General features: G+C 49.7%; 1 protein-coding gene across 1 annotated transcript; it reads left to right on the top strand.

Annotated features, from left to right (window-relative positions):
- Positions 1–17,417: 17,417 nt before the first annotated feature.
- Positions 17,418–70,731, top strand: LOC140425228 (sterile alpha motif domain-containing protein 9-like). Its single transcript, XM_072509297.1, has 4 exons — positions 17,418–17,658; positions 17,894–18,005; positions 53,025–53,088; positions 56,909–70,731. The coding sequence occupies exon 4, from the start codon at positions 56,923–56,925 to the stop codon at positions 61,849–61,851; it is 4,929 nt and encodes a 1,642-aa protein (XP_072365398.1). The 5' UTR covers positions 17,418–17,658; positions 17,894–18,005; positions 53,025–53,088; positions 56,909–56,922; the 3' UTR covers positions 61,852–70,731.
- The last annotated feature ends 1,192 nt before the right edge of the window (positions 70,732–71,923 follow it).

Raw genomic sequence — 71,923 nt, 5'->3', positions numbered from 1 at the left:
CATCTACTTGTAAAAACATGTCTTATTTAAAAGTCCCATAATTCATAGAACATAATTCTGCATTTTCCTCCATCATCATGACATTCCCAACTACCCAGGGGGGCTCAACAACTACGGGTTCTCTGATTATATCTACAACATAGTGGTCCTGTGATGTGTGCTTAATAGAAGGGGAGAAGGCCTTTTAGGAGGCAACATTGCTTAAGGTGACACTGGCTGAAACATTGACCATACGAACAGGCTCTTGGTCCCTAAGTATCCTCATGTCTGGGCCCCAAAGTCCATTGCAAAATCAATGCCCAAAGCATTTGTTTAATTCTCTTCAATATCCTTATACACAATTATAATTTCACCTGTCTCTAGCTCTATTGATCCCACATTTATTTTTGCTATTCATAAATATTGCTGAAAAGAGAGACATGTTGCCAAAGCTTTTAATTTTGCACTCATCAGGACAATGCAATGATGTAAAATTTCAACTGATCAAAATATTTGGTGCAGGAGAAAAGCGTGCTGATTGACAAGTCAATATTGATTGGCCAAGGCATTACCATGGAGAAAGCAACAGAGAACTAGAGACTTCTCAAAGTACAGCAAGGTTAGGTGGAACATATTGGGCAGGATGCTCCATTCCGGAGGCTAAGTTCTCTTGCCCGTGTAGAAGCACTCCTGGTCTGCGCTGTCTCTAGGAGCGGTGCCTAGGAGCGATTCCATTTCTCTTGCCATACAGATTTCTGCATGGCAGGGAGTTTGTGGGATTCCATTTGGAATCCTGCTATTGGGCCTCCATTTTAGGTGCGCAGCCGAGTACCAATCCCCCCACAATACAAATTGTGTGCCCCCGCTCCGCTGAGAAGTCGGGGCATCCTTCCCCAATCACTGTAAGATTTATGGGTCACCCCCTGCAGCACACACGCATAAGGGTGACCCGACTCCCGCTCACTGACCCTGAATCAGACCCCCCCATCAGAGACTCCCAACAGAGACCTGCCCATTATACCTGCAACCGAGACACCCAACAGAGACCCCCACATCAAAGACCCCCATCAAACCCCACATCAGACCACCAACAAAGACCTCCAACAGAGACCCTCACATCAGCTCCCCATATCAAAGACCCCCATATGAAAGACAATCATATCGGAGACCCCCACATCAGAGCTTCCATATCAGTGACCCTCCCATCACGGACCCCCATATCAGAGACCCTTATATTAGAGGCTCCCATATCAGAGGCACCCCATCAGAGATTGCCCAAATGTGATCCCCACATCAGTCACCCCTTCCTGGAAGCTGAAGAACAGTTCAAGCAGAAACAGTGAAAAATCATTGTTTTTCTCTTACCAGTCCCTTCCATCTGCTGCCTCAGACAGAAGTGTTGAAAGCAGCAACTGTTAGGGGCAATCTAGGTTTCATTAAAAAACAAAACATATCGCAAGGCTTTAAACCCCTTCAGATCTTTTGATCTGCAAGGCTTCTATTCACTTTCAAAGAGAAATAGCTTTTAGTAGGCTATATTTGACAGGGTAATAGCCTCCAGAAAGCCAGGTGCTTGGTTTTTTTAAATTTCCATTCATGCTTGAATGCATCTCAAGTCCCCTGCTTTTAATTCATAGATTTTCATGAACATTGTGGTTAGCTTCAAAGCAGGGTACTTGAGATGCATTAAAGAGTGAAGTCCAAAAGGTGGTGGACTTTAGCTTATTTGTGAGTTTGTCCGATGCACAGTGAACAATTATTTGGTCAGGAAATCTATTGTCCCATAGCACAGCTTTGATGTTCTCTGTTTCTGCGTCAAGCTTGGAAGATGAACAAAAGACTAGGGGCCTATCTATAAGATTTCAGATAAAGTCAATCTTACAGCGTGTGAAGCTATGGAAAGCACAACATGTATACAAGCCTATGAAGGTAGTGGTGAACTCATTGACAAATTTCTCAAACAGTATGTCGAGAAAAGGGAGTAATTTAGACGATCCACCATAAAATTGAATTTGAACGTGGGATGGAGCATGTTAAGGTGTGTAGGATATTCTGACTCACAGTGTTGCAATGGGATCCACTCCACGTCCCGCACTCTGTAACATTTTGATGTCTTCCATGAGAAATGTGCTTTTGATGGAAAAAGCATCAAATTCCATCTCCATGCATATTCTGATTAGGCAATAAAACATTTGCGATCTTTGAACCTGCAGCCAGATAGTCTACACAACCTTCATAACTCTTGGGTGTAGCTACAGAGGACAGTGTCTAATCCCTTGACTATGCTGCATCCACATTCCTAGTCACTGCCTCCACTGGAATTGCTTTTTGAATAATGGTGCTGTATGATCAGTTTGCACATCCATGCTCCAGTGATTGCTCTCATCCACACAGGTGGCAAATACCGGTGGGATTCTCCGACCCCCCGGCGGGTTGGAGAATCGTTGGGGGGCGGCGTCGTAAATCCTGGCTGGCCGCCCCGCGATATTCTTCCGGCCCCAACAAAAATCCCGTCGACGTGAATCGTGCCGAGCGCCTCGGAGAATGTTGAGGACGGGAGCGACGCAACAGGCCCCGGGGACGCCCCAATTCTCTAGGCCAGATGGGCCAAAGTCCCGCCGGCGTGCCACGGGTCACTCCGGCGTAAACCAAACCACCTATTTAACGGCATGAACCAGTCATTCTGGTTGACGTCGGCCAGCCCGGGGGTAGGGGTCGGCGTGGGGCAGCCGCTGGAGAAGTGACTGCAGGGCCGCTGGTGGTGATGGGGGGGAGTGTGCGTGCTGGGGAGAGGGGCTGGGGGGGAGGCGCTGGGGGGATGAGGCGCTGGGGGGGAGGGAGTGGCTGGGGTGGGGGGTTGGGGAGGGTGCGTGCCGGGAGGGGGGGCCGGGGATGGCGAATGATGGGGACGGTGCATGCCGGGGAGGAGAGGGGGGGTTTGGGAGGGCGAGTGGTGGAGAGGATGGTGCATGCCGGGGAGGAGAGGGGGGGGGGTTGGGGAGGGAGCATGCCGGGGAAGAGAGTTGGGGGGGGGGGTGTTGGGGAGGGTGCGTGCCGGGGAGGTGGGGTTGGGGGGTTGGGGAGGGTGCGTGCCGGGGAGGAGGGGGGTGGGTGTTGGGGTGGGTGCGTGCTGGGGAGGAGAGGGGTGGGGGGTTTGGGGAGGGTGCGTGCCGGGGAGGAATGGCTGTGTCCGCCTGGCCATGTGCCAGCTGGCAACAGTCACAACCATGCAGCCCATGGCAGCTGCCGGCGGGGGGAGGTGGATGGGCAATGGTAAAATGTCATCTATCCCTCACAACCCCCCACCCCCTGCAGGCCGTTATGTTTGGTCATCACCCAGCAATGTTGGCCGCCGTGGCGGGAGTCGTACTTCTACATGTTCCCCTGGGGAGCTGGAGCAGGAGCGTGCCAACGAGGTGGCGGAGACTGCCGCAGAGGAGTGTGTCGCAGGTAGGCAGGTGGCAGCCGCCCAGGCTGGAGGGCCGTCCGCACGACAGGGCGAGGAGGAGGAGGAGGAGGTGGTGGTGCCACGGTGACGGAAACGCCCGATGAGACCCCGTGTGTACCAGCCCCGCTCGTCGTACCAGGACCTCATAGACCGGGCATGCAGGAGGAGACTCCGGAAGAGCCGGGAAACTATGGCACACATCTGCTACCTGATGGCACACCTGGCACCTGTAAGGTTTTCGGGCAATTCGGCCCTTTTTGGACTGCCCAAGAATAAAACCCAGAGACTGTAAACTGGACACTTTTCAGCCAAAGGAACGTAACCAAATTTCCCAGCAGGCTTGGTCCGCTGAGCTGAGTAGGGGCATAGGTATTTACAAACCCCCCCAGGAGCTACAAGGAAGAAGGAGCCAGACAACTAGATAAGATTAAACACAGAGACAAAGGGGCATGGTAATGCTGTAAGGGGCCTGCCTGCAAGCAGGACAATGGGATGGTCATAGCCCCATGCAGATGTAAATGACTTTGCCTCCACCAGAGCAGTATCCAATCAACACCCCATCAACATAGCAGCGATCTCCAGAGCAGACGGAAGACTTTGAAAATCTTCACAAGGGAGCTCAACCTCGTTATCTCAAAAAGCAGACTGGAGGCGGACCTAGGGGAGGTACTCCTATCTTGACAGGTCTGACAGGCTCAAAGGGGGCAGGACCAGCGGGAACTTTAAACCTTATGGATTCAATGCAAAAGGGGCTGGCCGAACACAGGAAAAAGCCAGGTAAAACGGATATAAAAGGGGCTGTGTTTCGATTGAGGGTCTCTTGGCTTGATCTCTCCACCTTTGGCTTGACCTCTCCACCTTTGGCTTGACCTCTCCACCTTTGACTTGACCTCCTGCAGCCTGTGACTGTAAGTACCCTGCAGCAGCTTGCGAAACTCCCTTGACCTTGATAATGGTTGAGGCTTTGGGGAAGGGGACTTGATTTGTGTTCTGTGTCATTGCTAAAACTGTGTAACAATAAGATTTTACGTTGTGTCCGTTATAGTACTTTCTGAATAGACTTAGTTTGTGTTAGAGTTTAAGATTTTATTATAATTTCTTCTGTTTGATGATTTTGACCTGGGTTTTGCAATAAACCTTGATTTGCTGATAATTGGAGTCGTTTAAATTCTTCAATCTCTCACCAGCGATCTCTGACCAAGTCATTGTTAAGATATTCCTCACCTTAATTCCGGGTTCGAGAATCTAGGGTCATCTTGAACGATTCACTCAGGACAGGCTGCTGGTTAGGTAATAAACAGCAGTGTCCTATTCTCTCTCTTGGGAAAGCTACTCCAGCGAAGTAGGAACCGGGTGGGTGTTGCACCACCAGCAAGAGAGAGAATCACCTGGGCATTGGTGGGGGGTCTGGATATCTGTGTGATATAAGCCTCAGGCTTCCGGTTAGGGATAAACGGCAGGCTTGATTCAGTGCTCTCTTCCGTGGAGGTGTCCCAGTGCGGCATCCCCTGGCCTCTGAAGTTTCAGTGCCAGCTGGAGAGAGACACACACAGATACTCAAACCCCAGATATCGGCCCAGTAGTGGAGTAGCAGAGATGGAACCCTCTACACACCGCGTGGCACTAGGGGAGGACACCCTCTCCACGTGGCCGTCAAGGTTACGGTGGCCCTGAACTTCTATGCCACGGGGTCATTCCAGGCGCCGAGTGGGGACCTGTCCGGCATCTCGCAGGCATCGGTGCACCGGTGCATCAGTGCAGTGACAGATGTCCTATATTACATTGCGGACGGCTGCATCCAGTTCCCTGTGCACCAGGCGAGCCAGGATGCCCGGGCAGCGAGCTTCGCTGACGTGGCCAGGATGCCCATGGTCCAGGGGGCGAGCGATGGGATGCACGTCGCCGTGCGGCCACCTGCGGATAACAGAGCCAAGTTCGCAAATAGAAAGGGGACCTATTCCATGAACGATCCTGAACGTCAGCGCACGGTACCCGGGCAGTGTACATGACTCATTCGTATTGGCGCAATCTTTCATCCCCACCATGTTCGAGGGACTGGTACCTGATGGCACACCTGGCACCGCGTGGCACTAGGGGAGGACACCCTCTCCACGTGGCCATCAAGGTTACGGTGGCCCTGAACCTCTATGCCACAGGGTCATTCCAGGCGCCGAGTGGGGACCTGTCCGGCACCTCGCAGGCATCGGTGCACCGGTGCATCATGGCAGCTGCCGGCGGGGGGAGGTGGATGGGCAATGGTGAAATGTCTTCTATCCCCCCCCCCCCCCACCGGCTGAGGGACTGGTTGCTGGGCGACAGGGGTTACCCGTTGCGGTCGTGGCTGATGACGCCTATACGGAGGCCACAGACTGACGCGGAGAACCGCTACAATGATGCCCATGCAGCGACCAGGGGTGTGGTCGAGAGGTGCTTTGGGCTGCTGAAGATGCGCTTCAGGTGCCTGGACCTCTCTGGAGGGGCCTCCAGTACCCGTCAGATAGGGTTGGCCGCATCGTTTGGTCTGCTGCGTCCTGCACAACATAACCCAGCAGAGGGGCGATGTGCTGCAGGCAGAGGAGGGCGAAGGGGAGGAGCAGCAAGACGAGGCGCAGACCTCCCCAGATGAGGAGGATGGGGGCAATGGTCAGGACAGACGTGCTGGACATGGACGGGAGGCTGCCCACCATTACCGGCTGGGCCAGCGGGCACGGGACAGGCTGGTAGCTGCCTGGTTCACGGGCTAGGGGAGCATGGGAATCACCGAGTATGGGCACAGACTATACACCACGGCACCAGCCTACCACCCTCACCCCATCCACCCAACACCAACCACCCTCGCCCTACCCACCCAACACCATCCACCCTCACCCCGCCCACCCAACACCAACCACCCTCACCCCGCCCACCCAACACCAACCACCCGCACCCCACCAGCATGAACACCACCCCTCCATTGCACATCCACCTGCGGCACAATGGCCGGGCTCACACGGTCGCCGGTGGAAGCGTGTCTATTGCAGGCCATGGAAGATGATGACAACCCACCCTGCGATGAGCTCCGGGCTCTACATCGTTGGACAATGTCTGACCCATGGCCACAGTACCACCCTCCACCCGGACCGTCCCTGCATGCGGCTGTGACATTGCAGCGCACGGTCCCGTCGTCTGCCCGGGGGGATGGCGAGGGCGATCTGGGGGGTGGGGGGGGCACACTCACCTGAGTCCGACGTTCTATCACCCCTCACACACACACTGGCGCTCACCTCACACCACACCCCCGCACGCATCGGACAGAGAACAAAGGCAGCTTCTGTAGGTGTGAAAGTGATTTTAATAACAAACAGTTCATACACGTGCCCTAGCCCCAGAAATAATCTGTGCCCTGCACCCGTGCCAACTTACTCAGTGTCTAATTTTTTGGCCTTTTGACTACGTCTAGCGGGTTCCCCAGACGGTACAGCAGAACTGGAGGTGGACTCCTGTGATTCCTGCCCTGTGACTAGGGAGCCCTTTGGCGGCAGGTTCCTGGAGTGGCCCGGCGTAAATGGGCCAGGCTGCGGCTCGGGCGACTGGGATGGTGAGCTGCCAGCCTGTCCTGCCTGTTGCCCACCAGATGCACCTGGGACGGAAGGGGGGGGAGAGCCCGAGGTGTCGCAGTGTTCCAAGACCTCCCCTACAGGGGGACCCGGAACGGGCCTCAGCACGTCCTCCTCCCTCGGGGTGCCCGATGGCCCCCGGGCCCAGGCCTCTACATGGGTCGAGGATCCGAACGGACTGGGCACCCAACGCCCCCCCCCCCCCCGACACCTGGCGCTGCCAGTCCTGGAGGCCCGCCCTGGTATCAACAAGGGTCTGCAAGTTTGCAGCCATGGAGCTCAGGGAGTTGGCCATCCATGTTTTTGTCTGGGTGACGCCGGCCAGCACCTGGGCAATGGCGTCGATGCCCGCAGTGATGGACTGGAGACTGTGCCATTGCCTGCTGAGACTGGGCCATTGCTTGCTGAGCCTGGGCCACGGCGTTGAGCACCTCTGTGATCTGCTGCTGGCTCTGGCTCATGGCTGCCTGTGAGAGGGCAGCCATGTCCTGGGCCACGGACGCCGCCTGCACGGAACGCCCCAGGCCTTGCATACTGCGACTCATGTCTGACACCATCGCAACCATTGCCTCCACCGCGGACGTCACCCGTGCGGTGTCAGCCTGGGTGGTACACATGACCGGCTCCACTCGCTGCTCCTGCAAGCGGGTGGACTCCTCCACCTTCATCTGCAACTGCCGCAAGCCGGCCGTCCCCTCATTCGATCATCCCTTGGTCCGTGCCTGCATCAGGTCTATGGGTGGGTGTGGTAAGTCCAGGACCCCGGGACCCGTCTGGGCAGCAGATGGTTGCCTGCGCCGGGCTACCCTCCGGCCGCCCTGCCCCTCGGCTGCTCCTGCCTCCAGCTGCTGTACCGGGACGGCGGTGTTGTGCTCACCAGTTAGTGTCCCAGATGCCTCATCGCTAAAGTGCCCAACCGAGGTGAGTGTCTCTGCGATGGTGGCGTGTGTAGGAGATAGCAGTGGCGTAATGGCATGTTCCTCATCCGACCCAAAGTCCGGGGTCCCCTGGAGAGGTGATTCCTGTCCATCCGTCCCCTGTGTGTGGGTGTCGTGTGCATCAGGGTCCTGGGCGTCGGTGCCCTGTGTGTTAGGGTCCTGTGTTTTAGGGTCCTGTGTGTCGGTGTCCTGTGTGTCGGAGAGGGTGTCCTCCCCCAGTGCCACGCGGTGCCAGGTGTGCCATCAGGTGGCAGATGTATGCCACGGTTTCCCGGCTCTTCCGGAGTCTCCTCCTGCATGCCCGGTTCTTGAGGTCCTGATACGACGAGCGGAGCCTGTACACAAGGGTCCTCATCGAGCGTCTCCGTCGCTGTGGCACCACCACCACCTCTTCCTCCTCGTCCTGTTGTGTGGGCGGGTGGCTGCCACCTGCCTCCCTGTGGCACGCTCCTATGCAGCAGCCTCCGCCGCCTCCCGGGCACGCTCCTGCTCCAGCTCCCCCAGGGCAACACGTAAAAGTGCGGCTCCCGCCACAGCGGCCAACATCGCCGGGTGATGACCAAACATAATGGCCTGCAGGTGGTGGGGGGGATAGACGACATGTCACCATTGCCCATACCCCCCGCCCCCCCCCCTCCCCGCAGCCAGGTGCCATGGGCTACAGGGTCGCGACTGTTGCCAGCTGGCACATGGCCAGGCGGACCCTCCCCCCCTCCCCGGCACGCACCGGCCCCAAACTCCCCCACTCTTCTCCCCGGCACACATCGTCCCCAAACCCCCCAACCCCCTTCCTCCTCCTCCCTGGCACGTACTCTCTCCATCACTCGCTCTCCCCGGCCTCCCCCTCTCCTCCCCGGCACGCACCCTCCCCAACACCCCCGCCCTCATCCCCGGCACGCACCGTCCCCAAACCCCCCCCTCTTCCCCGACACACACCCACCCCAACCCCCCCCCCCCCCTCCCCCTCTCCTCCCCGGCACGCACCCTCCCCAACACCCCCGCCCTCCTCCCCGGCACGCACCGTCCCCAAACCCCCCCTCCTCCCCGACACACACCCACCCCAACCCCCCCCCCTCCCCCTCTCCTCCCCGGCACGCACCCTCCCCAACACCCCCGCCCTCCTCCCCGGCACGCACCGTCCCCAAACCCCCCCTCCTCCCCGACACACACCCTCCCCAACCCCCCCCCTCCCCGGCACGCACCCTCCCCAACACCCCCGCCCTCCTCCCCGACACACACCCTCCCCAACCCCCCCCTCCCACTCTCCTCCCCGTCACGCACTCTCTCCATCACTCGCTCACCCCAGCCTCCCCGGCACTTATCCTCTCCATCACGCACCCTCCCCAACCCCCCCCCCCACCCCCCCAGCCCCTCCCCAGAACCTGCCCCCCAGCCCCTCCACCCCTACCCCTCCATTCCCAGCCCCTCCACCGCCAGCCCCTTCCCTCCCCAGCCCCCCGCCAGCCCCTCCCCCAGCCCCTCCACCCCTGCCCCTCCATCCCCAGCCCCTCCACCGCCAGCCCCTCCCCTCCCCAGCCCCCCGCCAGCCCCTCCCACCCAGCCCCTCCGCCCCCAGCACGCTCACTCCAACGGCTGTTGCGACCACCCCCTCCGGCACCTGCGGCCGTGCCGTCACTTCTCGGGCGGCCGCCCCACACCGACCCCGACCTCCGCGCTGGCCGGCGTCAACCATCACAACTGCTTGACGCCGTTAAATAAGTCCTTTGATTTACCCCTGCATAACCCGCGGTCACACCGGCGGGACTTCAGCCCATCCAGCCCGGAGAATTGGGGCGGTCCCGGGGCCCGTTGCGTCGCGCTGGTCCTCAACCTTCTGCGAGGCGCGCGGCGCAATTCACGTCAATGGGATTTTTACGCCGATGAATATCGCGGGGCGGCCGGGCGGGATTCACGCCGCCCCCCGGCGATTCTCTGACCTGCTGGGGGGTCGGAGAATCCTACCCCATGCCTGCCTAACACGCAGTCATAACCTCCTTATTGACCAACTCTAACATTCCCCAAAGGGGAGTGACAACCTCTTGGAATTTAGTATCCAGGGAACTCTCCCCCTCCCTGCTACAATGCAATCTTTTTAGCTCGCAATTCCAGTTCAACAACTTTGTGCTGAAGTTCGGCGAGCGGCAGAGACTTACCACTAGTTGGCCGGGATCGCGGAATTCTCCACAAATTCCCACATGCTGCAGTCGTAGCACATCGCTTTCTCAAGCTTGTCTGTCTTACCTTATTTACTGATTTATTTATTTGTTTGATTAATTAATTGGTTATTTATTGAATCGACTATTTTAGTTTTCTTAAGTAATTGGTGTATCTAGTTTAAGTTACTAATTTAATGACATTGTGATTGTAAATTAAAGTTTCCGAGTTTACAGGCAAAAGAAAAACTCTCACCAGCTTCCAAAGATGAAAAAGAATAAAAACCTGCGCTAACTTTCCACATTGCTTCAAATTCACATTGCACTGAATTTCCACTCTGTTAACAAAAGACTCAGTTCTGTGATTAGACTGTGCTGCACCCTCTGTGCAATACCAAATACTGTTTACGGGAATTTCTCACTTAATGTTGTATTTGCAATCCTGAAACGTGTAATTTTAAATGAAACAGCCTTATGTGAATCTGATTTTCCCATTACAACCAATAACAAAACCGGAGTTAGTTTCGGTAGGACCGTTATCATTAGAAAAAATATATAAGACATTATACACTCTAAGTTGAGGTACTTTACATTTTAAGTTGAAATACCGTACATTCTGAAATTCCCATAATCATAAATGATAGAACGTTTTTAAAAAAAATATATTAAAATATATAATAATTATGTTAACTCTATTGATTCACCTCCTACTCCTGACTGCCTTTCACATCCCCACTCGTTCCCACTTTCTGACTCTTGCTCACTCTCCAACTTTCTCCTGCTCCCCACCTCTTCCATCACAAATTTCTATTTTTGAACCTTGACTGTAAGCAAGAGCTCGGGAGAAGGTTGGTGAATTGTACAAAGACTCAGATTGGGTACAACTGCGGCTTTATTGCAGTAAGATGTGTGGCCTCCTACAGCAGCTGGCGAAATGGCAACTGAATGGAGGACATGCATATTTATACTCCTCTTCCTGGGTGGAACCAGCAGGCAGGGGCTACTGCGAACCTGTAGTACAGGTCCTACATTACATCCCCTAATACAGGTGTACAGTGGTTCACCACATTCACCCCCTGTTAAAAATGAGTCCGGAGGGGGTGGTGTAGAACTATATACAGTATTGAAAATTATGTACAACGTTTTATTAAAAGGAAGTGAGAAAAAAAATGTCCTCTTGAAAGTCCTGTGCCAGTTAGAGGTTCAACCGGTCTGGTGCCTTGACGTTCCACTGGGAGTGACGTAACGGTGGCGGCGATGTCGATGATGGCGACGTCGGTATCGGCCTGATGTTGGATGACTCCGGGAGCGTGTCAAAATCCTCTTCGTCCTCTTGCGTGGGCAGGGGAAGGAGGGATGGACCTGGTGGGGTTAATGTTGGAAGCGCCGGGGAAGGGGAGGATGGCGCCTGGACGGGCAAGTGTGTATGGGTGGATCCTGCTGGTGCTAGGTCCCCGAGGGAGACAGTATATTGGCGGCCGTCGGGGTACGCCACATAGGCATACTGGGGGTTGGCATGGAGCAAGTGTACCCTATCGATCAACGGGTCCGCCTTGTGGAGTCGGACGTGTCTACAGAGCAGGACCGATCCTGGAGCTGCGAGCCAAGTCGGGAGCGACACCCCAGATGTAGACTTCCTGGGGAAGGTAAAGAGATGGTCATGGGGTGTGTTATTCGTAGCAGTGCACAGTAGTGACTGGATGGAGTGTAGTGCATCAGGGAGGACCTCCTGCCAGCGAGAGGCTGGCAGGTTCCCGGACCGTGGGGCCAGCTGGATGGCCCTCCAAACCGTCCCGTTCTCCCTCTCTACCTGCCCGTTTCCCCGGGCGTTGTAGCTGGTCGTTCTGCTGGAGGCGATACCCCTGCTAAGCAGGAACTGACGCAGCTCATCACTCATGAATGTCGCTGTGGATGTAGGTGGGGAAACCGAACAGAGCAAAGATTGTGTTGAGGGCCTTGATGACGGTGGCAAACGTCATATCGGGGCATGGGATGGTGAAGGGGAACCTGGAGTACTCATCAACCACACTGAGGATATACGTGTTTCGCTCGGTGGAGGGGAGGGGCCCTTTGAAATCCACACTGAGGCGTTCAAAGGGGCAGGCACGCATGGTCCAGACACCAGGCGCGCATGGTCCAGACGGTAGAAGTGCGGTTTGCACTCCGCACAGACCTGGCAGTCCCTGGTGGCTGTCCGTACTTCCTCGACGGAGTAGGGCAGACTGCGAGCCTTGACAAGATGGTACAACCGTGTGACTCCCCGGGTGACAAAGGCTGTCATGTAGGGCCCGGAGTTGGTCTACTTGTGCGCTGGCACATGTACCTCGGGATAGGGAGTCTGGGGGATCGTTGAGTTTACTGGGGCGATACAAGATCTTGTAATTATAGGTGGAGAGCTCGATTCTCCACCGCAAGATTTTAACATTTTTGATCTTGCCCCGCTGTGTGTTATTGAACATGAAGGCTACCGACCGTTCGTCAGTGAGGAGAGTCAATCTCCTGCCGGCCAGGTAATGCCTCCAATGCCGCACAGCTTCAACGATAGCTTGGGCCTCTTTTTCGACGGACGAGTGCCGAATTTCTGAGGCATGAAGGGTTCGGGAAAAGAATGCCACGGGTCTGCCTGCCTGATTGAGAGTGGCGGCAAGGGCGATGTCTGATGCGTCGCTTTCTACTTGGAAATTATTATGCCGCTGGTCGCTGGTATCGATGCTGTCTGGGCTTTTGCAGAGTTTAATACACAGTAAACCTGCGCCTGCTGGTTTCTGCCTGTGTTGGCTGAATTTCCCTTCAGCCTTTGCTGTTCTCCATAAATCAGGACTTGGCCAACCCAGGTGGCTACAGTATTGGCTGGGGAAGGCCCCGGCTGGGGCGGCCGTTTGCGGGGTCCAGGAGGGATAGGAGCGGTGGGCCACGCGGCTGGAGGGGTAGGCCTGAACATTACGTTAGGCGACCGTCATGGAGAGCGCTAGTTTTTTTGTCTCCACTAGGTCGAGCGTGGCCCCTTCAAGCAGTCTTTGTCGAATGAGGTCCGACCCAATCCCTGTTACAAAAGCATCGCGCATGAGGAGATGTTCGGTGGCCGTAACGGCCTGACAGTCATAGTCCCGGATGAGTGGGATTAGGGCCCGCCAGAAGTCTTCAATGGACTCACCAGGAAGTTGAGAGCGAGTGGAAAGTACGTGCCAGGTGAAGAGTGTGTTCGCTTTCTGCGCATAGTTCTCTTTGAGGAGCGCCATGGCTTCCGCGTAGGTCGGGGCGTCTTGGATCAGCAGAAACACGCTTGAGCTCAACCTGGAGTACAGGACCTGTAGCTTCTGAACCTCCGTCAGTGGGTTGTTCGCTGAGTTTATGTAAGCCTCGAAGCAAGCTAGCCAGTGATTAAAGTCTTTCCTGGCGTCGGTCGATTGCGGATCCAACTGCAGGCGATCTGGTTTGATTCGGATGTCCATCTTGTAGAAATCTTACCGCAATAAATTGATGCATGATCAATTGTACAAAGACTCAGATTGGGTACAACTGTGGCTTTATTGCAGTAAGATGCGCGGCCTCCTACAGCCGCTGGCGAAATGGCAGCTGAATGGAGGACACGCATATTTATACTCTTCCTCCTGGGCGGAGCCAGCAGGCAGGGGCTACCGGCGAACCTGTAGTACAGGTCCTACCTTACATCCCCTAATACAGGTGTACAGTGGTTCACCACAAGGAGGAGGTGCGTGAGGGAAGAAGAGGTGAAGGTTCAGGAAGGGAAGCGGCAAGTGAGAGGATTGCGGAGGGAAGGAGCCAGCAGGAGAGATTCAGGGAGGAGTGCAGCAAGTGGGAGGATCGGGGAGAACAGCAGCAAGCAGAAGAGAGTTGGGGAGAGTAGCAGCAAGCAGAAGAGAGTTGGGGAGAGTAGCAGCAAGCAGAAGAGAGTTGGGGAGAGTAGCAGCAAGCAGAAGGAAGTTGAGAACAGGAGTGGCCGCTCCAAAATGTAACAAATCAGGTCATGCAGGAACAACGCTACAGCAGAGGTCCCGATGCAAAGTCTACACATCAGCCCACTATATCTGCAACTCCAAAGTGCAATGATGCTGAACAAATCAACTTAAAGCAGGGGCTTACTGTACATATTTAGAGCTTATTACTTACACGGAAGCTACAATTGCTAACTCAGCTTCCGGCCACAGTAATGAACTTCAATTCAGATGAATATTTTCAGCCAATTGATAGTTAACTGCCCAGAAAGCAATTTCTGTCAACTAGGTAACTTGACTAGTTTGCAGTTTCTTTTAAGGTTTACAAAGTTCAAAGACAAATTCTAAAAGTTAATCTAAATTGCAGATTGAGATATACTATAGAATTTCCATTTGTATCAGATTCCTGACTTTGATACTCTTTTCAATTTCAAATTGGCTGTGGGAAGGGGCACAATGAAGATTACGATATGGGATGACTGATGGTGTGAGTCTTGTGGGGCGGTTGCAGGCAGGAGGTCAAGTTCTGAAACCTCCAGATTATTTATTTTTTATTTGTCATGAGATGTGGGTGTCACTGGCCGAGCCAGCATTCATTGCCCATCCCTGACGACACGAAAGAGTAAACCACATTGCTGTTGATCTGGAGTCACATGTCGGCCAGACCAGGGTAAGGACGACAATTTCCTTCCCTAAAGGACATTAGCGAACTAGATGGGTTGTTACAACAATTGACAATGGCTTCATGATCACTTTTAAGACTTTTAATTCCAGATTTTTATTGAATTCAAATTTCACCATCTGCCATGGTGGGATTTGAACCCTGGTCCCCAGAGCATTATTCTGAGTCTCTTGATCACTAGTCCAGCAATAATACCACTACCCCACTGCCTCCCTCAACCACAGTTACCCTCCCCCACCCGAGTCCCTGGATTGTGGACCCAGGAAAAAGGTAAGTGCAGTCGAGGGGGTGGGAGCCTTGTGGAGTGGGGGGTCATGAGGAAAGGGGGGCAATGGGGTGGTTGAAAGCAAGGGCATGGCTATCATTAGCCACCTCTCTGCCCATGTCAAAGAACAAACAAAGAACAAAGAAAAGTACAGCACAGGAACAGGCCCTTTGGCCCTCCAAGCCCGTGCCGACCATGCTGCCCGTCTAAACTAAAATCTTCTACACTTCCTGGGTCCGTATCCCTCTATTCCCATCCTATTCATGTATTTGTCAAGATGCCCCTTAAATGTCACTATCGTCCCTGCTTCCACCACCTCCTCCGGTAGTGAGTTCCAGGCACTCACTACCCTCTGTGTAAAAAGTTTGCCTCATACATCTCCCCTAAACCTTGCCCCTCACGCCTAAAACCTATGTCCCCTAGTAATCATCCCCTCTACCCTGGGGAAAAGTCTCTGACTATCTACTCTGTCTATGCCCCTCATAATTTTGTCGACCTCTATCAGGTCGCCCCTCAACCTCCTTCATGTCCATGCTGCCGATCATGCCGATTAGTGCAGGTTGAGGAAGTCACCACTCTGCAACCCCCACCGCCCCCCCTCCCCCCCCCCCCCCCCCCCCACACACACACACTCCCCCTCCCACACATTCTATGAATGATGAATTATATTACTAATAGTTTTTGATGCCGTTAATTACTTACAGGAGGCATTCTTCTTCCACTTACTCAAGTGAATCAGGAAATAAAAAGATCACAATTCCCCAAACACACCCAACTATAGAACCATAGAATTCCTACAGTGAAGCAGGAGGCCATTCAGCCCATCGAGTCTGCCCAGAGGTAACCCACACAGACACGGGGAGAAAGTGCAAACTCCACACAGTCACCCAAGGCTGCAATTGAACCTGTCTCTGGCACTGTGAAACAGCAGTGCTAACCACTGTGCCCCCTGTATTGGACTGAACTATAGTACCCTGCCTCTATGACTTACTTCTCTTTTCTTTAAAAAATAAATAAATCTAGAGTACCCAATTCATTTTTTCCAATTAAGGGGCAATTTTATCGAGGCCAATCCACCTCGGCTGCACATCTTTGGGTTGTGGGGGCGAAACCCACACAAACACGGGGAGAATGTGCAAACTCCACACGGACAGTGACCCAGAGCCGGGATCGAACCTGGGACCTCGGCGCCGTGAGGCCACAGGGCTAACCCACTGCGCCACCATGCTGCCCATTACTTCTCTTTTCTACTTTGCAAGCTGTGGAAGAGATCTGGAAAAAGTATGAATATAGCCAACGGGCCTGATGGTACCTGTGGAGAGAAACATTTAAACATTAGAGAGAGTAAACAATTCAGGACTGTGAAGTTTCATCAGGACTGGGATAAGTTAGGAATATAAAAGGTTTTTGAGCAATGAAAGACCGGGGGAGTTGGAAAAAGGGTAAAATGTAAGGTGTGTGATAGGATGGAGGTCAGGAAGGATTAAATGGCAATGGGGTTCATGTTGCAAAATGAAAGGGTGGCAATGGACCTAATAGAGATGTGTCTAGAGAAGGTGTGATTGGCAAGATTATAAATAGCTGCCATCCAAAAGTATAGAAAAGGGAAAAGAGGAACACAAGAGAGAAACAAACAAGCCAAAAATGAAAAATGAAATAAAATATGGACAGGCATTACAAAGGTAGGGAGGTCTGCGGTGCAGTGGGTAGTCAGAAGCTCAGCGTTCGAGTCCCACCACAGGACTTGACAACCAAGGAAGTGCATTCATAACGAGGCCAAACAGGTTGAATGTCAACCTGCACATTCTTCAAACACGCCAATGGCTGGTGGTAAGACTGGCCAAGACTGCTGGCCAGCCACTCTTGATGTGGAATGGTGCTCCTTTGGCGGCACACTAGACACCTGTTCTGGGAATAACCAGCTATGGAAACATACAAAAGTCTGCCTTTGGGCATCCCTGTGTTCACACCTTTCCTCGCAAAAAGAGAAGGCTGAGAGATGACCTAACATGTCTTTTTTAATTTCCCAGGGGTTGATGGGGGAGCTGTAGCGAAGGCATTTACACAATAATGGAGTCCTCGCGTCCACCAATTTAATATAGTCATTGATAAAACCTAATTTGGAATTCAAGTAAAATCTTGTATTCGGAGGGCAGCGAGAATACGAAACTGGTCCCCACAAGGAGCGATCGGACAATTAGCATAAATACTAGTATGGTGAAGAAAGAAATAGATAGATATTTTGATGCAATGGAATAAGGCGGGAGGAGGCTTGTGCGTGGACGGGTTGGGTTGATCTGTGCCGTAAATATATGCCACCGTCCCCAGATAGATCCAATCTGACTCCATTCATCGCCTCAGTTTCAAGACAGCTTTCTAATGGATTGCTCTCCATCCAACACACACACATCCAGAACTATCTGCCGCTCAGTGATTTAATCAGCGCTTCCGTGTGCTCCACGCTCACTCACAATGTCATCGCGCTTGCTGCAAATGTGCGGAAACTGGGAGCTGCTTTCAGTTTCGGGGGCTTGGGCAGCAGAATGCGCAGCAGAAATACTCTTTCTCACTGAAATAATGCCTGCTGCATCTATCTTTCCCCCCATCCTCTGATTTGTCTACCTGTGGGATCAGACGCGAGGTAAGAGGCACAACTCATTGTTAACCTGAGAGGAGACATGTGGAGGATTTAAATGTGTGATCGCTACATAATTCGGAAATAGGTGTGCAGTTAATACCAAATCCTGTCTGTGATTTGTGTGGATCGTTCATTTATAAACGCCGTTTTTTCTTATTTTAATCCACCACAAATGATGTTTGTGAGCTTGGCTCGTCGAATGTGGGCTTTATTTTTATTGGTGTTTCCTATTTGGCAGGACGGAGGATGTGATGTCTGAGATGAGGGAAGGACATCCGAGCTGGTTAACATGGACACTGTGATCGATTGTGGTCCCCGTTCAGTTTCCTGCCAGAGGCGTTCAGCCACAGGTAAACTCATCTTCTGCAGTACTCAGCACTGAGCTTTGACAAAGAGTCATCGGACTCGAAACGTTAGCTCTTTTCTCTCCCTACGGATGATGGCAGATCTGCTGAGATTTTCCAGCATTTGCTCTTTCGTTACTGTTTCAACTGAAACTCCGCAGGAGAGAAGATGGTGACAACTCCCTTTTCTTTAAAAGGTCGTTGTTCAATTCCTGTACGAATATTTTAACAAAGCCACTGATCTGTTTATCTTGTTACTATGGCAGCCCAGCTTCCTGTTGGTAGTTCTGGCAGAACCTGCCTCTCAAGGATTGGCCTCGGTGCACAGCAAAGTGCAGATACTCACCGAAATGTATTGTTTACTATGTGTCCATCATCTCTCATAGATGAAAGGATGCCTATAACAACAGGAGCAGTCCAACAATCCCAGTTTAAACCTGCCATTACATTGTTGATTGATGTCGATTTTCTAGAGTAGTGGAGTTTTTTTAAATTCATTCATTCAAGAGATGTGGGCATTGTGAACTAGGCATCAATGAATTGGCATTCATTGCCCATTCCTAATTGCCCTTGAGATGGTGGTGGAGAGCTGCCTTCTTGTAGGTACACCCACAGTGTAGTTCGGGAGGGGGTTCCATGATTTTGACCCAGTGACAATGAAGGAACAGCGATATATTTCCAGGTCAGCGCGGTGAGTGGCTTGGTGTGCAATTGAGTGAGTCATGGTGTACACAGTTTAAAGAACATAATCGGGGTGATTATCTGGCTGTGTTGCACCCGGTGCAAATCCCAATACATTGGGAGAATTCCGGGTGTGGCCCGAAACTAGGATTTGTGCCAGGTGCCAAACAGTGCGCGGTGATGTTGGCCACTCTAGCTGATGTTATCTGGTTCACAGTCTCACTGGGCATTGACCAGATGCATTTATTAAAAGTTGAAGTTAAATATACAAAATCAGCTTTAAGCCAAATTCATCCGGCTACTGCTTTTTCCCACACGGTGCGAATCAGTACCTGTCTCCACCACTGGAGACCAGAGGCAATGACCATGCCGGGGGTCTCGGAGGCCATTGTAGCCCCCCCGGGTGGTCATGGACATGGCATTCTGGCACCCTGTATCAGGAGGTAGTTCCAGGTTGTCACTTCCAAGGGGTGGGGCCAGAAAAGGGGCATGAAGGGGGGCATCTGGTTACCCCATAGCGGGGTGCTGCTTACCTCGGGGGGGGAGGGGAGGGAGGCTACAAATATTGTTCGGTCCTTGAGTAACAGCATCCCATTTTGTTATATAGTGTATCCCACTTTGTAAGACATACAAGAAAATAAAATAGGGCAGAGTGAGAGAAAGAGTCACAGTGTTATGCTCTGGCAGCCGATCAAATCCCAAAGAAAAACTTGAACAAGCTATCAAAATGATTTGCTATTTATATTTTTTACAAGAAAGTAGGGGCTGGTTTAGTACAGGGCTAAATAGCTGGCTTTTAAAGCAGACCAAGGCAGGCCATCAGCGCGGGTTCAATTCCCGTACCAGCCTCCCCGGACAGGCGCTGGAATGTGGTGACTAGGGGCTTTTCACAGTAACTTCATTTGAAGCCTACTTGTGACAATAAGCGATTTCAATTTCATGTGCACTGAATTCAGGAGCAAAAATTCCAATGCCACTTTTGGAGATTGTAAATATTAAATTATGACATTTATTAACAATTGAAAACTTAAACATGCAAGATTACACTTACACAGCTAAAAGTGAACAAACATTTACCAAAGATTTCTGCTTAGTTAACCTCACAACAAAACACCTCTTTTCAAGCAGCATTGGAACAGGAGTAGGTCATTCAGCCTATTGAGCCTGCTCCGCCATTTAATACAACCATGGTTGATCGGACAATTCAATGTCTTTTGCACCATTATCCCCATAACATTTTACGTTATTGTTAATCAAAAATCTATCAATCTCGGCTTTAAGCATGCACAATGACTGAGCTTCCATAGCCCTCTGGGGTCGAGAATTCCAAAGATTCGCAGCGCTCTGTGTCAAGAAAATGTCCTCATCTCGGTCCTAAGTGACATTGCCCTTATTTTTAAATTGTTCCCCATGTTTCTAGACTCCCTGACCAAGGGAAACATCTTATTTGCATCCACCCTGTCTATTCCTTTAAGTATTTTGTAGGCTTCAATGATAAATCTCTCCGTTTTTGAAACTCTAAAGAATGCAGTCCCAGTTTGCCCAATCTAACTTCATAAGACAATCCGGGCATTGCTGGAACACGTCTTTTGAACCTTTGTTGCAGTCCCTTGATGACAATAATACCCTTTCTAAGATAAGGGGACCAAGACAGCATACAGGGATGGTCTAACTCTATAATTTTCTTCTCGATTCTTAATCTATACAAATCCCAGTAATAATTATTACTCTACAATATGCACTGTTGCTATAGGGGAGGTACGTCACAAGACTTCTCCCTCTCTCGATAAAGGAAATATCAGGTCTGTGTTTGGAAAACAAAGTTAGTTTTAAGCAATTTATTTTTGTATTGGTAAACATTTGAAATAAGGTATAGCTTTAAGTGGGTTTAATTTAATGCTTCTGTGCCGCAAAGGGTAAAACCTATAGTTGGATTCATGCTGGACAAAGGTGTTTATATGTTATGGGGATTGGTTGAGTCCCAACTGTGATTCTGTTTTGCCTAGAGAGGGTTATGGCATGAAGAGTAAATATGTTTGCAGTGGCTGCTTAGCAAATGGAGGCCTGGTAGGTTGAACAGCTTTTAAGTTTTAGTTTTAGCTGGATATATTGCAGTTAAAGAAGGATAACAGGGAGTGAGCATCTCTCAATTCTACCAGAAGAAAGACTGGACAGGACGGGAGCCGGAACGAAGCAGGCTTCCCAAAGAACCAGTTACAGTCCAGATAACCAGGGAATTGGGACAGAGTGTCTTAAGACGACTGAAGAGACCAGGGTATTCTTCAGATGAATTCAAGGAAGAGTGTACAAAGTGTTCTGAGTTAAAGTAACAATTGCAGTAACCAGATTTAAAGTGGGAAAGCAGATTTCACAGGTAAATCAAACGTTTGGTGCCATTTTAGTAGAGTCTGAAAATCGAGAGTTAAAGCAATGATGAAGTGTGTACAGCAGTCAAGACAAAGAAGTCCTAAAGGGGGACGTGTAAAACCTTGGATCCTGGGTTCGCTTTATTTACAAAAGTCATTTGGAAAATCTGGACTGGATTGCAGAATGTGAACCGCTAAAGGAAAGAATTATTGTGAAAGAACATTTTAAAGTGTGTTTTTAGGAGGGGCGCTTGGAAGCTGTCATGTGACAATCATTTGGGGGATTCTGAAGAGAAATCCACAGACACTAACTTGGATTTAGAGTGGAGTGACCACAGCCAATGTGTGTGGTTAAGGGGACTTTGTGTTAATGAGAATATTGTAGTTTATGGCGTATTTTGCATTCCAAGTTAATCATAAAATATGTGTGTAATTGTTGAGCTAAGCATGGAGTAAAGGCGAATTGGATCATAATTCAATTTTTTCATGTTTAATTTTTTAAAATTCTTGTTGTTAAAACTAACTAGCGGTCCTGTGACTCTGTACCTCCACATTTTAATTTTTTTAAATTATGGCTTTTTGACCAAGGTTTCCATCCTGAGATCTTCCCATCCAGATGTAACACCAACAGGAATTGTAGCATTTGTAACAAAACACACTGGCACACTGGTTTGCACTGCTTCCTCACAGTTCCAGGGTTTCAGGTTCAATTCCGGCCTCTGGTGACTGTCTGTGTGGAGTTTGCACTTTCTCCCCGTGTCTGCATGGGTTTCCTCTGGGTGCTCCGGTTTCCTCCCACAGTCGAAAGATGTGCAGGTTGGGTGGATTGGCCATGATAAATTACCCCTTAGTTTCCAAAAGGTTTGGTGGTGTTACTGGGTTATGGGGATAAGGTGGAGCTGTATGGTGCTTTTTCCAAGGGCTGGTGCAGACCCGATGGGCCGAATGGCCTCCATCTGCACTGGAACTTCTATGATACTGTGAACTTTGCATTCTGGAACAGACAAACGCTTTTCTGAGGGTGGCCAGAGTTCATTTTGCTTATTTCACAGTTATCTCCAATCACAGAACATTCTTCAGGATAACACATGGCCATCCTCTACTCCTCATCCGTACAGCTTTCAATCTTTCCTTTCATGTCTTTCTTCATTTTCATGTTTAAACCCATTCTTTCTAACTTACTTTGGAAGATACCTTTCGCAGCATATAAAAATATTTCATGTTGTTTTCATGGTTACAACTTTTGGGTAAAAACAAACTTAATATGTTGCTTTATTCATTTATGTTTTTTGCCAGTTATAAATGTTCCTTTTGAAATACAGTTAAACTTCAACTCTTTGGCTGAGTTGATTGGCATTTTGTGTTGCGACGGTTATATCTTATTTTAGTGAATGGTATGGGTTGGATTGTTGTTTTTTCTTTTTTCTTTCTCTGGGACTGGGTGGGAGGGGACGGTATATCTTTGCGGGAGGAGCCACCCACGCTAGCTAACTAAAGTCGCCTAGTGAACGGAGGTGAGGTGAGAGGAGGGCTGCAACATTGGAGCCTGGTTAGCAGGTTTCAATGGGCCTACGAGGCGAGCGAGTGGGGGGGGGGAGGGAAGAGATTGATGCTGGGAGATGTTTTTTAGAGAGGAAATGTAGAGGTTTTTGGGAGGGGGAAAGGGTTTGATGTTAACAATGGACAGGGGCGGGTCAGGCTCATGGGGCCCGGTGGCAGGATGATGGTGGATAAGGGTGGGGGGGGGGGGGGTGAGAGACCCCCAGTTAGGATAGTCACGTGGAACGTGAGAGGGCTAGGAGGTCCGGTCAAGAGGTCAAGGGTGCTTGCGCATCTTAAAAGTTTGAAAGCTGATGTAGCAATGCTGCAGGAGACTCACTTGAGGGCGAAGGACCAGGTGAGACTTAAAAAGGGCTGGGTTAGTCAGGTGTTTCACTCTGGATTTGACGGAAGGGCTCGAGGGGTAGCGGTAGTGATCAGCAAAAGAGTACGCTTCCAGATGGAGAAGATAGTGGCAGATCAGGGGGGTAGATATGTGACTGTGACAGGGGCGCTGGAGGGGAGGTTAGTGGCACTGTTAAGTGCATACAGCCCCAATTGGGACGATGTGGGATTCGCAAAGAAGGTGTTTGGTGCCTTCCCCGACTTGGACACACACAAAGTGATAGTGGGGGGGGGGACTGGAACTTGGTGCAGGAGCCAAGGTTGTACAGGTCACGGCCGTGCTCGCTGCTCCCATCAGGGGGGGGGGGGGGGGGGGGTGAAGGCGTTGGCTGGGCTAATGGTGGAAATGGGAGGGGTGGACCCTTGGAGGTTTCTGCGCCTGAGGGAACAGGAGTACTCGTTTTTCTCAGCAGTCCATAAGGTATACTCGCGGATCAACTTTTTCGTGGTGGGGAAGGCTTTGCTGGCTGCTGTTAAGGGGTTGTAGCACCATCGATCACACACGAGGCGAGACTTAAAGAACTTCAATCGAGGCTTTATTGAGCAGACTTGTTCAGACTTGTTCCCCAGCAGCTCACTCACAGAATGCAGCTGCGGGGATTAAACCCAGGTTCTTATATCCCTCCTATCTGGGTGGAGCCCAGTAGGTGGAGGATCCAATCGGGATCCAGCATCTGTCCTCCAATAGCTCCTCGGCATTTTTGGTGTACCATATTACCCCTAATACATACCACCACATTCTCCCCTTGTTAAAAAAGAACCCGGCGGGGTGGTGGGTGGTATGGTGGTAGGGGTTTACAGGGTCGGTACCTTAACCATTGAACTATATACAATCATGCCGCTTTTACTGGGCCACCAAATTATTCACATTTTACCCGATTTGCAGCGTAAACTATTTACAACAATGCCGCTTTGCTGGGCCACTGAATTATACACATCTTAAGTCGATTCGATGAGTTGAGATGGTGCTCTGGTCGTCCTCTCCGATCGTCTCAGCCCGGGTGGTGGTGGTGGTGCTGGCTCGGGTCCGGTCGACTCTGGGAGCATCGCGCTGTCCCCTTCTGTTTCCTTACTCCTGGACAGGCCTGGGAGGAGGACCGATCCCCCCGGGAAGGGGGTGGCTGTGGGGTGCACCGGCAGGAGTGAGGGAGAGGTGATTTGTGTTGGGGGGGGGGGGGGGGATGGGTAGCTCCGGCGGGCGCCAGGTCCCGCAGAGGGACCGTGTCCTGTCGACCGTCTGGGTACGCCACGTAGGCGTACTGCGGGTTTGCGTGGAGTAGATGTACCTTTTCCACCAGCGGGTCTGATTTGTGTGCCCACACATGCAGGATGGGTGCCGGGGCCGCCAGCCAGGTCGGAAGTGACGTTCCAGAAGCGGACCTCCTAGAGAAGACAAGGAGGCGCTCGTGAGGCGTTTGGTTAGTGGTGGTACACAGCAGGGACCGGATAGAATGAAGTGCATCCGGGAGGACTTCCTGCCAGCGGGAAGTTGGGAGACTCCTAGACCGTAGGGCCAGTAGGACGGTCTTCCAGACCGTTCCGTTCTCCCTCTCTACCTGCCCATTCCCCCGGGGGTTGTAGCTGGTCGTCCTGCTCGAGGCTATGCCCTTGCTGAGCAGGAATTGATGCAGCTCGTCACTCATGAAGGAGGACCCCCTGTCGCTATGGATGTAGGCGGGGAAACCGAACAGGGTAAAGATGGTGCCGAGGGCTTTAATGACCGTGGCCGCGGTCATGTCGGGGCAGGGGATGACGAAGGGGAAGCGGGAGTATTCGTCAACGACGTTAAGAAAGTGCGTGTTGCGATCGGTGGAGGGGAGGGGGCCTTTGAAATCCAAACTGAGGCGTTCAAAGGGACGGGAAGCCTTTATCAGGTGCGCTCTATCTGGCCTGCAAAAATGCGGTTTGCATTCTGCTCAGATTTGGCAGTTCCTAGTGACTGTTCGGACGTCCTCGACGGAGTAAGGGAGGTTGCGAGCCTTTATGAAGTGGTAGAAACGAGTGACCCCCGGGTGGCAGAGGTCCTCGTGGAGGGCTTGGAGACAGTCCACTTGTGCGTTGGCACAAGTGCCGCGAGATAGGGCATCGGACGGCTCGTTCAGCTTTCCGGGACGGTACAAGATCTCGTAGTTGTAGGTGGAGAGTTCGATCCTCCACCACAGGATCTTGTCGTTTTTTATCTTGCCGCGCTGCGCATTATCGAACATGAAGGCTACCGACCGTTGGTCAGTGAGGAGAGTGAATCTCCTGCCGGCCAGGTAATGCCTCCAATGTCGCACAGCTTCCACTATGGCTTGGGCCTCCTTTTCTACTGAGGAGTGGCGAATTTCTGAAGCGTGTAGGGTCCGGGAGAAAAAGGCCACGGGTCTGCCCGCTTGGTTGAGTGTGGCCGCCAGAGCGACGTCGGACGCGTCGCTCTCGACTTGGAAGGGGAGGGACTCGTCGATGGCGCGCATCGTGGCCTTTGCGATATCCATTTTGATGCGGCTGAAGGCCTGGCGGGCCTCTGACGACAGGGGAAAAGTAGTGGACTGGATTAGTGGGCGGGCCTTGTCTGCGTACTGGGGGACCCACTGGGCGTAATAAGAAAAGAAGCCGAGGCAGTGTTTCAGGGCTTTGGTACAGTGGGGGAGAGGGAACTCCATGAGGGGGCGCATGCATTCGGGGTCGGGGCCTATCACTCCATTACGCACTACGTAGCCCAGGATGGCTAGACCGTCGGTGCTAAACACGCATTTTTCCTCGTTGTAGGTGAGGTTGAGGGCGTTAGCAGTCTGGAGGAATTTGCGAAGGTTGGCGTCGTGGTCCTGCTGGTCGTGGCTGCAGATGGTGACATTGTCGAGGTACGGGAACGTGGCCCGTAAACCGTGCTGGTCAACCATTCGGTCCATCTCTCGTTGGAAGACCGAGACTCCGTTCGTGACGCCGAATGGAACCCTTAAGAAGTGGTATAGCCGCCCGTCTGCTTCGAAGGCAGTGTACTTGCGGTCACCAGGGCGAATGGGGAGCTGGTGGTAGGCGGACTTAAGGTCCACGGTGGAGAAGACCTTGTACTGTGCAATCCGATTGACCATGTCGGATATGCGGGGAAGAGGGCACGCATCTAGCTGCGTGTACCTGTTGATGGTCTGACTAGTCTACGACCATCCTTTGCTTCTCCCCTGTCTTCACTACTACCACCTGGGCTCTCCAGGGACTATTGCTGGTCTGGATTATGCCTTCCTTCAGCAGCCGCTGTACTTCGGACCTGATAAACTTCCGGTCCTGGGTGCTGTACCGTCTGCTTCTAGTGGCGACGGGTTTGCAATCCGGGGTGAGGTTCGCAAACAGGGAGGGCGGTTCGACCTTGAGTGTCGCGAGGCCGCAGATAGTCAGTGGGGGTATAGGGCCGCCAAATTTGAATGTTAAGCTCTGGAGGTTGCATTGGAAGTCCAACCCCAGGAGGGTGGGAGCGCAGAGGTGGGGAAGGACGTACAGCCGGTAATTTTTGAACTCTCTCCCCTGCACCGTTAGGTTTGCGATGCAGAACCCTTTGATTTCAACAAAGTGGGACCCCGCCGCCAGGAAAACTTTTTGGGTGCTTGGCCGAATTACAAGGGAACAGCGTCTTACCGTGTCCGAGTGAATATAACTCTCCGTGCTCCCCGAGTCGATCAAACACGGCGTTTTGTGGCCGTTCACCAGCACCTTTGTCGTTGTCGTCTGGAGCGTCCGGGGCCGCGATTGGTCGAGGGTCACCGATGCCAAACGTGGTTGGTGTATCAGACCGTTGTCTTCAGGCAGTGTGGAGCCGTCCACACCGGGGTCCTTGCCTGTCAGCCAAGATGGCGGCGTCCATGGATCGCACGCGGTCGGAGGTGGACAAAATGGCCGCTCCCATGAGTCGCACGCGGCCGGGGGTGGACAAAATGGCCGCTCCCATGAGTCGCACGCAGCCGGGGGTGGACAAAATGGCCGCTCCCATAGATCGCACGCGGCCTGTGGGCAGGAAGATGGTGGCGCCCGTCCCCCCCTCGTGGTGTCCAGGGTCCAAAATGGCGGCGCCCGTTGGTCGCTGGGAGAGTTGAGCCCGTGGTCCCATTTGTTCCCCGGAGATAGTGGCGACCCCACGGGACTGGCACACCGCTGCGTAGTGCCCCTTTTTACCGCAGCTTTTGCAGGTGGCCGAGCGGGCCGGGCAGCGCTGGCGGGGGTGTTTTGACTGCCCGCAAAAGTAGCAGCGGGGGCCCCCCGGGTGGTCTGGGATTCTGGCTGCGCACGCTTGCGGAGGGGTTGGGGTTGCCGGGGGGTCGGTCGCGGCGGGGGTCCACGGAGCCCAAGGGGCTGCAGCGCCGTCGGGGGCATAGGCGCGGGCGTTTTGGGAGGCCACGTCGAGGGAGGCTGCGAGGGCCCGTACCTCTGTGAGTCCAAGAGAGTCTTTCTCTAAAAGTCTCTGTCGAATTTGCGACGATGCCAAACCTGCTACGTAAGCGTCTCTGATCAGGAGGTCCGTATGTTCGTTCGCCGTAACCGCTGGGCAGTTGCAGTTTCGTCCCAAGATTGTTAGAGCGTTGAAGAAATCGTCTAGCGATTCCCCGGGGATTTGTCGTCTCATCGCGAGCTGGTAGCGTGCGTAGACCTGGTTGACGGGCTTAATGTAGATCTCCTTCAGCAAGTTGATCGCCTCTGGGAATTCTTCCGCGTCCTCGATGAGTGAGTAGATTTCGGGACTCACCCTGGAATGCAGGACCTGCATCTTCTGGTCTTCTGTTGGTCTGCCGGGGGCTGTTCGGAGGTATCCCTCAAAGCACAACAGCCAGTGTTTAAACGCGGATGTTGCGTTTGCTGCGTGGGGGCTGATTCGCAGGCACTCCGGGGTGATCCGGAGCTCCATATTCCTTTTTAAGTCTGCTCAATAAATTGTAGCACCATCGATCACACACGAGGCGAGATGTAAAGAACTTCAATCAAGGCTATATTGAGCAGACTTGTTCAGACTTGTTCCCCAGCAGCTCACTCACAGAATGCAGCTGTGGGGATTAAACCCAGGTTCTTATATCCCTCCTATCTGGGTGGAGCCCAGTAGGTGGAGGATCCAATCGGGATCCAGCATCTGTCCTCCAATAGCTCCTCGGCATTCCTGGTGTACCGTATTACCCCTAATACATACCACCACAGGGGTTGGAATACTCGGCAATTGCAGTGTCAGATCATGCTCCGCATTGGGTGGATATGGTACTGGAGAAGGGAGTAGCGCAGAGGCCAGGGTGGAAATTAGATGTGGGACTTTTGGGGGACCAAGTGTTCTGTGACAAAATTGAAAAGGTAATTAAGGAATATGTAGGTTTCAACTGTACGGGTGAGGTGTCGAAGGCAGTTGTCTGGGATGCTCTAAAGGCGGTGGTGAGGGGAGAGGTGATTTTGTTTAAGGCCAGGGTGGACAAAGAGGAGAGGTTGGAGCAGCAGAGGGTAGTAGATGAGATGTTGGAGGTAGATAGGAGTTATGCAGAAGATGGGGACCCAGCAAAGCTGGAAAAGAGGAAGGAACTACAGGCGAGCTTTGACCGACTATCTACCAGGAAGGCGGTGTGCCAACTGAGACGAGCAAGGGGTGCAGTTTACAAACATGGAGATGTTAGCAGGTCAGCTCTGGAGGGAAGCAGCAGCAAGGGAAATTGTTCAGGTGAGGGATAGGGCAGGGAAGTTGGTGGTGGCTCCGGATCTGATTAACTAGGTTTTTGAGGAATTTTATGAGAGGTTGTACAGGTCAGAGCCACCTGGGGGAGTCGTGAGATGCAGGAATTTCTAGATGGGTTGGAGTACCCGAGGTTAGGGGAGGGGACAGGGCTACATTAGAAGGAGCAATAGTGGAGCAGGAGATAAAGGATGCGATTGGGAGGATGCAGTCGGGGAAGGTGGCAGGGCCGGATGGGTTTCCGGTGGAATATTATAAAAAATTCAAGGACAAGCTGACACCCCTGATGGTGGGGATGTTTGAAGAGGCGATAGGGAAGGGGTGTTGCTACAAACTTTGGGGCAGGCGTCAATTTCCCTGTTGGTAAAAAAAGATAAGGCTCCGACGGAGTGTGGGTCGTATAGGCCCATATCACTTCTGAATGTGGACGCAAAAGTATTGGCGAAGGTACTGGCGGGTAGGCTGGAGGAGTGCCTCCTGAAGGTGACAGGTGAAGATCAGACGGGGTTTGTGAGAGGGAGGCAGCTCTTTTCAAACGTTAGAAGGGTATTGAACCTCGTTATGGCACCGGCAGAGGGGAAGGAAACAGAGGTGGTTGTGGCATTGGATGCTGAGAAGGCGTTTGATCGGGTAGAATGGGGGTACGTGATGGCAGTTCTGGAGCGCTTTGGGATTGGACCAAGATTTGTGAACGGGCTAAAGCTACTGTATAAGGAGCCGAGGGCGAGTGTCCGCACAAACAACATCAGCTCAAGATACTTTTCTCTCCACCGTGGGACTAGGCAGGGATGCCCTATGTCCCCCCTGCAGTTTGCACTCGCGATTGAGCCGTTGGCAATCGCATTAAGAAGTTTGCGGGTATGGAAAGGAATAGAGCATAGGGTGTCCTTATATGCCGATGACTTGCTGTTATACGTGTCAGAACCGAGTGTGTCGATAGGAGGAATATTGGAGCTGCTTCGAGTGTTTGGGTCTTTCTCGGGGTACAAACTAATTCTATTTTGGGGTGTCTCGGCCGGGGGTGGAGGCAGGGGTGGGGGGGCTGCCATTCCGTTGGGCAGGGACTCACTTTAGGTACCTGGGGGCGCAGGTTGCCCGGGAGTGAGGGGGGGCTCCGCAGGTACAACATTTCAAGTTTGGTGGGGAGAGTGAAAGCTGATCTGGCAAGGTGGGATGGTCTCCCTCTGTCACTGGCGGGTCGGGTACAGGCGGTTAAAATGAACGTGTTGCCGCGATTTCTGTTTATTTTCAATGCCTGCCGATTTTCCTGCCAAAGGCTTTTTTCAGAGAGATTGAGGGAAGGATTACGTCGTTCATATGGGAAGGGGAGTGGCCAGAATTAAAAAGGTGCTGCTACAGAGGGGAAGGCAGGCAGGGGGTTTGGGTCTTCCGAAACTGATGTATTACTACTGGGCGGCGAATGTGGAGAAGGTGCGGAGCTGGGTCAGAGGGGTTGATTCCCAGTGGGTCAGAATGGAGGCCGGTTTGTGCAGGGGGTCGGGATTGAAAGCACTGCAACAGCGCCGCTCCCGATAGCCCCGTGGAAATACTCAGGGAGTCCGGTAATAATAGCTTCATTGAGAATTTGGAGGCAGTTTCGCCAACACTTCGGGTTGGGGGCAGGGTCAAGGGAAATGCCGATTCGGGGAAACCACAGATTTGAACTAGGGGAGTGGGATGGAAATTTTCGGAAATGGGAGGAGAAGGGGATTAAGACACTAAAAGATTTGTTTCTTAGGGGTCAGTTTGCAGGATTGAAGGAGCTGGAAGCGAAGTATGGGCTGGAGCAGGGGGAAATGTTTAGACACATGCAGGTTCGGGATCTTGCCAGAAAGGAGATACAGAGCTTCCCGGGGGAGCCGGCCTCCACATTGCTGGAGGAGGTGCTGACAACAGGGGGACTGGAAAATGGGGTAGTGTCAGCGGTTTACGGAGCTATTTTGGAAGAGGAGAAGGCACCACTGGAAGGGATCAAAGCAAAGTGGGAGGAAGAGTTGGTAGAGGTTATGGAGGAGGGCTTCTGGTGTGAGGTGCGCTGGAGAGTGAATGCCTCCATCTCGTGCATGAGGTTGGGGCTGATACAGCTGAAGGTGCTATACAGAGCACACCTCACGAGGGCGAGGATGAGCCGATTCTTTGAGGGAGTGGAACATGTGTGTAAACGTTCCGGGGTGGGGTGCCCGCTAATCACGTTCCTATGTTTTGGTCCTGTCCAAAGCTAGAGGATTACTGGAAGGAGGTTTTTAGGATAATTTCTAAAGTGGTGCACGTGAAACTGGACCCGGGCCCCCGGGTGGCCATATTCGGGGTGTCGGACCAGCCAGCGTTGGAAACGGGTGCGGAGGCAGATGTTGTAGCCTTCGCCTCGTTGATCGCCCGAAGGTGGATCCTGATGGGTTGGAGAGCAACCTCCCCACCCTGTGCCCTGGCGTGGCGGGGGGACCTGTTGGAATTCTTCACTCTTGAGAAGGTTAAGTTCGAACTGAGGGGAAGGATGGAGGTGTCCTACAATTCATGGGCATTATTCATTATGCACTTTCAAGAACTGGATAACATTGAACATTAGTTGGGGGGTGGGGGTTGGGGGGAGGGGTGCGGTGTGTGTTGATGGTGACTGTGGGTGATTCCTGATTCCTTTTTGTCATTTGTTTGTGTGAACATGCGGGCTAATGTTTGGGGTTTGGTGGGAGGATAGGATCGTTGTTATTAACAAAGAACAAAGAAATGTACAGCACAGGAACAGGCCCTTCGGCCCTCCAAGCCCGTGCCGACCATGCTGCCCGACTAAACTACAATCTTCTACACTTCCTGGGTCCGTATCCCTCTATTCCCATCCTATTCATGTATTTGTCAAGATGCCCCTTAAATGTCACTATCGTCCCTGCTTCCACCACCTCCTCCGGTAGCGAGTTCCAGGCACCCACTACCCTCTGCGTAAAAAACTTGCCTCGTACATCTAAACCTTGACCCTCTCATCTTAAACCTATGCCCCCTAGTAATTGACCCCTCTACCCCGGGGAAAAGCCTCTGACTATCCACTCTGTCTATGCCCCTCATAATTTTGTAGACCTCTATCAGGTCGCCCCTCAACCTCCTTCGTTCCAGTGAGAACAAACCGAGTTTATTCAACCACTCCTCATAGCTAATGCCCTCCATACCAGGCAACATTCTGGTAAATCTCTTCTGCACCCTCGCTAAAGCCTCCACATCCTTCTGGTAGTGTGGCGACCAGAATTGAACACTATACTCCAAGTGTGGCCTAACTAAAGTTCTATACAGCTGCAACATGACTTGCCAATTCCTATACTCAATGCCCCGGCCAATGAAGGCAAGCATGCCGTATGCCTTCTTGACTACCTTCTCCACCTGTGTTGCCCCTTTCAGTGACCTGTGGACCTGTACTCCTAGATCTCTTTGACTTTCAATACTCTTGAGGGTTCTACCATTCACTGTATATTCCCTACCTGCATTAGACCTTCCAAAATGCATTACCTCACATTTGTCCGGATTAAACTCCATCTGCCATCTCTCCGCCCAAGTCTCCAAACAATCTAAATCCTGCTGTATCCTCTGACAGTCCTCATCGCTATCCGCAATTCCACCAACTATACAGTGAATGGTAGAACCCTCAAGAGTATTGAAAGTCAAAGAGATCTAGGAGTACAGGTCCACAGATCACTGAAAGGGGCTACACAGGTGGAGAAGGTAGTCAAGAAGGCATACGGCATGCTTGCCTTCATTGGCCGGGGCATTGAGTATAAGAATTGGCAAGTCATGTTGCAGCTGTATAGAACCTTAGTTAGGCCACACTTGGAGTATAGTGTTCAATTCTGGTCGCCACACTACCAGAAGGATGTGGAGGCTTTAGAGAGGGTGCAGAAGAGATTTACCAGAATGTTGCCTGGTATGGAGGGCATAAGCTATGAGGAGCGATTGAATAAACTCGGTTTGTTCTCACTGGAACGAAGGAGGTTGAGGGGCGACCTGATAGAGGTATACAAAATTATGAGGGGCATAGACAGAGTGGATAGTCAGAGGCTTTTCCCCAGGGTAGAGGGGTCAATTACTAGGGGGCATAGGTTTAAGGTGAGAGGGGCAAAGTTTAGAGTAGATGTACGAGGCAAGTTTTTTACGCAGAGGGTAGTGGGTGCCTGGAACTCACTACCGGAGGAGGTAGTGGAGGCAGGGACGATAGGGACATTTAAGGGGCATCTTGACAAATATATGAATAGGATGGGAATAGAAGGATATGGACCCAGGAAGTGTAGAAGATTGTAGTTTAGTCGGGCAGTATGGTCGGCACGGGCTTGGAGGGCCGAAGGGCCTGTTCCTGTGCTGTACATTTCTTTGTTCTTTGTTTCTTTGTTCTTTGTGTCGTCTGCAAACTTACTAATCAGACCAGTTACATTTTCCTCCAAATCATTTATATATACTACAAACAGCAAAGGTCCCAGCACTGATCCCTGTGGAACACCACTGGTCACAGCCCTCCAATTAGAAAATCATCCTTCCATTGCTACTCTCTGCCTTCTATGACCTAGCCAGTTCTGTATCCACCTTGCCAGCTCACCCCTGATCCCGTGTGACTTCACCTTTTGTACTAGTCTACCATGAGGGACCTTGTCAAAGGCCTTACTGAAGTCCATATAGACAACATCCACTGCCCTACCTGCATCAATCATCTTAGTGACCTCCTCGAAAAACTCTATCAAGTTAGTGAGACACGACCTCCCCTTCACAAAACCATGCTGCCTCTCACTAATACGTCCATTTGCTTCCAAATGGGAGTAGATCCTGTCTCGAAGAATTCTCTCCAGTAATTTCCCTACCACTGAAGTAAGGCTCACCGGCCTGTAGTTCCCTGGATTATCCTTGCTACCCTTCTTAAACAGAGGAACAACATTGGCTATTCTCCAGTCCTCCGGGACATCACCTGAAGACAGTGAGGATCCAAAGATTTCTGTCAAGGCCTCAGTAATTTCCTCTCCAGCCTCCTTCAGTATTCTGGGGTAGATCCCATCAGGCCCTGGGGACTTATCTACCTTAATATTTTTTAAGACACCCAACACATCATCTTTTTGGATCTCAATGTGACCCAGGCTATCTACACACCCTTCTCCAGACTCAACATCTACCAATTTCTTCTCTTTGGTGAATACTGATGCAAAGTATTAATTTAGTACCTCGCCCATTTCCTCTGGCTCCACACATAGATTCCCTTGCCTATCCTTCAGTGGGCCAACCCTTTCCCTGGCTACCCTCTTGCTTTTTATGTACGTGTAAAAAGCCTTGGGATTTTCCTTAACCCTATTTGCCAATGACTTTTCGTGACCCCTTCTAGCCCTCCTGACTCCTTGCTTAAGTTCCTTCCTACTTTCCTTATATTCCACACAGGCTTCGTCTGTTCCCAGCCTTTTAGCTCTGACAAATGCCTCCTTTTTCTTTTTGACGAGGCCTACAATATCTCTCGTTATCCAAGGTTCCCGAAAATTGCCGTATTTATCCTTCCTCACAGGAACATGCCGGTCCTGAATTCCTTTCAACTGACACTTGAAAGCCTCCCACATGTCAGATGTTGATTTGCCCTCAAACATCCGCCCCCAATCTATGTTCTTCAGTTCCCGCCTAATATTGTTATAATTAGCCTTCCCCCAATTTAGCACATTCATCCCAGGACCACTCTTATCCTTGTCCACCAGCACTTTAAAACTTACTGAATTGTGGTCACTGTTCCCGAAAGGCTCCCCTACTGAAACATCTACCACCTGGCCGGGCTCATTCCCCAATACCAGGTCCAGTACCACCCCTTCCCCAGTTGGACTGTCCACAAATTGTTTTAAGAAGCCCTCCTGGATGCTCCTTACAAACTCCGCCCCGTCTAAGCCCCTGGCACGAAGTGAGTCCCAGTCAATATTGGGGAAGTTGAAGTCTCCCATCACCACAACCCTGTTGTTTTTACTCTTTTCCAAAATCTGTCTCCCTATCTGCTCCTCTATCTCCCGTTGGCTGTTGGGAGGCCTGTAGTAAACCCCCAACATTGTGACTGCACCCTTCTTATTCCTGATCTCTACCCATATAGCCTCACTGCCCTCTGAGGTGTCCTCCCGCAGTACAGCTGTAATATTCTCCCTAACCAGTAGCGCAACTCCGCCACCCCTTTTACATCCCCCTCTATCCCGCCTGAAACATCTAAATCCTGGAACGTTTAGCTGCCAATCCTGCCCTTCCCTCAACCAGGTCTCTGTAATGGCAACAACATCATAGTTCCAAGTACTAATCCAAGCTCTAAGTTCATCTGCCCTACCCGTAATACTTCTTGCATTAAATCATATGCACTTCAGGCCACCAGACTCGCTGTGTTCAGCAACTTCTTCCTGTCTGCTCTGCCTCAGAGCCCCACTGTCCCTATTCCCTAGTTCTCCCTCAATGCTCTCACCTTCTGACCTATTGCTCCCGTGCCCACCCCCTGCCATGCTAGTTTAAACCCTCCCGTGTGACATTAGCAAACCTCGCGGCCAGGATATTTATGCCTCTCCAGTTTAGATGCAACCCGTCCTTCATATATAGGTCACACCTGCCCCGGAAGAGCTCCCAGTGGTCCAGATAACGGAAACCCTCCCTCCTACACCAGCTGTTTAGCCACGTGTTTAGCTGCTCTATCTTCCTATTTCTAGCCTCACTGGCACGTGGCACAGGGAGTAATTGGTATGGGGATTGACATATTTGCTGCTGATTATTGTTTATTGTTGATGGGTGTAAATTTTGGAGAAAATGTGAAAAAGGCGGAGAATAAAAAATATTTTAAAAAAACTTCAACTCACTCCCTTATCTCCAAATGCATATGTCTGTTGTCATCTCTGCAGGTTTCAGATAGAAATACTTTGGGAGTCTATAAAAGAGTAAACACTTCAAACTCCAGAACATGCGCCTGAGTGGCATTGGCAGCAAACACAGACTTTAAAGAAATAGCTAACACTGGTAGAAGACAGAGGGTGGTGGTAGAAGGTTGTTTGTGCCACTGGAGACTGGTGTCCAGTTGTGTACCACAGGGATTGGTGCTAGGTTCCTTCTTGTTACTGGTATTTATAAACATTATAGATGAGAATGTGGCGGAGGGGGGATGAATAAGGAAGTTTGCAGATGACACAAAGATTGGCAGTGTGGTTGATAGTGACGAAGAAGGTCTTAGGTTGCAGGAAGATATAGACGGGTTGGTCAGATGGGCAGATTAGTGGCAGATGAAATTAACCCTGAAAAGTGTGAGGTGATACACTTTGGAAGGAGTGACAAGCCAAGGGCGTGCTCAATGAATGGCAAGACACCATGAAGCTCAGAGGAACAGAGGGATCTTGGGGTGCTAGCCCACAGATCCTGAAAGCGGCAGTTAAGAAGGTATATGGGACACTTGCCTTTATCGGTCATGGCATAGATTATGTGAGCTTATAAACTTTGGTTAGGTTGCAGCTGGAATCCTGTGTGTAGCTCTGGTCGTCTCACTATAGGAAGGATGTGATTGCACTGGAGAGGGTGTAGAGGAGATTCACGAGGACATTGCCTGGGATGGAGCATTAGAGCTATGAAGAGAGGCTGGGTAAACTTGGTAGCTTTCTTTAGACTGAGGGGGGTCCTGTGAGAGATATAGACAGGGTGGATAGGAAGCAGCTGTTCCCCTTGGTTGAAGGGTCAATAACGTGGGATATAATTTTAAGGTGTGGAGAGGCAGAAGGTTTAGAGGGGATTTGGGGAAACTATTTTTCACCCAGAAGGTCTGGAATGCACTGCCTGGGAGGGTATTAGAAGTGGGAAACCTCATAACCTTTAAAAGGTGTGTGGATCAGCGCTTGAAATGTCATAACATTCAAGGCTATGAGCCAAGGGCTGAAAAGTGGGATTCGTGCAGATTTAGTGCAGTTTTGTTGGTGCAGACTTGATGGGCCGAAGGATCTCTTCTGCACTATATGACTATGCACATTGATATATTGCTGGTGCTGTTGCAAACTCCTGGGTTGTAATCAAATACAGGATTTTGTCCTGACTATATTGTTTAGATTCTATTTTTCATTGCATTTACCTCTGGGGATAAATCAGGTTACGTTAGTAACAGACAACGCACAACAACTCTGGAAACAAAGGGTAAATTTTACATTCTTTGTAACTCAATGTTGCAGAATGATCTCCGATTATACACATGGATTTTCCTTGAATTTGACTTTAGTGGAAGGAAAATCGGGCTCGGTTGTATAACAACTCGAGAAGTGTCAGTTTGGCACCCAGTACTCAAATGTGAAATCTATCCCAAAGTGTTTTTTTCTATGAATCATAAGTGCTAAAAGTCATTTTATTAATCCAAGAATCAGATAGTTTATAACTCACAAGCAGGCCATTCAGCCTTTCACATCTCTCTGCCAGCTCTCTGCAAGACCAGTTTGGCTGATCCCGTTGCCCCGCCCTATTCAGTAACACTGCAGGTTTTATACCGTCAGATAATTATCCAATTCCCTTTTAAAAACCATATGCTGGTAAAACAAGGTTTCCTCATGTCATCCTTGATTCTTTTGTCAATCACCTTAAATCAGTGTCCTCTAGTTTTCAACCCTTTTAATGTACTCGATGACTAGAATCTTCCGCCCCCATTTTCGGGGGCAGACATGGTGGCGGGGATGGAGAATTAAACGGAAATACTGTTGTTGACTTTAAAATGTTCATTTTTGTGTTCAGTGCTCTCTCGGGGCGTCGGTGAAGACTCAATGGGCCGAATGGCCTGCTTCTGCATTGTAAAGATTGTATGATAAATCGTGTTGTTACAAACAGAGGAGGTTGGATAAATACAGGGAGCCAGCTCATCCCTCCTCACCCGGGTTTGTAACAATTTCCCATCCAGACGGTGACAAATTGAGGGCCTCTCATCTGGATCAACAATTTTGGGAAAACCTCACCTGGGGAGGGGTGGTCATAACATATATCAGTGTAATTTGTTGTTGTTATTAGAACAAAGAACAATACAGCAGAGGAACAGGCCCTTCGGCCCTCCAAGCTTGTACTGGTCATGTTACCACCATCGGCCAAAACCCTCAGCACTTCCTAGTGCCGTATCCCTCTATACCCATCGTATCCATGTGTTTGTCAAGATGCCTTTTGAACGCCGTTAATGCTTTCACAACCTCCCCTGGCAACGTGTTCCAGGCACTCACTACCCTCTGTGTAAAATACCTGCCTCGCACATCCTCGCAAAACCTTGCCCCACAGATCTTAAACCTACGTTCCCTGGTGACTGACCCCTTCACCCTGGGAAAGAGTGACTGCCCATCCACTCTATCCATGCCTCTCATGACCTTGTATACCTCTATCAGGTTGCCCCACAACCTCCGTCGTTCTAATGAAAACAGTCCGAGTCTATTCAGCCTCTCCACATAGCTTAACACCCTCTAGACCAGGCAATATCTTGGTAAACCTCCTCTGCACCTTCTCCAAAGCCTTCACATCCGTCTGGCAGTGTGGCAATCAGAATTGTGCGCAATATTCCAAGTGCGGTCGTCCAAAGGTTCTATACAACTGTAGCATGACTTGCCAGTTTTTATACTCAATACCCTGTCCAATGAAGGCAAGCATTCCATATGCTTCCTTGACTACCTTGCCCATTTGCGTTGCCACTCTCAAAGATCTGTGGACCTGTACGCCCAGATCTCTCTGACTTTCTATATTCCCAAGAGTTTTACCATTTACTGTATATTTCCCCTCGATGTTAAACCTGCCAAAATTCATTACCTCACATTTGTCCGGATTATCTCCATTTGCTATTTCTCTGCCCAAGTCTCCAACCAGACTGAATGGATTATGCTGCAATAGCAGCCACTCCGTATGGAAGAGGCCGCAGTAGACCAAATGGAATGAAGTGCAGGCAACTCGCTGTTTCAGCTGGAACGAGTAATTGTAATCTGGAATGGTGAGAAGGGCGGGGGGGGGGGGAGGTGAAAGAAGTGTGTTGCATTTCCTGAAGGAACAGATGGTGTAAAAAGGGAGGCAATGTTGGGAGTGATAGCAGAATGGATCAGGGCATCCCAGGGGGAGCAATCCAAAGCAGTCCAAGATGTGCAGGTTAGGTGGATTGACTATGCTAAATTGACCCTTAGTGTCCAAAGGTTAGGTGGGGTTATGGGGATAGGACAGCAGAGTGGACCTATGTCGGAGGGTCAGAGCAGACTCGATGGGCCAAATGGCCTCCTTCTCCACTGTAGGGATTCTATGATCCCTTTAGAATGCTGACAGAGGAGGGGAAGGTAGAATGTGTTTGGTGGTGGTATCACACTCGAAGTGGCAGAAATTCATTGAATGTGAAAACTGGTGAAGTGGAAGGCACCTTTATCTCTTCTAATGGTGACTCGATCAAACCCATTTATTTCTATTTGTGCCACTAATTCATCCATCTTGTTCGGAATGTTTCATGTATTCAGATCAAGTGACTTTAATTTAAACTTATAATTTTTTTTTAAATTGGCATTGTTCACTAATAAACTATTTCATTAGTTCTTTCCGAATGATCTTTACCTAAATTGCTGCATAGTTCTGTGCCATTGGCTGCCGTCTTTAGATTTATAAATGTTTCCACACTTGAACCCTCCTCACCTTTCTGATTTGAAGCCCTGTCTGTTGTGGTAGGTGGATGATTTACCGGGGCACTGTTCCTAGCCCAGTTTAAGTGGAGCCTGCCCCAGCAAAACACTGCCCTCCATCACCAATACTGATTCCTGGGCCCCGTGAATTTAAACACCTATCTTCCACTCTTTGAGCCATGCTTTCTAGATTTGAACTGTTTGACTGATTGTACCAATCTTTCAAATACCCAGTTGTTTGAACTTCTGTTCTCTTTCTTCACAGCCTTGAACACATTTCCTCTTCAGGTATATATCCAATTCCCTTATTGGAAGTTACCATTGAATCTGCTTTCACAACCCTTTCTAGCAACATATTCCGGATCAGAACAGCGCCTTGTGAAAAGATTCTCCTCATCTCCTTTTTGACACTTGTCTTAAACCTGTGTTCACTGGTTACCAATCCACCTGCAAGTGGAAACAGTTTCACCTCATTATTCCATCATGTTCCACGTTAAATATTTAGCTCAGTTGGCTGAACAGCTGATGCAAAGTGATACCAACAGCGCAGGTTCAATTCCCATACTGGCTGAGGTTGTCCATGAAGGCCCCACCTGTGCATATTAGATACTTGTACAATTTAAAGCATATTGTGACATGTAGCGAATCAGATCTCGACATGTAGCGAATCAGATCTCGCCTTGTACGCTGAGGGTGAGAAGAATGTCAGAGGAAAAGTCCATTCAATGTACGATGGAATTCAACTGAATTATGTAATACCTTGCTTGGATGCTTGTAAACTTGTTTTGTGGAGGCAAATTATACTTTTGAACTGGTAGAAAGACAAACGTCATGTTGGGCACAAATCTAAAATGTTCCACTAGGCCTATCAGTGTACATATCCTTGTGATGCACTGAGGCTACGTTGCACGGCAATTAGCATAGATGTAGAGCCATACTCATGCACACCAGACAATATCCAGGCTTGGGCTGTCAAGTGGCAAGTAACATTCATGCCACAAAAGTACCAGGCAATGACCATCTCCAACAAGAACAAAAATCTGTAATAATAATCTTTATAATCACAAGTAGGCACGGTAGCACAAATGATTGGCACTGTGGCTTCACAGTGCCGGGGTCCCAGGTTCGATTCCCTGCTGGGTCGCTGTCTGTGCGGAGTCTGCACGTTCTCCCCATTTCTGCGTGGGGTTCCTCCGGGTGCTCCGGGTTGGGTGCAGGTTAGGTGGATTGGCCATGATAAATTGCCCTTAGTGACCAAAAAAGGTTAGGAGGGGTTGTTGGGTTCTGGGGATAGGGTGGAAGTGAGGGCTTAAGTGGGTCGGTGCAGACTCGATGGGCCGAATGGCCTCCTTATGCACTGTATGTTCTCTGCACTTCCAGCTGTTGGAGAGTTATATATGTATGTTTTTGTAAAGATGTTGCAAAAGTAAGGTATGAGTAGATCTGTAATTCTTTTTGCCTCAGAAAGGTTGCGACAGTCAGCTAGCTATTTATAAAGACCCAAGGAATGAAGTCATTCTGTGAATGTATTTAGGCAATACCACATTCCTGTGTTGAACCAGGGATACCTCCCAAGGGTGTTGTACCTTTGGACGAACATTACAAAATAGAAATAGATTGCTGATGCACATGGATTAAATGCAACTTTAACAGTGGTTAGCACAGTTGCTTCACAGCTCCAGGATCCCAGGTTCGATTTCCACTTGGGTCACTGTCTGTGTGGAGCCTGCACAGTCTCTCGTGTCTGTGTGGGTTTCCTCCGGGTGGTCTGGTTTCCTCCCACAGTCCAAAGATGTGCAGGTTAGGTGAATTGGCTATGCTAAATTGCCCTTAGTGTCCAAAAAAGATTAGGTGGGGTTACAGGGATAGGGTGGAGGTGTAGGGTTAGGGTGGAGGTATGGGGTTAGGTAGGGTGCTCTTTTCAAGGGCCAGTGCAGACTCGATGGGCCGAATAGCCTCCATCTGCACTGTAAATTCTATGATTCTATGAGCTGAGATGTATTTTGAGATTCTCCAGTAGATATCTCTACTCTGCAATTCTTCTTCTGTAGATGAACTAGAAGTTACACAATCAAATGAAATGCAGACTGTCACCTCTTAGGTAGTTTTGGCACTGGCACAGAAATGCGTGTTAATAATAATTGATCCACATAGCGAGTCCTCACAATTCATCTGTCATTTGGACTGTGTAACATATTTGACTAGATTGAGGTAATGCCTGCGCAGGACCCCCTTCTCACTTATGGTGTAGCTGCATGCCTTCACTTGTTCTCTATGTTGAAACAAGTGTTTCCTTGAGTTACTTTCTCGTCTCACGATCTATAACTGTTGGTTTTACTCTACTATGTCAAAGGTCTCCTCTGGTAAGTGGCACAAACCAGACTTACATTATCGACAGAGGTATCTCAAACTAAAATACGGGTTCTTGGGGATGTATAGCTTTGCTTTTGGAATGGTGTCAAGACTCACGTGAAACCCCAGTGAGAATAACCAGCCCAGTCATGTAACAATTATTAAAGACTACTAGATTAAAGAAAAGACAAATGCACATGGACAGGACTACAATACTCGAAGACAATTAAGTATATGACGAAAAAAAAACAGACAGTTTATGTAGAACGTATCCTTGTTCCAATGTATGGTCCCTGAACCTCTTAAGACTTCCCCTTTCCCTGAACAACATCCAAATTAAATAAATCTAGAAATCAAATCCAAATTATAGCTAAAACACAGTACAGGGCTGATAATCAAATGTGGGAAATGTCTTTTATTGGTCCAGCGAAGATATTTAAACTGTTTTTATGAAGGTTTCTGCACAGCTTTGGCTCCAAGGCTTAGATGTGGGTTGAGCCTCCTGGCTTTGAGCTGTAGACTGGCCTCACAGGCTGTTAGATATAAAGCTGACATTCTTGCTTCTGAGAGTGCTGGCAATTGTATCATTTTTGCCCTTCTGATTTTTCACTCTGTGTATTTGGCTGTCTGCCTCGCTCAAATTCCTTGACTCTAGAAATTAACTTTTGTATACCTGCATTGATCTTTCCATTGTCAAGTAAGCTGTTTCTACTAATAGGGCAATTTACACTTGATTCTGTCTAGATGCCTACTAATCTCATTACTGGGAAATCTCATCTCATTATGTCTTTAGAATGCTGGCTACTTCTGTCATTAGGCAGATTTCTACTTGTTGTTGGGCATACCTGTTGCTGGGCAGATCACATCCTAATCCTGAAAAAATAGAGGTCATGTATATCGTGAACAGCTGGGACCCAAACACTGATCCCTGCATCGGGCACTTCTTCCATTGGGCAGGAGATACAGAAGTCTGAGAACACGCACGAACAGACTCAAAAAGAGCTTCTTCCCCGCTGTTCCCAGACTCCTAAATGACCCTCTTTTGGACTGACCTCATTTACACTACACCCTGTATGCTTCATCCGATGCCGGTGCTTATGTAGTTACATTGTATACCTTGTGTTGCCCTATTATGTATTTTCTTTTATCCCCTTTTCTTCCCATGTACTTAATGATCTGTTGAGCTGCTCGCAGAAAAATACTTTTCACTGTACCTCGGTACACGTGACAATAAACAAATCCAATCCAATCCTGCAGTACTCCGCAAATCACTGCCTGCAACTTGGAAAAAGACCCATTTTTCCCTACTGTTTCCTGTCTGTAAACCAATTCTTGATCATGCCAATACATTACCCTCTATCCCATGTGTTTTAAATTTTGCCCACTAACCTCTAATGAGGGATCTTGTCAAAAGCCAAGTCCAAATACACCACATCCACATGTTCTCCCTTATTGATTCTGCAAGTTACATTCTCAAAAAACTCCACTAGATTTGTCGAGCATGATTTGCTTTTCAAAAACATATGGCTGGCTTTGCCCAATCCTGTTAATGCATTCCAAATGGTCTGTGTCAGAATAGACTCTAGCATCTTCCCCACTAATGATGTCAGGCTAACAGGTCTGTAATTCTCCCTTTTTTTTTCTCTCCCTCCCTATTTTAAATAGGGGGGTTACATTTACCCCCCTCCAATCTGTAGGAACTGCAGAGTCTTTGGAATTTTGGAAAATGACCACCAATGCATCACGTGACTTGGGGAAACTTGAAGATGGTAGTGTTCCCATGTGTCTACTGCCTTTGTCCTAGATGATTGTGTTTGCAAATTTGGGAAGTACTGTTTAAGAAGTCTTGACATTACGGGAGTACATCTTGCAGATGGTGCACACTGATGCCACTGCACTGGTGGTGGAGGGAATGAACATTTAAAGTGGTGGATTGGGTATCAGTCAAGAAGGCTGATTTGTCCCGGATGGTGTTAGCTTCTCGAGTGTTGTTGTAGCTGCACTCATTCAGACAATTGGAGGATATTCCATCACACTCCTGACTACTGCCTTTTGATGGTGGACAGGCTTTGATGAGTTAGGTGAAGAGTTACTTACTGCAAAATTTCCAATATTTCACCTTTTCCTGTAGCCATAGTGTTTATATGGCTGATCTAGTTAGATTTCTGGTCAATTTTGGTGCCCAGGATATCGATGGTAAGAGATTCAGTGATGGTAATGCTCTTGGAGATGGTCATTCCCTGGCACTTTTGTAGCATGAATGTTGATTGCCATTTCTCAACTTTAGCCTGAATATTGCCAGGTCTTGCTGCATATGGGCATGGATTGTTTCAGAATTTGAGGAGATGCAAATTGGTACTGAACATTGTACAATCACTAATGAACATTTATTATGGAACTGTAACTCTCAACCTTTAGGCTGTTGAGGCGGGTGTGCTACTCATGGAGTCATAGCTATCCTTACCTCAGATCTTATGATAGAAGGACTGTTAGTGGGATAGAATCTCAAAGAAATCACTCAACGCTTAGGACTGGTCCTATCATCAAACGGTTTATTTCGCCGGGGGAGATGGCGTCTGTTAAAGAACCAGACCGTGTCTCCACCGACAAAGGAAAACATCCATTCTTATACATTTTTCTAAACAGCAACACAGCCCATTTTGGCTGTACCTTGTCCAATACTATGGATAATAGATTGCATCCATTAGTTACATATCAAATGAAATTTGGCATTAACATAAAGTGGGTTGGTACCTTATCAGCCCCTAACTTCATGAAAAAGTCACTCACACTAACTGTAAAAGTTATCTTTCTGTCTGCATCTGGAGACCTTGGGCTGGCAAGGATATATAATGCTCCTTGTTTTGTGGAGCTGTTATCACTCGCCAGTGAATTACTCCCATGTCTGTTTCCCATTCAGTGCCTTAATATCAATCATCCTCGTCTCCCTGACTATCTCTGCTATCTGTAATTAAATGATGTTTTCAATACCAGTTTGCAACTTAACCCAGCTAATGGTTGTTCAGGAATGTGGATAATTCAGCTAAAAGCCATTTTGTGTCTTTAGTATCATCAACTCAGCTAACAGCCATTTTGAGCAGCTTTTAATTGTGTGTCTGTCCTTTCTGATATTTGTAATTATTCGGTTATAAAATCACATGCATTGTTTATACACTATCTCTTCCTACAATTCTCTCTTATACAGGCATCAAAGCCATGGTACCTTTTATCTAAAATCTTCTTTCTAAATCTGACTTCATCAAGAACCATCATTGATGAAACAGGTGAATATGGTTGAGCCTAGGACACTGCTTGGAGGAACTCCTGCAACAGTGTCCTGGGCTGAAATGATGGATGAAACCTAAACTGAGCATTGGTTAGCTGTTTATTGATGAGCAAGTACTGATAAATAGCACTGACAATGACACTTTCCATCTTTGCTGCTGATTGAGAGAAGATTGATGGGGTGATAATTGGCCAGGTTGGATCTGTCCTGCTCGATGTATCTAGACAATTTTCCATAATGCTGGGTAGCTGCCAGTGTTGTAATTGTACTGGAACAGGTTGACTAGGGGATAGTTTATACACTAACTCTGGTTCTGGTGCACAAGTCTTATGTTCCCTTGAGGAAGAAAAACCCTGTGTTAAACGGTCCAACCACGACTGACGACAAGTTGAAGTTACTATTAAATTAAAGAAAGCTTATAATTTGCCAAGAAAAGGGTAGTAAACGTGAGGATTGGGAAAATGGTAGAATTCAGAGGATAACTAAGAAGTTGATGAAGAAAGACTAAAGAAATTGAATAAATTAGCAAGAGACATAAAAACGGATTGTAAAAGCTTCTGGAAGGGGATCAGCGGTTATGGGGCGAAGGCAGGAGACTGGGGATGAAAAAAATATTAGCCATGATTGAATGGCGGAGCAGACTCGATTGGCCCAGTGGCCTAATTCTGCTCCGATGTCTTATGGAAGAGAAGAAAATCGATGGAGGCAGTATCAGAAGAAATTATAATGGAAAGAATACTTTGCATCTGTCTTCAGATTTGTTAGTGCTCTTTGGGGGGGTTTAAACTAACGCAGCAGGGGCATGGGAACCTGGATTGTAGTTTTAGGGTACGGGAGAATGAGAGTATAGAGGGTATAGAGAGTATAGAGGTCAGGAGCACAGATTTGACGTCGCAGGAGGGGGCCAGTGTTCAGGTAGGTGGTTTAAGTGTGTCTACTTCAATGCCAGGTGTATACGAAATAAGGTAGGGGAACTGGCAGCATGGGTTGGTACCTGGGACTTCGATGTTGTGGCCATTTCGGAGACATGGATAGAGCAGGGACAGGAATGGATGTTGCAGGTTCCGGGGTTTAGGTGTTTTAGTAAGCTCAGAGAAGGAGGCAAAAGAGGGGGAGGTGTGGCGCTGCTAGTCAAGAGCAGTATTACGGTGGCGGAGAGGATGCTAGATGGGGACTCATCTTCCGAGGTAGTATGGGCTGAGGTTAGAAACAGGAAAGGAGAGGTCACCCTGTTGGGAGTTTTCTATAGGCCTCCAAATAGTTCTAGGGATGTAGAGGAAAGGATGGCGAGGATGATCCTGGATTAGAGCGAAAGTAACACGGTAGTTATTATGGGAGACTTTAACTTTCCAAATATTAACTGGAAAAGATATAGTTTGAGTACATTAGATGGGTCGTTTTTTTGTACAGTGTGTGCAGGAGGGTTTCCTGACACAATATGTTGACAGGCCAACAAGAGGCGAGGCCACGTTGGATTTGGTTTTGGGTAATGAACCAGGCCAGGTGTTGGATTTGGAGGTAGGAGAGCACTTTGGGGACAGTGACCACAATTCGGTGACATTTACGTTAGTGATGGAAAGGGATAAGTATACACCGCAGGGCAAGAGTTATAGCTGGGGGAAGGGCAATTATGATGCCATTAGATGTGACTTGGGGGGGATAGGTTGGAGAAGTAGGCTGCAAGCGTTGAGCACACTGGATAAGTGGAGCTTGTTCAAGGATCAGCTACTGCGTGTTCTTGATAAGTACGTACCGGTCAGGCAGGGAGGAAGGCGTAGAGCGAGGGAACCGTGGTTTACCAAAGAAGTGGAATCTCTTGTTAAGAGGAAGAAGGAGGCCTATGTGAAGATAAGGTGTGAAGTTTCAGTTGGGGCGATGGATAGTTACAAGGTAGCGAGGAAGGATCTAAAGAGAGAGCTAAGACGAGCAAGGAGGGGACATGAGAAGTATTTGGCAGGTAGGATCAAGGAAAACCCAAAAGCTTTCTATAGGTATGTCAGGAATAAGCGAATGACTAGGGTAAGAGTAGGACCAGTCAAGGACAGGGATGGGAAGTTGTGTGTGGAGTCTGAAGAGATAGGCGAGATACTAAATGAATATTTTTCGTCAGTATTCACTCAGGAAAAAGATAATCTTGTGGAGGAGAATGCTGAGACCCAGGCTATTAGAATAGATGGCATTGAGGTACGTAGGGAAGAGGTGTTGGCAATTCTGGACAGGCGGAAAATAGATAAGTCCCCGGGGCCTGATGGGATTTATCCTAGGATTCTCTGGGAGGCCAGGGAAGAGATTGCTGGACCTTTGGCTTTGATTTTTATGTCATCATTGGCTACAGGAATAGTGCCAGAGGACTGGAGGATAGCAAATGTGGTCCCTTTGTTCAAAAAGGGGAGCAGAGACAACCCCGGCAACTATAGACCGGTGAGCCTCACGTCTGTAGTGGGTAAAGTCTTGGAGGGGATTATAAGAGACAAGATTTATAATCATCTAGATAGGAATAATATGATCAGGGATAGTCAGCATGGCTTTGTGAAGGGTAGGTCATGCCTCACAAACCTTATCGAGTTCTTTGAGAAGGTGACTGAACAGGTAGACGAGGGTAGAGCAGTTGATGTGTATATGGATTTCAGTAAAGCGTTTGATAAGGTTCCCCATGGTAGGCTATTGCAGAAAATACGGAGGCTGAGGATTGAGGGTGATTTAGAGATGTGGATCAGAAATTGGCTAGCTGAAAGAAGACAGAGGGTTGTGGTTGATGGGAAATGTTCAGAATGGAGTTCAGTTAAAAGTGGCGTACCACAAGGATCTGTTCTGGGGCCATTGCTGTTTGTCATTTTTATCAATGACCTAGAGGAAGGCGCAGAAGGGTGGGTGAGTAAATTTGCAGACGACACTAAAGTCGGTGGTGTTGTCGACAGTGTGGAAGGATGTAGCAGGTTACAGAGGGACATAGATAAGCTGCAGAGCTGGGCTGAGAGGTGGCAAATGGAGTTTAATGTAGAGAAGTGTGAGGTGATTCACTTTGGAAGGAATAACAGGAATGTGGAATATTTGGCTAATGGTAAAGTTCTTGGAAGTGTGGATGAGCAGAGGGATCTAGGTGTCCATGTACATAGATCCCTGAAAGTTGCCACCCAGGTTGATAGGGTTGTGAAGAAGGCCTATGGAGTGTTGGCCTTTATTGGTAGAGGGATTGAGTTCCGGAGTCAGGAGGTCATGTTGCAGCTGTACAAAACTCTGGTACGGCCGCATTTGGAGTATTGCGTACAGTTCTGGTCACTTTTGGAGGCTTTGGAGCGGGTGCAGAGGAGATTTACCAGGATGTTGCCTGGTATGGAGGGAAAATCTTATGAGGAAAGGCTGATGGACTTGAGGTTGTTTTCGTTGGAGAGAAGAAGGTTAAGAGGAGACTTAATAGAGGCATACAAAATGATCAGGGGGTTAGATAGGGTGGACAGTGAGAGCCTTCTCCCGCGGATGGAAATGGCTGGCACGAGGGGACTTAGCTTTAAACTGAGGGGTAATAGATATAGGACAGAGGTCAGAGGTAGGTTCTTTACGCAAAGAGTGGTGAGGCCGTGGAATGCCCTACCTGCAACAGTAGTGAACTCGCCAACATTGAGGGCATTTAAAAGTTTATTGGATAAGCATATGGATGATAATGGCATAGTGTAGGTTAGATGGCTTTTGTTTCGGTGCAACATCGTGGGCCGAAGGGCCTGTACTGCGCTGTATCGTTCTATGTTAAATTAGTTTTATTGCCGTTACTAGGCAGATTCATGACACAAGAGTAAATCAAAAGTAACCCTCAGCTTCCATTTCATCCAGTGAAATGCTGTGGAACTTTGTATAGTTGCATATGTCATATTCCAGTATGTTGCTACAAACTTGTTCACATGGCGATGAAGTGAACCTTGGCCCTTGGAAGATTTCAGTGCATGCTTCAAGGAATGCTCAAAACGTTTGGTTAAACAATTTATTGATGGGTGGTAAGGTGCTGACTTTAAGGGCGGGATTCTCCAAGCCCGCGCCAGGTTTGAGAATCACCGGGGGCGCGGGAAATTCCCACCACGCCGCTCCAACGCGTTGACCGGGGAATTGGCGCAAATTGCACCCTTGCGGTCAGCGCGGCACAATTCGGGGGCCGCTGAAATAGGCCCCCGCGGCGATTCTCCGCGGGCAACGGGGCGAACTCCTGCCGAGTTCCGCCAAGTCCCGCCGGCGTGGATCCAACCTGGTACCACCCGGCGGGAGGTCGGACCCACAGCCGCAGTGGACGTCCTGGTGGGGGGGATCTGACTCGGCAGGCGGGCGCGATTTGGAGGGGGCCTACCTCCTTTTGTGCGGGCCCGCTGTAAGGTCCCCGACATGTTGCTCAGCACCGGCGTGGAGACAGCAATCACACGCATGCATTGGCGCGAAGATGGCAACCACACCCGTGCGCCGGCGCAGAGACAGCCGTTGTGTGAACCCACGCTGGCCGTGCTGAGCCGCCTTTCGGCGCCGGAGCAGTGCACAGCATTCCTGCGGCATGCTAACCCCCTAAAGACTGGTGAATTGCTGGGCCAGGAGGCCCGTTGACGCCGGCGTACACCACTCTGGTGTTTACGCTGGCGTCAATACAAAATCCCGGCCTATATGTTGAATTCCATATATTTTTAAGTAGTCTTTGAACTCTTGGGCTGTAAACTGTGGCCCATTGTCACTCACATTCTGCTCTGGCTTTCTGAATCTCGCCAAGATCTCGAGTTTCTCAATAGTTTGTTCTGCAGTAGTCAACTTCATTGCTGAAAATTCTGAAGCTCCTGTACAGACTAGCAAGGACCAGCAGAGTGTTATCTCCTGCAACTTCTGAATTCCTCATTCTCTCTGACTTAAAGATACATGTCCATTAATCACCCATTGATCAAAACTGATAACTGCAAAATAAAAGAAAGGGGAAATAAGGGGATAAACAGGAAGGACCCTCACACTTATTGTCAATTACATATCCTAGATATTTGGATGTGTGAAAGAAATCATATTTATCTTTCCTGATATGAAGCTTCTGCATCTGAAGGCATTTCAGTGTGTCTTCTAACTATCGTAAGTATTCTTGTTAATCTGTGTTCGTTATCAATATATCATCTGGGTAACACTGAACCCCCTTTCAACCACTAAGGATCTGATCCATTGACCATTGAAATAAAGCTGGTACTGACACTATTCCAAAAGGTAATCTCTGATAGCGGAATAGGCCTTCGTGAGTGGTGATAGTGCGCAGACAGCAGAATAGTCTTTTGTGAGTGATGATAGTGCGCAGATAGCAGAATAGGCCTTCGTGAGTGATGATAGTGCGCAGATAGCAGAATAGGCCTTCGTGAGTGATAGTGCCCAGGTGTTGAAATTCAGCTGCCACATTCATTTGCAGGTAAGCCTGTGATAGGTCATAGATTATCATAGATTATCATAGAATTTACAGTGCAGAAGGAGGCCATTCGACCCATCGAGTCTGCACCGGCTCTTGGAAAGAGCACCCTACCCAAGGTCCATACCTCCACCCTATCCCCATAACCCAGGAACCCCACCCAACACTAAGGGCAATTTTGGACACTAAGGGCAATTTATCATGGCCAATCCACCTAACCTGCACATCTTTGGACTGTGGGAGGAAACCAGGGCACCCGGAGGAAACCCACGCACTCACGGGGAGGATGTGCAGACTCCGCACAGACAGTGACCCAAGCTGGAATCGAACCTGGGACCCTGGAGCTGTGAAGCAATTGTGCTATCCACAATGCTACCGTGCTGCCCGATCTTCAATCTTGCTGAAGCTCTGTCCTCCTGCCAGGCCAGCGAACAAATCTTACAGCAATAGTCCTCACATAGAACCAGATTGTCTGTTGTCTTAAAATCTCCGCAGATACAAATTGTACCATCCTGCTTCATGACAGGTACAAAATAGGTTGCCCAGTCTCTAGTAATGACAGGTTCTAAGACTCCATTTCCACAAGTCTCAGTAGTTCAGATTCGACTTTTGAACGCATTGCTTTAGCCTTGAGACATTTGGGCTGGCTAATTTCCTTAATCTTCAGGGAAACTTTTATTCCTTTCATGGACCTCAGTGTGTCTTCAAAAACACTGCTGTATATTTCCATGATGGTTTTTTAGTCTCACTTTACTGCACTCCAGTTCAGTTTAATCCTTTCCAGCCAAGAGTGGCCAAAGAGAGCTGCTACACTTCCTTGGACCACATGGAGTAGTAGCTCTGTAGTTTGTCCACTTAGCTCCCCTTTACTGTGGTGTAACTTTTTGAGGGACTATTTCCTCAGTATAGATCCTCAAGGTCACATCTGCTGGTTTCAAAGGCAGGTGATTAAGATTCCATTCATAGATCGTTTCAGGGATTAGGGAGGATTGCCACCGTATTGACCTTCCTTTTAAAAGGATGTCCATTCAGTTTTGGGACTACCCAAAAACAGTGTGAACCACCCTGGAGCTTCAGTTCTTCATTGGAATGAAGTGGTATACCTTCACTGTGGTCATTGATCTTTGTGAATTTTATGAGTTGAATTTCTTTTGTTTCTTCCTTTAAATGATTTCTGTGTCTTCCTTTGAGTGTTCTTCACTGGAGAAGCTATTTTACTCCAGAAAGCTCTTGCTATGTGGCCAGTTCTGCCACAATTTTTACATTGGCTGCCCTTGGTACTTCAATCAGCCTGTGAATGGTCCATTTAGGCACAGCAATGACAAGCCAGTTGCTGGGGAGACTTCTTCTGGCCGGCAGCTGGTTTCTGGATCCTCGTACTTGCTCGGAGCTGCGAAGCCTCCTTAGCTGGGAGCTCCATTGAGACAACAATATCTAATGCAGTCTTCAGAATTATATTTCATTCCATTAATAATCTTCTCTGAATGGACTAATTTTGCAAACCGCACACCAAAACGATCTCTAATTGTGTTGTCTAATGAGTCCCAAATTCTGCAAGTCAGTTGAGGGTTGTGACGAACTGCGCAATACTTTTCCCTTCTAACTAATACCTTCAATGAAATCAAAACCTCTCCACAATAATCAATGGTTTAGTGTATAATGGTCTTCCAATATTGCTGACTTGTCTTATACCCATGTTTCTCGGGCTGAATCAAGCTTCTTAACAAATTGAAAGTTTGCCTCTAGTTGTACTTCGGAATACAGGGATCTTAATATCTTCAGAAATCTTATTGGCTAGGATATAATAATGGAATCGTCCAGGGTATGACTTCCAGTTCTCTGAGTCTTCAAATGAGTCCATCGCGCCAAAATATCCTGCCATTTTTTACGATATTGTTTCTTAAATTAATGATCTACTTAAATAAAGTTAAAATACTAATACAGTTAAATTATCAATTTGTAACAGCTTTAACTCTCATTGCAAGCTGGGAGAATCCTTTGTTCTTTGCTCCACTCTACCTCTATGTCTTACTGTACTGCACGTGGCGAACTCTCCAACCTGAACTCCCCGGAGTGCCAGTTCAAACTAGGTACGGGCTCTTCCTTTGAATCTTTTGCCCTAAAACCTTTACCGGTTCCAATGCCAGGTGTGATTTCTGACCTTCTGTTAATTTGCTTGATCAATTGATCTTTCGAAGCAAATCAACTCTTCTACAGCAACGATCAAAGTTCTGAGTATTGAAGTTCTCTTCCTTCTGAAAATATATATTTTTCTGATCCATTCCCCATCACCACTTTTTGTAAGCTGTTGTAACTTTGGACCAACTGTACAAAATAAACAGATTGCTAATGAGCATGGATAGAATGCAAGATTGAGAGAGGTTTATTAAATCTCAGTACTAGACGAAGGGCAAAAGCTCGCAAAGTAGCCGATGATATCTTGCATGTCACATGACTCGGTTCTGAAAGAGACATTGCACCCAATTACTAAATCCAAATATATAACAATGGGTACTTCCTATCCCAGTATAAAGATGTATATTCATCGGAAAGTTGAATACTGGAAATCTGATATAAAAACAGAAAATGATGGAAATATTCAGCAGGTTAGGCAACATCTGTGGAGATGAATTGGGTGACCATGGCTAGTTTTGGCTGCACTGTCTGAATTATCAGTGAAACGATAATTTTCTTTTTCCATCAAGGTTGAAAGTTTCAGGACCCTGAGATCAAGAGCTACGAGTAAGATTTCTATTTTGCCGAACTACAGTAAGTCCCAGTTTAAATTGTCCTGTTTTAAGATGTTCCACTTTATGGATGAAATAGGGCGAGTCTGCATGCTAAGAACCAGTTGCACCTGACCAGCGCCATATTAGAGTGACCTCCTGCTCCCTAACCTTCCCGCTCACCACCTGTCTTCTGCTGAACACTTCCCTCCCCCAACCACCTGCTCGATGACCCTCTCATTCGCGCTTGCTGCTTATCCAGTTCCACAACTCTCCCACTAGTCAACCCCTCCACTCACTGATCCTTCTGCTCACCAACCCTCTGACTTGCAGTCCATCAAGCTCCAAAATGGCCCACTCACTGTTCTTCCCAGTCACAACCCATCCAACTCACCAACTGTCCTGCTCCCCCACCATCCTACTCTCCAAACATCCCAATTCCCTCCCCTCCCAGTCCCCAAACCTCCTGTTCCCCCACCTCCGGCCTGCTATCCATCCACCATCCCAACCACCCGTTTGCCAACCCCGCCCGCCCCCCTGCTAATCCTCTCTCACTCCCCAAACACCCTGATTTAATTTTTCGCCAGATCCCCCGAGGCACAGCTCCTCTTAAGGGCCAATGAGTGATAGAGTCAGGTGGTGGGAAGGTCAGGATGTGGGAGGGTCTGAGCGGAAAAGACAGGGACTGGGAAAGTCAATGAGCGGGAGGGACAGGGAGTGGGAGAGTCAATGAGCGGGAGGGACAGAGAGTGGGAGGGTTAGTGTCCGGGACAGTCAGTGAGCGGGAGGGACAGGGAGTGGGAGGGTCAGTGAGCAGGGTGGTCTGGTAATGGAAGGATCAGTGAGTGGGAGGCTTAGTGAGTGGGAGGGTCAGTGAGCGGGAGAGCCAGCGAATGAGAGGGTCAGTGAGCAGGAGAGTTAGTGAACGGGAGGGTCAGTGAGTGGGAAGGTCGGTGAGTGGGAGGGTCGGTGAGCGGGAGGGTCGGTCAGCGGGAGGGTCAGTGAGCGGGAGGGTCAGTGAGCGGGAGGGTCAGTGAGCGGGAGGGTCAGTGAGCGGGAGGGACAGTGAGCGGGAGGGACAGTGAGCGGGAGGGACAGTGAGCGGGAGGGTCAGTGAGCGGGAGGGTCAGTGAGCGGGAGGGTCAGTGAGCGGGAGGGTCAGTGTGCGGGAGGGTCAGTGAGCGGGAGGGACAGTGAGCGGGAGGGACAGTGAGCGGGAGGGACAGTGAGCGGGAGGGACAGTGAGCGGGAGGGTCAGTGAGCGGGAGGGTCAGTGAGCGGGAGGGTCAGTGAGCGGGAGGGTCAGTGAGCGGGAGGGTCAGTGAGCGGGAGGGTCAGTGAGCGGGAGGGTCAGTGAGCGGGAGGGTCAGTGAGCGGGAGGGTCAGGTAGCGGGAGGGTCAGTGTGCGGGAGGGTCAGTGTGCGGGAGGGTCAGTGTGCGGGAGGGTCAGTGTGCGGGAGGGTCAGTGTGCGGGAGGGTCAGTGTGCGGGAGGGTCAGTGTGCGGGAGGGTCAGTGTGCGGGAGGGTCAGTGAGCGGGAGGGTCAGTGAGCGGGAGGGTCAGTGAGCGGGAGGGTCAGTGAGCGGGAGGGACAGGGAGTGGGAGGGTCTGCAAATGGGAAGGTCAGTGAGTGGGAGGGTCGGTGAGTGGGAGGGACAGTGAGCGGGAGGGTCGGTGAGGTGGAGGGTCAGTCAGCGGGAGGGTCGGTGAGGTGGAGGGTCAGTCAGCGGGAGGGCCGGTGAGGTGGAGGGTCAGTCAGCGGGAGGGCCAGTGAGCGGGAGGGCCAGTGAGCGGGAGGGCCAGTGCGCGGGAGGGCCAGTGCGCGGGAGGGCCAGTGCGCGGGAGGGCCAGTGCGCGGGAGGGCCAGTGCGCGGGAGGGCCAGTGCGCGGGAGGGCCAGTGCGCGGGAGGGTCAGTGAGCGGGAGGGTCAGTGAGCGGGAGGGTCAGTGAGCGGGAGGGTCAGTGAGCGGGAGGGTCAGTGAGCGGGAGGGTCAGTGAGCGGGAGGGTCAGTGTGCGGGAGGGTCAGTGTGCGGGAGGGTCAGTGTGCGGGAGGGTCAGTGTGCGGGAGGGTCAGTGAGCGGGAGGGTCAGTGAGCGGGAGGGACAGGGAGTGGGAGGGTCTGCAAATGGGAAGGTCAGTGAGTGGGAGGGTCGGTGAGTGGGAGGGACAGTGAGCGGGAGGGTCGGTGAGGTGGAGGGTCAGTCAGCGGGAGGGTCGGTGAGGTGGAGGGTCAGTCAGCGGGAGGGCCGGTGAGGTGGAGGGTCAGTCAGCGGGAGGGCCAGTGAGCGGGAGGGCCAGTGAGCGGGAGGGCCAGTGCGCGGGAGGGCCAGTGCGCGGGAGGGCCAGTGCGCGGGAGGGCCAGTGCGCGGGAGGGCCAGTGCGCGGGAGGGTCAGTGAGCGGGAGGGTCAGTGAGCGGGAGGGTCAGTGAGCGGGAGGGTCAGTGAGCGGGAGGGTCAGTGAGCGGGAGGGTCAGTGAGCGGGAGGGTCAGTGAGCGGGAGGGTCAGTGAGCGGGAGGGTCAGTGAGCGGGAGGGTCAGTGAGAAATGCCTGTACCTATATTGGGAGAAAGAACCAAAGGTTCCTTTGTCCTAATGGAAACCTTCCTGTGACCTCAGCCATGAGCAGTAATGGTTTAATGTTTTGTAACATTCCTCTCTCTGAGGCAGGACGTGTAGCTTCAGAATTATTTTTCAGATTGTCAGGAAGACTGAAGACCAGCGGCGGGATTCTCCAACACCCCGCCGGGTCAGAGAATCGCCGAGGGGTGGCATGGATCCCACCCCGCCGCTCAGGCGCCGGCTGCCGAAATCTCCGGTGCCGGTTTTTGGCCAGGGGTGTGGATCGCGCTGCGTCGGTTGGGGGCCGTTGGCAGCGCCCCCCTGCCGATTCTCCAGACCCGATGGGCCGAGCAGCTGCCCGTTTTCGGCCAGTCCCGCCGGCGTGGATTAGACAAGATCCATACAGGCGGGTCCTGGCTTGGAGGGGGCTGCCGAGTCCTCAGGCATGCGCGGGGGGGGGGATCCGGCCCCGGGCGGGGAGGGGCCCACGGTGGCCTGGCCTGTGATCAGGGCCCACCGATCTGCGGGCGGGCCTGTGCCATGGGGGCACTCTTTCCCTCTGCGCCTGCCTGTGTAAAGCTCCGCCATGGCCGGCGCGGAGAAGAAACCCCCTGCGCATGTGCAGGAAACACGCTGGCGGCCCTGCACATGCGCCAACTCACGCCGGCCGGCGGAGGCCCTTCGGCGCCGGTTGGCACGGTACCAACACCTCCAGCGCCAGCCTAGCCCCCGGAAGTGCGGAGGATTCCGCACCTTCCGGGCGACCCGACGGCGGAGTGGTTCACGCCACTGTTTGGCGCCAGTACGGGCCGCCCCGCCGATTGCGGGAGAATCCCGCCCCAAAACTCCAGTTTTGAAATCTCAGTTAACATCCTGCGGGATACTTGCACCTAGTGGTGCCTCATTGTCATATGGGTTGTGATTGAGCCCAGTTTTGAATCAGCCCCAGCAGACCTATTAGATTCCTGCCACCCTCTAACGTCACAGGCCTTGTTTGCTCTAATTGCATTGACACTACTACTACTACAATTACTACATTCATCGACTGGGATTTTATGCTCCCATTCCTCGAGGGTGTGTTTGGTGACAGTCGCGGGAAATCTCGCGAGAGGAACACATCACATTTTAGGTCACTGGGCAATCACGCCGCGATTGACCCCGCCACCTGCCAGTGATGTAATGGAACCCTGAGGTTCCACATCGGGAAAACCATTGTGAACAATGAATATAATCTAATAATATTCTAAAAGAAAACATGATTGTTTGCAGAGTAAATAATCCTGTGACTTGTATTTCTATAATAGGTGACGATCTGAAGATGAGCAGGCTGTGCAGTTTACCTGATAACTTAACAGAATGGACCAAAGAGCATGTGAAAGACTGGGTGGTTGGTCGACTGAAACTTGATCAGAAATGTGGTGACATACTGTACAATGAAGATGTCTGTGGAGTGGTATTGAATGAACTTACTAAAACGGATATAAGTGAAATGGGCATCAAGGCTGGACCCGCTGCTGTGATAATACGCAAACGTAATGAATTCATCAAGGGCTCAAAGTTGGGCCCAAAGCTTTCAGCTGCTGCGGATGATAAGCAAATAAGTTCAAAAAGAGCCTCTTCAGGAGCAAATGGCCCAGATTGTAAGCTGGTCGACAGCAGTGAATCACAGGGCCAGACCAGTAAAACAGATTCCGCAGAGTTTACCAAGAAGTCTGCCCAACAAAAGTGCAACACAAAGAATAAAAAAGACAAGACCGATTCTGATAGCTCCGCCACTAGTTGTCAAGTAGGCACGGAAACACAAGTTAACGTGGTTACTTTCACAAAATCAGAGGGAAATGAAACAAAAGAACAGAACTGCTCACAGCAGACGTCTGCTAATGACGCAAAATTAAAACTGGCCACAGGATCAAAAATACGATGTGAAACGTATCCATTTGATGAACGTGACGCAGGCACTAGGTACATACAGAACTATATTCTTTCTCCTGAAACTGGACCCTCTAATCTAATTGACCCAGTACACGAGTTTAAACTTTTTACTTTGACGGAGGGTGCACCGGAGGAAGATACGAAGAAGAAGTTTGCCAATGAAGTGTTTAGATTCTCAGCTGCATGCATGAATAGCAGAACCAATGGTACCATCCACTTTGGGGTAGGAGACACAAAAAGTGGATTTGAACACGGTGAGATTATAGGTGTGTCCGTGGACAGCACAGATAAATATGTTGACTGTCTTCATAATAATTTTGCTCACTACTTTGACAAAGAGGATATTCCTGGTGCAAAATCATCCATTCGGCCACCTCGATTTGTGGAGGTTTTGAACCCAAACCAAACATTGTCAACAAAGTTGATCATCGAAGTTGATGTCATACCAAATTATAGGATTTGTGATTCCAAGTTGTATCATATTCACATGATGAATAAAATCAAAGAAAAATGGATGAGGAGTAAAGAGAAATGCCTGTTCATACGCGATGGAAGCAGCTCCAGGGATATTCTGGGAAATAAAAATATCCCAGAAAGAGAGGCTGAATACAGAAGGTTCCTCAGGGAGACATTAAGCACCTTGGTGGAGGAACGGAAAATTGCTGAAGAAAAGCCACAAAAGAAGACAAAGAAACAAGAGGGTTACAAGCTGGTTCGGATGATTACAGGTGGCTCAGGAATGATGGACACATCCTATTACCATTGGTACATACTAGTGACAAACAAATCCCAGCAGAACCAAATTCAAAGTTTAGAGTTTCTAAAGGAAATGAATTGGTTTTGTGTGCTAGAGTTTGACCCGGAGTCAGTAACCAATGGTGTGTGCAAGTTGTATCGTGAAGAGAGAACAGCAAATCTCCATTTTGCTGGTCACTTCCAAGATATTGATACAGCAGTTAGTGAAAAGATTGAACAACTGAACTTGTATAGTCAAACAAGCTGGATATTTTGCAATGGAAGGTCAGACCTTGATGATCAGAGCTATAAGCCATTACTACCCAAAGTGTGGTATAAAGAACGAGCTGCAGATGTTAGGAAATTGGTTGCTTTTCTGTGCCGACCAGATATCATGCCAAAAGGGAAATTTCTTGTTGTTTTTCTGCTCTTGTCTAAAGTCGATGATCAACGAGATCCCATTCTTGAAACTTTCTGTTCATTTTACCAGGAACTGAAAGGGACAGAAGACATACTGTGCATCTGTGAAAGTGAACAAACATTCTTGCGATGGAAGGATCTCATGCTGTGCACGTGTGAATCACAGGAACTCACAGAGAGATGTATTTCTGCCTTAAGCTTTGATGAAGTCAATGCTACCGTTCTCAAATTAAGATCTGTTACACGATCTGCAAGGCGATTTTTACCCTCTGCAACTTCAGCGTCTGTTATACTTCAGAAAAAGGACGAGGAGCTTCTGACTGTGCTCGAAGTCCTGTGCGAAAATGAATGTGAGGGCACCGAAATAGAAAGTGATACAGATCGCTTTAAGGAGTTTCAAAAATCCAAAGAGGAGCAATTTTACAGAGGTGGCAAAGCGTCATGGTGGAACTTCTACTTTTCCACAAAAGTTCCTTTTATCAAACGAGACTGTTACACGGATCTTGGTGAAATGATCAATGCAAAATCACCTTCAGCAATGTGTGTGAAGATTGCCAATTTATTTCATCATCCAGGCTGTGGTGGGACAACTTTAGCCATGCATTTTCTATGGGAGTCAAGGAAAAAATTCAGATGTGCTGTATTGAAGAACAGTAAAGAAGACTTTGAAGAAATTGGTAAACAAGTCATTCATCTGGTCACTTATAAAGAGAAACCTAACTCAGATTACTTACCTGTATTACTTCTGGTAGATGACTTTGAAGAATTCGAAAATGTGCATGTGTTACAGAACTCAATTCAGTCGATCGTTGCAGAGAAAGGCCTGCGGTTTGAGGTACCTTTGGTAATCATTCTAAACTGTATGAGATCCCAGGATCCAGTCAGAAGCTCAAAAAGGAGTGTTTTGGACAGTATTGCTCTAAAACATAAACTGTCCATTAAAGAACAACACTTGTTTGAGTTAAAACTTGAGGAGATTGAGGAACAACATTCAAAACCTGAAAACTTCTACTCTTTCATGATTATGAAGAGTAACTTTGATAAAAAATACATTGAAAATGTGGTCCGTAATAGTTTGAAGGATTTTAATAGGGCCACCAAACAAGGGCAACTGATTTCAATTTTGGCTTTGCTGAATTGGTATGTCAAAGATTCTTCGGTGTCAGTTTCAAAATGTGAAGAATTCCTGGGATTAGGGCAAGTGAAAACATCATTCTGGGGTCCAGAAAAGTTTGAAGATGTGATGGACACTTATTGCAACCTCCTTATTCGTATAGAAGTGGAAGAATATGGAAGATACGAGGGAATTCGAATCATCCACCCATTGATTGCAAGCCGTTGCTTGCAAGAATTGAATCATTCTTACAACCTTCCCAAGAGTAAAATTGCTTTGATGTTGCTCTCTCAAAACATATTTCTCCAACGTAGCATTGGAAGAGAAAAACTCATGCAAGACACATGGTGTTTGTTGATCACCAGACAACGAAAAGAACATGGAGATGAAGCAGATACTTTGTTCTCCCCTTTAATTGAAGCAGTACAGTCCGAGGAAGGAAATGATCAGGTTGTAAATGTTTTGACTGAAGCATCAAACAGGTTTGACCAAAATCCCTTCATTTCCCAGGTTCTAGCAAGACATTACTATCTGATAGTAAAGGATTATGATTCAGCACTTAACTGGGCCACTAAGGCTAAAGATCAGGCAAAAGATAATTCTTACATCACTGATACATTAGGCCAAGTTTTCAAAAGCAAGTTAAAGTACAAAATGGAATGTGCAGAAATTGCTAAACAAACTGTGGTGACGTCTCAACAATTGAGGGAATTCCTGGAACTTGCACAATCTGCTTCAGCTGCTTTCAAAGAATCTCAGTGTCTGACAGAAAAGAAAGGAGAGGCCAGAACTGAATGGAAAACACAGAACTCTAAACGGAAATATGATGTGTACAACACCTCTGGATATGTTGGAGAGATTGAAGTTGCTCTGTATGTTATAGATATCCTCAGAATGATACCATTCTTCAGCGGAAAGGACGAAATAAGCAAAATGCATTTAATGCATTTGCTATCAGGTAACATGAATCTAGGGCACATTGAAAAGACAAACAGCACTGATGAAGAATTGTGTTCAGTGGTTGAAGACTACAACCGATACCTGTTTAATATCCAGATCACTACAAAAACAGCTTTTGAATTTTTTGAAGACTATTTTGTCCATTTCAAGACAAAGAATATTGAGAGGGAAATAGCAGAATTTAAGATTCGCAGAAAAATTTCAGAATGTTTTTCAAAGTACACAGAAGTATTTTGTCCATCACAGATTGAAAGTAGGGCTGCAAGGAAGAGCAAGCCAAAGCTCAGTCTGCCACTTGAGTTGGAAGAATGTAACAAGTTTTTAGAGTACCACAAAGCCGACCGTTTTGCTGGTTTGCTCCTAACAAATAACCATGACGCTGGGCAAAGAATGGAAGAAATTGTCAGCAAGTACCAATTTCTCCTTCAGAATTCAACATTGAAAAAGTTAGCAAGACAAAGACTAAATTTTATATTGGCTAACATTGTACTTAACAGTGTTAAACCAAAGTCCAGACTAATCGAACCTTATGATAGACTTAAAGGTCTTTTGAAAGAAGTCCTACAAGATGTTGGATTTGATTCTGGTCACGTTGAACCATATTTCTTGGCTTCCCTATTATTTTGGCCAACAAAGTGTAATGAAATGAATGACGATTCCAGATTACTTCTGAGGTGCATAACTGCAATAAAACATTCATTTAGAGGCTGTTATGGACGAATGAGCCGTTCCAAACACCCTGTTGCACATTTCTATCTTGGCAAGAAAGATGGTATGAACAGATTTATTCAGAAAGCAAAGATCGATCGATTGTTCGAAAAAGAGGAACGACGGAATACGTTGTGGCAATCTGGAGAAATCTGGAAAGAAGAAAAAGTCAAAAATCTTCTTCTCCGTGTGTATGGTAGAACAGGGGAAGATAACAAAGTGCATGTCGAGTTTGGCAGTGATGAAAAAATCAAAATTCTTGTGCGCCCTGTATATTTGGGAAAGCTCAGAAGTGGTCTGAGTATTGAAAAAATATCCTTTTACTTGGGATTCTCTATGGATGGACCAATAGCATACGACATAGAGAATACAAATTAACTCTGAAAGACTCAAACTGATGGATAACATTGAAACTCAACCTTGCTCCACTCTCTGCAATGGTTTAGTTCAGAAATGTATTTAAGGCCTTGTACATGATTAGATTAAATATAGCTTTAGGGAGACATTTTTTCCCCCCAAGTAGATTCTGATCCTGAAAATTCATAATGCCAAGCCAGCACAATGGCACAGTGGTTAGCGATGCAATGTAATTATGTTTTTTTTCAAATAATTTTTATTGGGGTTGTCACAAAATATCAACAACAGAATAAAAAAGGAACCCAAGAGAATTAAATACAGAACAAAGTAAAACAACCCCCGTGCCCCCCTCCCCCCTATACATAAATAATAGATTAACACCCCGAATTAACACAAAGCAAATATATACACCCCTCAGATCCCCCAGGGTAAATAAACAGAAATAAAATAGAACACCCCCCCCCCTCCCCCCCATCGGGTTGCTACTGCTGACCATTGTCTACAGCTCTGCCAGGAAGTCCAAGAACGGTTGCCACCGCCTAAAGAACCCTTGTACCGATTCCCTTAAGGCGAATTTCACCCTCGCCAATTTAATGAACCCCGCCATATTGTTGATCCAGAATTCCACGCTTGGGGGCCTCGCATCCGTCCACTGAAGAAGAATCCTTCGCCGGGCTACCAGGGACGCAAAGGCCAGAATACCGGCCTCTTTCGCCTCTTGCACTCCCGGCTCCCCTGCAACCCCAAATATTGCGAGCCCCCAGCCCGGTTTGACCCTGGATCCTACCACCCTTGACACCGTCCTCGCTACGCCCTTCCAAAATTCCTCCAGTGCTGGGCATGCCCAGAACATATGAATGTGATTTGCTGGGCTCCCTGAGCACCTAACACACCTGTCCTCACCCCCAAAGAACCGGCTCATCCTTATCCCGGTCATGTGTGTCCTGTGCAGCACCTTAAACTGTATGAGGCTGAGCCTCGCGCACGAAGAGGAAGAGTTCACCCTCCCTAGGGCATCTGCCCACGTCCCCTCTTCGATCTCCTCTCCCAACTCCTCCTCCCACTTACCTTTCAACTCCACCACCGAGGCCTCCTCCTCCTTCTGCATCACCTGGTAAGTTTCCGAGATCTTCCCCACTTCAACCCAACCCCCAAGAGCACCCTGTCCTGTACTGTGCGTGGCAGCAGCCACGGGAATTCCACCACTTGCCGCCTAGCAAACGCCCTTAACTGTAAATATCTAAAGGTGTTCCACGGGGGGAGCCCATACTTCTCCTCCAGCTCACCCAGGCTCACGAACTTCCTGCCCACAAACAGGTCCCCCAACCTTCTTATCTCTGCCCTGTGCCACCCCGAAAACACTCCATCTATTCTCCCTGGGACAAACCGGTGGTTCCCCCGTATTGGGGTCCACACCGAGGCCCCAACTTCCCCCCTGTGCCGCCTCCGCTGCCCCCAGATTTTGAGAGTAGCCGCCACTACCGGGCTCGTGGTATACCTCATTGGAGGGAGCGGCAGCGGCACCGTTGCCAGCGCCTCCAGACTCGTACCCTCACAAGACACCGCCTCCAGCCTCTTCCATGTAGACTCTTCCCCCTCCATCACCCACTTGCGCACCATCGCCGCATTGGCGTTCCAGTAGTACCCACAGAGGTTGGGCAATGCCAGCCCCCCCCCCCATCCCTACTCCGCTCCTTCTCACGCTCGGAGTCCCTCGCGCCCACACATACCCCGTTATGCTCCTGTTGACCCGCTTAAAGAAGGCCTTCGGTATAAACATGGGGAGGCACTGGAACAGGAACAAAAGCCTTGGGAGCACCGTCATCTTAACTGACTGCACCCTACCTGCCAGGGACAGTGGCAACGCATCCCACCTCTTGAACACCTCCTCTATTTGGTCCACCAGCCTCATGAAATTAAGTCTATGCAGGGCCTCCCAGCTCCTGGCCACCTGGACCCCCAAATACCTGAAGCTCCTCTCCGCCCTTTTAGTGGGAGCTCGCCAATCCCCCTCTCCTGGTCCCCTGGGTGAACCACGAACAACTCGCTCTTCCCCATGTTGAGCTTGTACCCTGAGAAATCCCCAAACTCCCTGAGGATCCTCATTACCTCCGGTATTCCCCCCACCGGATCCGCCACATATAGCAGCAAGTCGTCCGCATAGAGCGACACCCTATGCTCCTCCCCACCCCGCACCAGCCCCCTCCAGTTCCTCGACTCCCTCAGTGCCATAGCCAGGGGTTCAATCACCAGTGCGAAGAGCAGGGGGGGACAGGGAACAGCCCTGCCTCGTCCCTCGATGCAACCAAAAGTACTCAGACCTCCTCCTGTTCGTGGCCACACTCGCCATCGAACAACAGCCTAACCCACCTGACAAACCCCTCCCCAAACCCGAACCTCTTCAGCGCCTCCCACAAGTACCCCCACTCTACCCTATCGAAGGCCTTCTCAACGTCCATCGCCACCACTATCTCCACCTCCCCCTCCCTCGCCGGCATCATAATAACGTTCAAGAGCCTCCGCACATTCGCGTTCAACTGCCTCCCTTCACAAACCCCGTCTGGTCTTCGTGGATCACCTGCAGCACACAATCCTCAATTCTCGTGGCTAAGACCTTCGCCAGCACCTTGGCATCTACATTTAACAACAAAATCGGTCTGTAAGACCCACACTGCAGGGGATCCTTGTCCCGCTTCAGGATCAAGGAGATCAGTGCCTGGGACATCGTCGGGGACATAAGCCCCCCCTCCGTTGCCTCATTGAAGGTCCTAACCAGCAACGGGCCCAACAGGTCCACCTATTTCTTGTAGAATTCGACCGGAAAACCGTCCGGCCCCAGTGCCTTCCCCGCCGGCATGCTCCCTATTCCTTTGGCCAGCTCCTCCAGCCCAATCGGAGCCCCCAATCCCGCCACCAGTCCCTCCTCCACCTTCAGAAACCTCAATTGGTCCAGAAAGCGGCCCATCCCTCCCTCCTCCCGTGGGGGCTCGGACCGATACAGTTTCTCATAAAAGTCCCTTAAAACCCTATTGATGCCAACCCCACTCCGCACCACACTCCCTCCCCTATACTTAACTCCCCCAATCTCCCTAGCTGCGTCCCGCTTCCGAAGCTGATGCGCCAGCATCCGACTTGCCTTTTCCCCAGACTCATAAATCGCCCCCTGGGCCTTCCTCCACTGCACCTCTGCCTTCCTGGTGGTCAACAGGTCGAATTCGGCCTCGAGGCTACGCCTCTTCCTCAACAGTCCCTCCTCCGGCACCTCCACATACCTCCTGTCTACCCTCACCATCTCCCCCACCAGCCTCTCCCTCTCCCTTTGCTCTCTCCTCTCCTTGTGGGCCCTAATGGAGATCAGCTCTCCCCTAACCACCGCCTTCAGCGCCTCCAATACCATCCCCACTCGGACCTCCCCGTTATCGTTGGCCTCCAGGTATCTCTCTATGCTTCCTCGGACCCGCTCACTCACCTCCTCGTCCGCCAACAGCCCCACCTCCAAGCGTCACAACGGGCGCTGGTCCCTCTCCTCCCCCTGCTCTAGGTCTACCCAATGCGGGGCGTGGTCCGAAATGGCTATCGCCGAGTACTCGGTATCCTCTACTCTCGCAATCAGCGCCCTGCTCATAACAAAAAAGTCGATCCAGGAATAATCCTTATGAACATGTGAGAAGGATGAAAATTCCCTAGACCCCGGCCTTGCAAATCTCCAAGGGTCCACCCCTCCCATCTGGTCCATAAACCCCCTCAGCACCTTAGCCCCCGCCGGCTTCCTACCCGTCCTAGACCTGGAGCGATCCAGTGCCGGATCCAACACCGTGTTAAAGTCCCCCCCCATTATCAGGTCCACTTCCAAATCCGGATCCGACCCAACATGCGGCGCATAAAACCCGCATCGTCCCAGTTCGGGGCGTACACATTGACCAGCACCACCCTCTCCCCTTGCAGCTTACCACTTACCATTACGTACCTGCCGCCATTGTCTGTCACAATGCTCGACGCCTCGAACGACACCCTCTTTCCCACCAAGATCGCCACCCCCCGGTTTTTGGCATCCAGCCCCGAATGAAACACCTGACCTACCCACCCCTTCCTCAATCTTACCTGGTCTACCACCTTCAGGTGTGTCTCCTAGAGCATGGCCACATGCGCCTTCAACCCCTTCAGGTGCGTGAACACCCGGGCGCGCTTGACCGGCCCGTTCAGTCCCCTTACATTACAGGTTATCAGCGGGATCAGGGAGCTACCCGCCCCCTCCCCCGCCGACTAGCCATAACACCTCCTTGGCCAGCCACGCGCCCGCACCCCACGCCCGGCCCGTTCCCCACGGCGGCAAACCCCCGTTCCAACCCCCTCTACTCGCTCCAGCTCCCCCTTGACCATAGCAGCAGCAACCCGGTTCCCCCCCACCCACCCCCAGCCCCCCCGCCCCCTCCCCCAGCATAGGACCCCTCCTAGCTGCTTTACTCCCCCCATTGCACTCCCGCACGTCTGCTGACCCCGGCTACTCCCGTCTCTCCTTCGACTCCTCCCATGGGACATACCCTCCTCCTCCATTACCCATTCACAGGCTCTCTGCCTCCCCCTTCCATCCCAAGCGCGGGAAACAACCCTCGCTTCCCCGCCCCTTACAGCCTTCAGCGCGGGAAAAAGCCCGCACTTTCCACCTGCCCGGCCCGGCCACCTCTGTTGCCGCTCCTTTTACAGGCCCAGTCCCTTCACCTCCGACTCAGGCCTCACCCTCTCCTGCGGGGCCCCATCCCCCCTACCGGCCATCCACCCCTACTCCATTTACTTACCCTCCTCCAAGAGCCCACCCGACAGACCCAACCAAAACAGTGCCTAACCACCCTCAACGAACCGAAAAGAAATAAGAGCAAAGCACACCCCTCAAAATGTAGCACCCCAACAGCAATCCCCAACCACCCATCCCGACCCTCAATTTGTGTCCAGCTTCTCGGCCTGAACAAAGGCCCACGCCTCCTCCGGAGACTCAAAATAATGGTGCCGGTCCTTGTAGGTGACCCACAGTCGCGCCGGCTGCAGCATGCCAAACTTCACCCCCTTCCTGTGCAGCACCGCCTTTGCCCGATTGTACCCGGCCCTCCTCTTAGCCACCTCCGCACTCCAGTCCTGGTATATTCGAACCTTCGCGTTCTCCCACCTGCTGCTCCTCTCTTTCTTGGCCCACCTGAGCACGCACTCCCGATCAGCGAACCGATGAAACTGCACCAGCGCCTGCCGCGACGGCTCGTTAGCCTTGGGTCTCCTCGCCAGCACTCTATGAGCCCCTTCCAGCTCCAGGGGCTCCTGGAAGGACCCCGCTCCCATCAGCGAGTTTAACGTGGTGACCACATAGGCCCCCACGTCCGACCCCTCCAGCCCCCCCGGGAGGCCCAGAATCCGCACATTCTTCCGCCTCAACCGATTCTCCGTCTCCTCGAACCGTTCCTGCCATTTCTTGTGGAGCGCCTCGTGTGCCTCCACCCTTACCGCAAGGCCTAAAATCTCGTCCTCGTTGTCCGAGATCTTTTGTCAGACCTCGCGGATCACCACCCCCTGGGCCGTCTGGGTCTCCAGCAGCTTGTCTATAGAAGCCTTCATCGGCTCCAGCAGGTCTGCTTTAATCTCCCTCAAGCAGTGCTGGATAACCACCTGCTGCTGCTGCGCCCACTGCATCCACATTGCCTGGGCCCCGCCCGCCGCCATTTTGCTCTTCTTCCCTCGCACCTTCTTTGGGTTCACCACCACTTTTTTAGTCGCCCCGCTCCTGGTCCAAGCCATACACTGTCGGGGAACTATTGCAATCTGCTTCCCACACCGGGAAATGTCGGAAAAATGCCGTTGGGGGCCCTGAAAAGAGCCCAAAGTCCGTTTTTAGCGGGAGCTGCCGAATGTGCGACTTAACTCCGCATAGCTGCAACCGGAAGTCCCCAATGTAATATTTTGAAGAACAGGGAAGTTTTCCCCAGTGTCCTAATGAATATTTGTCCCTCAATCAACATCACATTAGAAAACAGTTCATCAGGTTATTATCAAATAGCTGTTTCTGAGAGCTTGCTGTGCACAATTTGGTTGTTGGACAGTGGCTGGACATCAAAGAGTACTTAATAGGCTGTAAATTGCTCTGTGATATCCCTAGGTTGTAAAAGGCACTATATAAATGAAAGTCTTTTTTATGTGTTTATGTTTGTATGACTGCAAGGTAAAGTTAAGACAAAATAATTAGATGTACATATAAAGTTGGTATTAGTACTAGTTAAGGTGTTGGAATATGTTGAATGTATTGCTATATTTACATCTTTTTTTGTTACAATTCCATCACAACTTCTTCGGAATGTTTGACGAAAGTTGCAACCAGTGATTCTGTCTGCCTTCAGCACTTCCAGTTCAGATTTCATCATATCTTTATTTCAGATTTCAGCAAGTTTATCGGACTTCTTCACAAAAGAAGTGGAATACTTCAGGATACTGATCCAATGGCCCGTGTCCAATTTTCCTGTCCCCCACCTCCAAACCTGTCTTCAGAAACCTGGGAAGAATCCCCACCGACTTTCTGTTACTCTGAATCTTATGACTCAGACAGCTTTTTTAAAAATCACTTTCACAAAGCTTGTACAACTTCCGGAAAAAAAATAGTCAAGAATATATGCCGTAATTTTATTTTTACAAAATATGTTCAGAGAAACCTTTTTTCGTTTTGCGATCTTGTTACAAAGTGATCACATAATATTTGTTACAGGTGTCATGTGCTAATGTTTTAAGGTTAAAGAAAGATGAACAGTGGTTGAATTACAAGAAGACTACTTAACTGCTAGATGCTTTCCTCAATAACCGCCATGTTCCTTGGAATCATCTGATGCAAACACTGAATCTCTGGCAATTCATCTCTTAATTCTGATAGAACATTTTTAATTTAGCATGTTTACAGAATTACTATAACTTCCAAAAGGTCTTGGATTGATTTTTTTTTAAATCCAGTGAGGTATAAAGGCCCAGCAAATTGCTAGGCTTTTTAATCCTGAGTGGATAAATTAAAAAGAAGCCTGTTTTGTTCATCTTTGGTGATCACATTGGCTGTAAATAAGGCATCAGCATAGCTACTGTAAGGAAAGGGTCAATCTCACTGTTCTGAAATTTGTCTTTACACAGTATTATATTGTCGTAATATTAGCTATTAATGTATATGTGTTAAACCCGGAAGTACGATGAAATTTTAACTTAGTGATTACCAAAGCTTTGACTTGAGACCAACTCTGCAGAAGTGGCCATTTTTAGTATGAAATGATCACCTGAGTAACATAGAGACGTTAATTCACACATTGACTTCTAAATTTCAGGGAGACATCTGATTGGTCATAGATGAGGGAAAATGGTTAGTCCTGCAAAAGAAAAAGTTTAAGTATACACCACCTTTTTTATTTGGGGTTTATGTAGAATCAGGAGATTGACTGTTACTCAATGCTACACAATCTAAGGCAGATTTTTCATCACAAGCTTTACTTGGTGGAACAGCAATTGCATATATCAAGAGCAAAAATGTCATTACTTCAATGGGGAAATGAGGTTGTTAGGTAAGGAAATTAAAAACCAAATATGATGGAAATATTCAGCAGGTCAGGCAATATTGATGAAGGGTGGAATTTTCCCATTTTTACAGAGTGCTGGCTGAGGCAGGAAAGCCAGCATGCAGCTGGCCAGCTGCAAAGCCTACTTTGCTCATCAGAGAATGCATAGGAAATCAGCAGTCATGACCCATGCCAGCACACTGGTGGAGCGGGCTGGAAAAAGCCAGAAATGCTAGAAATCCCAATATCAGCGCACCATTTTTTAGGGGCACCCTGAACTCCAATAATGAACAAAAAACTCCCCTCCTCTGCCCCCACTACACGGAGAGCCCCTTCCCCCCACGGATAAGGGGAAGCCCACCAAATGGAGCTCCCTAGAGGGTCCCCTCATGGCACTTCTCCCAGCAGTGCCAAGGGGATCCTGCCAGGGGGCACTGCCATGGCTTGTCCCTCTCCTCCGGGCGCTATACTTACCTATTGTTGCTAACTTGCTGTTGTCTCTTAATTTGGCTCTGTTTAATTACATTTGCTCAAGAGTCTGCAGGTATCTTTCCACACCGCCACAAGGTTCAGAACCGAATACTGATCAAAGACTCGATACACCAGTTAGTAAGTTCAAAATCAATGCTCATTTATTTACACACAAAGTCAAATATACTCATGTATAAACTCCACAAACTAAACTAACATGACTGCTAAAAGCCTATACTTAGCTTCGGGTGCCCATCAGTCAGAGGAACAATGGCCGTTGCTTGGTTCTGAGGCTGCTGGGTTGAGCTGTTTACAGAATAGTGTCATGCAGGAGTGCCTTTAAGAAATGGATGTGTAAGCAATGTACCTTTAAGAAAACAGTGATGTCAGCGAGTGGGTGGGGCTCAGCTCAGTTCAGCCATTTTGCAGTTTGGTTTGCAGTTTAAAACGTGCCTGGCTGGTTTTGCTGAGAGCAGTTTAAAAGTAGAAAGCCAGTTTGAGACAGCAGCTTGAGAAGTTCTGGTTTGCTGTGATCCAGTGAGAAGGAAGAAAGCTAGGTTTGAGAAAGCAGCGTGGGTGTGGCTGTGGGTTTCCAGAGAGCTGCATGAAGAAAGCAAGGTGCTTGAGCTGAAGTCACCCAAGCTAATATATCTCTGCCATTCTACAGAAAATATATATATATCGTTTAACCTGATGTGATACTGTTTAAAGGTGTTAAGTCTCTTGGAAGTTTGAAGGAACATTTTAAGGAGTTATTTACTGTTGCAATATTTTCTGAGTTATCTTTGAAATAACGGGTGTTAAGAGATCCAATGATTATTTAAGATGTTAAGTTGAGTTCATGGAATAAACAGTGTTTTGTGTTTAAAAACCCACGTGTCCATAATTTTAATCCCACACCTAGGGAAAAGCAACAAATCCATTAAAGGGAAAGGTTGGTTGAACTCCATGATACATTTTGGGGTTCTGAAAACGCCTCGCCCATAACAATTGGGGGCTCGAGGGGGATAAAAGTCCATCTATTGGATTGGCTTTTGTGAATTTAAAGACAGTGAAGGATTGTTGCTTTTCTGGTGTGGTATTTTAGTTTAAGTGGGGAAAGTGTTGTGAACAATGGCTCTTTCAGAGGCTCAGAAGTTTTTGGGGGTGGAGAATGTCACACGTAGTACTTGTGGCGCACAAAGACTCCGTGAGACGAATAGAGTGAAGTCGATGAGGCTTTATTAAGCGTGTCTGTTCCCCAGCAGCCCGATAGTAAACTGGCCTGCAGGGGAAGGCACCGGCTTCTTATACTTCAACTTCAGGGTGGAGCATGAGGTCAACGGCCAACCAGGACCCGGGATCTGTCAGCCAATGACATTAGGGCTTCCAGTCCCACATGACCCCCAATACATACTACCACATTCACCCCTTGTCAAAATGAACCCGGCGGGGTGATGCTTCGTATGGTGGTAAGGGTTTACAGGGCTGGTCCTGGGAGGATAGAACAGTTACATGGTAGTACAGTATTGGACAGTATCGTCCTGTTACAACTATTTACAGAGGGTATAGGAAAAACAAAATGTTCATTGGACAGTCCATCTTTGTCTTACATCGACGCCACGAGTCGATCGGGCGGTCTGGTCGTCCGTGTCGATCGCCTCGGCCCCGGCGGTGGTGGTGGTGCTTGTACCAGTGTTGTCGCCTCCGGGAGCCGCACGGTTTCAGCTGTCGGTGCAAAGGGGAGGGGGACTGATCCTCCTGGGAAGGGGGCGGTCGCGGGGTGCGGCGGTGGCAGGAAGGGGGGCGGTTGGGTTGATGGTGTCGGGGGGGTGTGCGTGGTGCCGGCGGGCGCCAGATCCCGCAGGGAGACCGTGTCCTGTCGGCCGTCGGGGTACTCCACGTAGGCGTACTGGGGGTTTGCGTGGAGGAGGTGAACCCTTTCGACCAACGGGTCCGCCTTATTTGCCCGCACGTGCTTTCGGAGCAGGATGGGTCCTGGGGCGCCAGCCAGGTCGGCAGCGACGTTCCAGAGGAGGACCTCCTAGGGAAGACAAGTAGACGCTCATGAGGCGTTT

Source organism: Scyliorhinus torazame, chromosome 6 (genome assembly GCF_047496885.1).
Source record: "Scyliorhinus torazame isolate Kashiwa2021f chromosome 6, sScyTor2.1, whole genome shotgun sequence".
Classification (NCBI taxonomy): Eukaryota; Metazoa; Chordata; class Chondrichthyes; order Carcharhiniformes; family Scyliorhinidae; genus Scyliorhinus; species Scyliorhinus torazame.
The sequence above is the reverse complement of the archived record's forward strand: the minus strand, read 5'-3'. Positions and strand labels throughout refer to the sequence as shown.

Coding starts and splice junctions, on each gene's coding strand:
- LOC140425228 (XM_072509297.1), top strand. CDS start 56,923: ATGAGCAGGCTGTGCAGTTTACCTGATAACTTAACAGAATGGACCAAA.